The sequence below is a fragment of the Magnolia sinica genome, chromosome 13 (genome assembly GCF_029962835.1).
Source record: "Magnolia sinica isolate HGM2019 chromosome 13, MsV1, whole genome shotgun sequence".
Classification (NCBI taxonomy): Eukaryota; Viridiplantae; Streptophyta; class Magnoliopsida; order Magnoliales; family Magnoliaceae; genus Magnolia; species Magnolia sinica.
The window spans coordinates 41,493,646-41,565,734 of NC_080585.1; the positions used below are offsets into that span (position 1 = coordinate 41,493,646).

The following is a 72,089-nucleotide window of genomic DNA, read 5'->3' on the forward strand; positions in this document are numbered from 1 at the left end:
ATCACAATCATACTAATACAAGTGCATGAATCATACTGTCAGACATGCAACAATCCTGCGCGTACCGAGCACTCATGTGGGGCAACTCCGTCTGTCAGGGAGCCCATAAATGATCTGCACGAAGGCATATGCTATGATCAGTCACTTCTCATATCAGGCATACATATGATGCGTATGATTATGAATCATGGATCTATGCTATACATGTTATGTGGTGATGGGCTCTGATCAAAACGAAGATGGGCCTAGACGGCCTATATGCTACAGGTATGGGCTTATTAATGGGCCCTAGGGGGAGAGTGACAATGCGGACATTTAACCAACATCATCTTACAATGTGGACATCAAACCATCATTGCTCCCAAGGCACAGTCTGCCATGAATCACATATTGCAATGGGCCTTATATAGATCTTACTGGGCCTCAACCCAAGGGCCCAAATACATCAAATGGGCCTCAAACCATGAACTCATATATCTCAAGTGGGCCTTAGTGGGTGGGCCACAAATACATCAAGCTGGGCCTAATCACATGAGCCTTGCATACGTCATAATAGGCCTCATAATATAGGCCTTACACAAATCAAGGTGGGCCTCAACGGATGGCCCACAAACACACCAAGATGGGCCTTATCACATGGCCTTAAAATATCCTCCAAAATGGTTGGATGGTTAGGATGAAACATATGCATCATGGTAGGTCCTATAGGGATGGAAGGCATAGATAAATCACATACTTCATGGTGGAGGTCCACACTGATGAAAGGTGTGGACACAATTCATACACAAGTGGGTCCCAAGTAAGACCCACCATAATGTTTATTTTCCACCCAACTTGCTGATGAGGTCACAAGGACCTAGGGCCCACTAAAATGTTTATTTTCCACCCAATCTGTTGATAAGGTTATGCAAGCCTGGGAGCCCACCATAATATTTATTTGCACCCAACCTGTTTATAAGGTCATGTGGACTTGGGGGCCCACTGTACTGTTTATTTGCATCCAATCTGTTCATATGGTCACGTGGACCTGGGTAGGGCCCACTGTAATATTTATTTATCATCCAATCTATTCATAAGGTCACATGGACCAGGGTAGGGCCCACTGTAATATTTATTTATCATCCAATCTATTCATAAGGTCACGTGGACCAGGGTAGGGCCCACTGTAATATTTATTTATCATCCAATCTGTTCATAAGGTCACGTGGACCTGGGCCCACCTTGATATGTATTTGGCATACAACGTATACATGGGGCCCACCGTGATATTTATCTGACATCCAAACTCTTTAAAAGGTCATGTGGACTTAGGAAAATGGGGGGCCCACTGGAATGTTTATTTGCCACCTAAACCGTTCATACGGTCATGGTCAGGGGCCCACCATAATGTGGTTCGCAAATCCAGCCCACCCACTATGTATGTCCCACTTGGCAGAGGGTTCAAACCAAGTTTCAGCCGCATGTAAATTTCAGGTAGGCCCCACCAAGTGATTTTATATGTTTTAGGCATGTCTTCACATGATTTCAAATAATGTGGCCCACCTGAGTTCCGTATACGGCTAATTTTTGGGGTAGCCTCCCGGTCCGAGGGGACCCATCAAATGCATGGTGTTGATGTTCGAAACGCATCACGGTGGGGCCCACAACTGGGGCCGTTAGGCCAGCTCGTCCATCTGCCCGCCTGCTCGCCTGCGCAGGACGCTGCTGCGTCCTCAGCAGCAACGACTGCTTCATTCATTTTTATTTTAAAAAAAAATCTATTTTTCTACAGATTTTTCTAAGTGGGGCCCACATCAACAAAATCTGCCCCGCCCATTGTATTCCCTGGCTCGATACAGTCAAACAGAGTCCAATATCGATTAGGATTGGGCGAGTAAAAAAATAATACGGGTTTTGGACGGTAATAATACTGTTTCCTAAGGTATGGCCCGCCCGAGAATTGGATTGCCCTCAAATTTCGGCTCAACGCCTAAAATGAGCTAGGGAAAAGGATGGACGGCTTGGATTGAGTACATACATCAAGGTGGGGCCTACATGGGTGCCCCACCCCAAAAAGCACCTTTTTTTTGTTAGCTTGTACGTACACACCCTGCCAGTACACGCAGTCCCTGTTAGCCCACTCATGTCCAACGTCCAAGGACGCTGGACAGTGCACACACAGGCATCATGGTGGGGCTCCACATGCACGTGGCCCACCTGCATGTATATACATATATAATATATATCTTATATTATATATATACAATATATTATATTATATATATATATCATATATATATTATATAAAATATAATATACATAAAGAAGGGTGTATTGGGTCCATCTAAACAGTGGATGGTGTGGATCATCACCTGCAATAGGGTGGGCCACACCGTCTGATGCTGATGGATGGGGTAGATATAACGCATTTTGGTGGGATCCACACCATCACAATGGAAAGAGAGAGAGAGAGAGAGGGAGAGACAAGAGAGACGGTGATGGAGGGGAGGGACCCTGCCACTATGGGCCCTCCAGGGATATGTTACATTCATCAAAATGGGTCCCACTAAGAAGTCGGTCCAAAAATTAAAATCAATGGTGGATCACCCACCTCTAAGCCTTCTTCTTGCTCCTGTAGGCTTGTAAGCTCATATGCTCGACTTTTAACGGCGGATGATGGAGTTTCTATGGTGGGGATGAGAGATGAGGGGGTGGGAAAATGAGCCACACTTGTTGCTCTTGGAATTGCTTGGGAAGGTTGGACGTATGCAGCTTGGGAGAGTAGAGATAGAATGAGCAAAAAAGAGAAACAAATATATTAAAGGGGATAGGTGATGTGGTGGTTGTAAGGAAAGGGTGATGGGAGGTATGGTTGTGATTGAAAATAGGGAAAAAGAGGAATGGTGAGGGGAGAGAGAGAGAGTGGACTTTTGAAAAGGTAGGGATGGGTTGTTGTACTTGGGGTATGGCTTGTACTTGATATTGATTGATGGGACATATCGTAGGATTCCCTCGATAATCGTAACACGCGGCGTTTCTTCAAAATGAACGCAGGCTCACATCTCCTGGCCTGGGTATCGATTCGATGCGCAAGTCACGGTGTTGGAACCGCGGCAATAATGCAATCGCTAAGATACAAGTTTCAGTTCGAACTGACTTAGGTATGCGAGACCCGGTTTAGGATTGCGCGTAATTGTTGGATACAGTGCGAAGGTTGTAAAAATTTGACCGGAAGGTCCGTGGAAGCTAACGGAACAGTACGGACTAGGACACGGGCGTTACAGGGACCCACCTTGAAGAACATTCAAACCGTCCATCGTCAAGGGATGCTGGACGTGTTTTGTGAAGTGGGAACGGTCAGTGAGGTGTACTCGCAGTAGTTTATTTTTTTTTCTTTTGGGCGGGTCACTTATGCAGGCCCCACCTTGATGTATAAGTTTAATCCACACCGTCCATTCCATATCCCAGCTCATTTTAGGCGTTGAGCCGAAAAATGATGTTAATCCGATAATCAAGCAGGCCATACCATAGAAAACAGTGATGTTGACCGTTAAAGGCTGTTAGGACCCACTCTGATGTTTTTATGCACCAAAACATATCGAATATTGGGCTCATTTGGATTGTTTTGAGCCGTAGAGTGTAATGGCTGGGCTAAATTCACCTAATATGGGCCCCACCTAGGAAAAACCTCAGAAAAATTTAAAATTAAAAAAATAAAAATAAAAATAAGGCAGCAGCCGCTATTGATCGTCAGAGGACACCAGCGGCGTCCTGCTGCGTTAGGAGATGGGCAGGGTCCCAGCTGTGGGCCCCATCATGATGTGTGTTGATCATCAACACCGTGCATTTATTGGGTCCCCTTTTGGACAGTGGACCTTCCAAAAATCAGCCATATGTGGAGTTCGGGTGGCCCACACCACAGGAAACAGTGTTGATTGAACATCTACCATTGGAATCCTTTCTGGGTCAGAAGTTTTAGATCATTATGAAATTTGTTTTTCCCCTTGATTCAGGTCTGTGTGACCTTATTAACGGATTGGATGGCATATATACAACAGGTGGGCCACGTACGTGGGACCCACTTGATGAGCGGACTAGATGGCATGCTTCACACAGCTAAGGCTGCTGTAAAGTTGACGTCAGCAATTTCCATGGACCCCCCAAATGTATGGTTTCATCCATGCCAACCATCCATTAGTGGGTTCTACCATGAGATATGTGTTTTATCATCTGTCCATCTACCTTGATGATGGGCCAGCTGCAACCGCAGCAGCCTGCTGCACGTGAAAGCCCCCTCCCAACCGTTCGGCTATCTGGTGGAACCCACCATAGTGTATGTGTTTCATCTGCCATGTTCAGCGCCCAACCATGATGGAAGTGTTCCATCAAAACCATCCATCCATCTAACGAATTCGTGGCCCCACTTTGATGTATATGTAATATCCCAACCGTCCAGATGGCTGGATGGTGGACTGTTTCAAATAATAATAATAATAATAGTAATAATAATAATAATAGAATATTTAAAATATAATAAATAGTATAATATAAAATAATATATTTATATTAAGAGAGAGGGAAGTGCGGTGGCCCACCTGTGCGGGATCCACCGCTGACGCATGTGTTGTATCCACACCGTCCACTTCTAGACGGTGCTGGATTGGCCAGAAGGGATGTATGTGTTGTAAATTTGCACCGTCCAACAACGTTTTTGGACGGTGGGATCTGCTTTGATGGATGTATTCTCCACGCCATCCATCTGCTTCCCTGTGTGGGGCCCTTTGCTATATGTGTAACGTCCAAACTGTCCATCCACTAGCTGGATAGTTGTTGGATTGATGGCAGCAAGTCCCGTGGGCCCCGCTGAGGTATGTGTTATATCTAACCATCCATCCTTTTGACAACTCGCCTTAAGGCTTGAGACAAAAAAAATGAGGTAGACCTTAGTATCAGGTGGACCACACTGCAGTAAACTATGGGGATTAAAAGTCTACCATTGAAACTCCTTTTAAGTTACAGAAGTTTTGAACCAATATGAGATTTGTTTCTCCTCACTGTTCAGGTCATCGTGACCTTATGAACAGTCTGGATGCAAAATAAATTCCATGGTGGGCCCTCTAAATTTTAATAGTGTCAATCATAGTCACCACTGCCATTTGTAGTATGGTCCAGTTGATCCTTTGGATATGATTCATATTTTTTTTTCATATAAGTTCTTTAATGATTTCTAACAATGGATGGATGATTTTGAATCGGCCCATTTGATGTATTTGGGGCCCACTTAATGAGGCCCGATTCGATGTATTTGAGTCGGCCCATTGACTCGGCTCATTTATATCAACCCAATTGACTTGGCCTATTTGGGTCGGCCCATTGACTTGGCTCATTTGTATCGGCCCAATTGACTTGGCCCATTTGAGTCGGCCTATTGACTCGGCTCGACTGGCCCATTTGAGTCGGCCCATTGACTTAGCCCATTTGTATCGGCCCATTTGATTGGCCTAATTGATTTGACCCCTTTGTACCGGCCCATTTGATTTGGTCCATTTGACTCGACCCATTGATACGACCCGATGTTATGTAGATTAGCCCATGGGCATGGCCCAATGTGATGCATATGTGGCCCATGAGTGAGGCCCATGGCGATGTATGTTAGGCCCTTATGTGGGGCCATGGGCCCACCAAACGTATAGCTCTATGTGGACCACTCCTTGGGAGCAATGTTGGTTGAATGTCCACGTTGATGGACAATGATGGCTAAATGTTCACATTGTGACCTTTCCTTAGTTAGGCCTTGCTCGGCCGATTATCGTGACCGATTGCCGATTCTGATTAATGTGACCGATTTGGTGATTTTGATTATCGATCGATTCTAATTTGTCGTGGTTGATTGTCAATTATCGATCAAGGTCAATTATTGATTCTGATTTGTCATGGCCGTTTACTGATTAACGATCGAGGCTGATTACCGTTTCTAATTTGTCGTGGCCGATTGCCGATTATTGATCGAGGTTGATTACCGATTCTGATTTGTCGTGACCGATTGCTGATTATTGATCGAGGCCGATTACCGATTCTGATTTGTCGTGACTGATTGTTGATTCCAATTGTCGGGGGCCAATGTGATGTATATGCGGCCTGCATTTGAGGCCCGACGTGATGTGTATTCAGCCCATGTCTAAGGCCCAATGTGATGTATATGATATCTATGTGATGAGCCCATTGTGATGCATTTGAGGGTCAGGCGATGGAGTCCATTGTGATGTATATGAGGCCCATGTGAGAGGCCCATCGTGATGTGTGTTAAGCTCTTGAGTGAGGCCCATGGTGTGAATATTAAGTCCTTATATGAGGCCATGGGTCCACCATATGTAGGGCTCTATGTGGGTCATTCCTTGGGGGCAATGTTGGTTAAATGTCTACATTATCGAGGCCGATTGTCGAGGTCAGTTATTGATACCGATTATGAGTACATGATAGCATAACATCATGATACATGCCCATACGCATTATCTGCATGTTTGTTATGAGATGTGGTTGATCATTGTATATGTTATTGAGTGTGTTGTTATAAGACTCCCTGATAGGTGGAAGTTATCTCACATGAGCATATGGTATGCGCAGGATTGATGCATGACTGGATTGTATGACTCATGCATCTTGCATTATGATTACTGTATGCCCTAGCGACATCAGGGCCGTAGCTTTCACAGGCATATTGTGGATGGCAAGACGGGACACCGAAAATTTGTTCTAGCATCGGGTTGTCATTGATGGCCCTGGGTGAAAATCTCTAAACCCTCTTGGTACCAGAGAGCGCCCCAACGTCGAGACCGAGTGGATACATGAGCGCCCGAGTGTCGAATACCAGGAGGCCGCGTCTCTCATTGTGTCGTGGTCAGTTGGGAGGGGGTGTGGCCTTACCCGCCTGAGAGCAGGGGGCATTACTAGGCTGAGTTTGATCAGCTCGTGAATAGGTCCGCTATCGACGTGCCGAATAGGTATTAGCAGACTATTGGCCAGACAGATAGTGAGGTTTCTTACGCTCACTTGGACAGTGCGGCTGGGAGAGCGGCAGTACCATTTAGAGTATACTAAACCCCGATGATAATCCCAGAGATGAACTGTAATGATACGTAGACTTATTGAGAGGGAGTTACATACTCATTCATTCATTCATTCACTATCCACTCGGGCTGGTGGTGTGCGACTATTTGTTACGTGTATATTTGCGATGACTAGAATTTCAGTTGGGGCGCGCGACTAACCTGAGATCAGGAGTTTATCACATTGAGACTGACTATCCAAATTAGGCATGTGACTAGTTTGGATAGAAGTCCCTTGTGATGGGCCCTATAGCCTGCGATACTACGTACTATCATCCCGACTTCACACTCTATCATGGTCACTCCATTCGCACCGCATATTGCATTATATCTACGGCATATGGCAATTTGGGTTATTGTGTTTCTGCAATTATATGGTTAGGTATGGCTGACGCTATTTGTGTTACTCATCAGGAATGTATATTACATTGCATCCTCTGCATTTGATATTTGGCGCTCTATGACTCTTCATATGCATAGTTGATTCGTATTGTATGTTCTAATATTGTATTACTTATGGACTTGTTAGTATTTTCGCTTACTCTGTTATCTTATGATTTGTGATCTTGTCAGTATTTTTGTTTACTCTGATAATTCCTGATCTTGTCAGTATTTTTGCTTACTTTGATAATTCATGATCATGTCAGTATTTCTGTTTATTCCAACATTGTACGATTTATGGATTACTAGTATTTTTAGTATTGTATGACTATAGCATTGTATTGAATACTTGACACTTACCTTGTGCACACACTTACACCACTGTCTAAGCTTTCTATAAGCTTATGCAATAGATGAGTGCAGGTGATGTTAGGTTGCAGTAGTGTTGAGCTTGGAGCATACAGTGGTCTTCTGGAGCTTTGATTTTAACATATGTATTTCCCTTTCAGCATTGTATTCAAATGTTTATATTAGTGGTATGTGATGATGATGTTGCCTTTATGATTTGGGTATACTTGTGGTTATGCTTATTATGAGTTAAATGTATATAAAAAAATCCTCCTTGTAGGCTCCCAGAATCGGAATCTAGCATATGGACGCTAGGAGCTGAGAATGGGGTACTACAGAGGCTGTCGGCATCGGATTCAACGATCAGGATTCCTGTGAATCCGATTTTCAGGTTTGGGGTGTGACATCTTGTGCTTATTGGGTCTCTTAGGAAGCTTAGTTTACTACGTGATGGAGCGGGTAAGGAAGCCCACTCCTTGTTCTTAGGCTCATTCTTGATATGAGTAGGTCATGTAGGCCCATCCTTAATATGAGGAGATTACATTATCATCCCTTGCCATAGATGGAAGAATATGTGATATGAGATTAGGCATATCCACTGTTGATGTTATGGATTAGATTCGCTATCCTTCTATGGACCCTGCCATGTATATAGGCCGATTATTTGTTTATAGCCATGCTAGTATACTTTATCTAGTAAGACTCACTGAGTATGTGTTAGTAGAACATCATAATGCATGCCCATATGCGTCATTTGCATGCTTGTTATGAGGAGTGATTGATCATAACATGTGTTATTGGGCTGGTTGTTTTTGGGACTCCCTGAGAGACGGAGTTGCCCCACATAAGCGCGTGGTACGCGTAGGATTGTTGCATGACTGGATAATATGACTCATGCATCTCGCATTTTTGTGACATGATTACTGTACGCCTTAGTGACATCAGAGTCGTAGCCTCCACAGGCATATCGTGGATAACAAGATTGGACACCGGAAATGTTTTGGTTTTAGACATGGAGCACCGTTGATATCCCTGGGTGAAAGTCTCTAAACCCTTATGGTATCAGGAGGTTGCTCCAACGTCAAGACTGAGTGGATACATGAGCGCCTGTGTGCCAAATACCAGGAAACCACATCTCCCACTATGTCGTGGTCTGTTGGAAGGGGGTGTGACCTTACCCGCCTGGAGAGAACGGGGTTTAGCTAGGTTAAGTTTGACTAGCTCGAGGAATAGGTCCGCTATCGATAGGTATTGACAAACTATTGGTCAGGCGGATAGTGAGGTTTCTAACACTCACATTGGACTGTGCGCCTAGGGGCGGGGTAGTCAATGTGTAGTGCACTAGACCCCGGTGATTGTCTAGAGAAGAACTGTACTGATATGTGGATTTCTCAGAGAGGAATTGTACTGATACTTAATGTTCCAGAGGTGAACTATACTGACTTGTGGATCCAGTTGAGGACTGGTATGCTTGCATCGCATTCTTACATATGACATTTGGCTATGTAGGCCTTGCATCGGATAGCCCTGGTATGACTGATAGTATTCATGGACTTACTAACATTCTTCCCATTCATAGACTTACCGGCATTTTCCCATTCATGGACTTGCCAGCACTTTCTGCATTACTCTGATATATATATATATATATATATCTTAGCACATATATTGCACACACACTTACACCACCCTTTAAGTTTTCTATAAGCTTATGCACGACGATTACGTGCAGGTGACGCTAGGACGCAGCCGAGCTGAGGCAAGAGCGTGCGGCTGAGCTTCTGAAGTTTTGATATCTATCTTGTATTCCCCTTTATGTATTGTACTTTAAAGTTTTTTATATAGTGGATATGTGGTGATGTTATTGTTTGTATTTGGGTTATACTTATGTTTATGCTTCTTACAGAAAAGTTCATGTTGAAAATCCTTCTTGTAGGATCCCAGGATCGGAACCCATTATATGGGTACTGGGAGCCGAGAATGGGGTACTACGGAGGCTGTCGGCGCCAGATTCAGCGATCGAAAATTTTGTGAGCCCGATTTTCGAGTTTGGGGCATGACATGGTACCCCGACATGATCCGCACCTAGTCGGCCTTTGTTAGCATAGATTCAACTGGCCCTTTCTCTTCCTCCTCTGACGAGGACCCGACGAGTCCCTCCTCCGCTAGAAAACTCTCCTCCGCCCCCTCCAGCTGCTTTATTGAAGACTATTCAACTACCCGCGACATATGGGATGCACGAAAGTCTCTGTCGCTCATCATCATCAATGGTGATGGTGAGTTAGACATCAGGCGAAGGGTTTCTATCCCCACCATCACAACTGGGGCTCCCCTCTCGCGGATCCAAGGTTTTTGACATGGTAGTGGGCCTAAATCGCACCAACAAATCGAAAAAAGAAAGAAGAAAGAAAAGGGAGGGGGTAGAAAAGCGAGAGCAGAGCTCACCGGAGGATAGTACTGTTTAAGATAGTTGCCGAAAATCACTTGACGCCAAGAGAAACAGAGAACATGATAGTAGGGACATGTAAGTAACCTCGCCCGATGATTAGGGCATCCCCTTTTATAGAGGAGCCACGTGTATGAGCATTCATTTCTCTCAATCAATGCACAGCCGGAAAGTAGCTCCTTGGCTCTCCCATTTTGACACATGGTGCACTCCCACTCATTGCAGACTCCACGACCGAGGTCAGGCCACGCGTCATTGCCTCATTCGCCTGGTGTTAAAAAGGTGCCCTAACAGCCTATGTGATCTCGAGCCATGGCACGCCAACTCGAGGGTACTGTACTATGATTATTGATACACATTGATACTCGAGCCTAACCGACTTTCTTAGTAATTAATGAAAGAATGACTCGACGACATAAACAAATTGTGATCCAACCTAGCGAAAATCGATCTACTTGTCGAGCCCACTGCGTGAACTCGAAAGTAGGGGTGACTTACTATTATAGGGAAAATAGACCGATCAATGATTAAAGGTCAGATCGGAACCTCGCACACCTCCCCAGGTCAGACAATACAATGGGTTCGATCTCGTACTCAAAACCTGAGCTCGAAGAAAGATCGAGCTCGACATCTCGTTACCAGATCGGGACATCTGCTGACCTGCCCAAGCACCTAAAAGAGTACTACCTCCGTCAGTTCCAAGATCCCCAAAGTTCTTCAGAGACCCCCTCGCGGTTGCCCTAATAAGAAGACAAGTCGGTAGGGCCTAGGTCGGCACGCCACTCCTAGGTTAGGTCGGCCAAGATCACCTCGGCCTCCCTTTGCATGCCTCCAACGATCTCAGAGTTCTTCAGAGACACCCCCCCGGCTGCCCGACTAAGAAGACAGGTCGGCAAGACCCAGTTCGGCACACCACTCCCAGGTCAGGTCGGCCAAGATCACCTCGGCCTCCCTTGGCATGCCTTTAACGATCTCAGATAATTAGATCGAGCCCAAGAGAGATCCGTCCAGGTTCTTCTCTAAGGATCTCGAAGGATATCTGAGACACGCTTGAACTCCCAAAATCTTCGCCGAGGATATCAGGAGATCCTCTTAATAATTTGGGATCTGAATCCACTTACAATACACGCCACCTCGTTTCCTAAAAACTGTAAATAAGGTACCTCTAATGGTGAAATGTATGCATTATCTTTAGCCCTAAAACTCCCAGTACTTGACTAGACCTAGATCCCTTTCCTGACCTAGGCATTGGAAGGTTCTCTGCTCTAGCCAGAGTCTTCCTTGTTCGTTCCTTGTGCAGGTAAGCAAGTCTAGAAAGGGCTAACCAAATTTCCGCATCAACAATTAGACTTGAGAATATATGAGGAGTTGAAATTCTCAATATAATTCACTTTGAACCACCTCACATGGTTCATTATAGTGGCTTATATGAGGGTATTATTATTGGGTTCATGTATTGGAAGATGGTTTAGGTCCATATGATCCAACATAGGCTTTATTGGTCTTTTAGGGATACTTTTTATGGCTAAAATTTGGTAGACTGGACCATCCATCAAGTGGTTTATCATAGGTACTGGTATCCAAAAATTGTTTCAAAAAGTATTATGAATGTTTTCAACCTCTAATCCATTTGTTTTTATTGTTAAAATGTTTTCACTACGCTCAACAATATAATTCTGATGATCAAGATCTTTTGGTCTATCACTTGATTGGCACAAGAATTGAATCATGAATAGATAGCCATATTTAGTGGAGGGATGAATTAGTTCGGATACATCATTACACAGAATCCTTGATTTTAGATGTAGTGGGACACACCAAAAACTATAAGGTGGAGTATCATGCTAGTTTCTCTCCTTAAAATCATATCTTCTTATACATATGATTATATCCCAAATGGATTTTATAGGAATAGAGAAAGCCCTGGACGCCCATACCCGGTAGAACGTCACCGCATGAAGAGATAGGGACAAAAGAGAGAGAGAGAGAGAGAGAGAGAGAGAGAGAACGAAGAAGAGAGAGTTCTCACCCTCTTTCCGCACATTCACATGTACATACATGAGTGCCGGCGTGTTGCCCTAGCCTTACTCTATGGTCTACGTTACGGCTTTCCTACTTTCCTAATTGGGATAGTTATTGGGAAAAACCTAATACTCTAAACATACATCATTAGCATTGCAATAGTCTTTGACAATAATAATAAAAAAAGATAATTCTAAATCCGGAGTATCTTATTTAAATTATCCGTAGAAACTTGATAATATGTAAATAATGATCCTTATAAAATAATCAATTAATTTGGAATGTTGGAAAAATAAACATAAATTTCTACTGCGTTTTCAAAAAGTGGTATCGGTGCATTCTCATTATTAGATATTAGTTAATTTTAAGTTTTGGACGGTCAAAGGATGTGTCAGCTTCACGCTTCGATCGACCAGATGGTATAAGCCTTGACGAGAAATGTGTATTCAATTTTTTTTTTGCAAGTAAGCATGAGTTTAGGGTCAATATTCAATCAATATTCAGTTAGGACGTGGGGGGCTAACGAGAATGATATTGCCGCATGTTTCATGGCGTTGAATGATGGTTTTGAATCGATCCAAGGAAGCTCGATGGACGATTTTGTTTTGCTACTCACCCGAACCTCTAATCTACTACAATTTTGGACTTTCCAAATAGATGGAGTAAATATCACACGGTTAGCATGCTGGCCCAGCAGAGCCTTTTGTTGCAAGGGTCTATAATAATTATTGTCGATGCCGCGTTACATGCAGAGTGGACATGTGGGATGGGATACCGGCCCAAGAAGAATCGAAAAGTTATCCAACCGTCAAAAATAGAATGGAATGTATCTTATCTAACATGCTCTAAAATCACAACAATTAAGTATATACTTACCAATTAATGGGCATATACTAGATAATTAAAAGTAAATTGTGACTGATCCTTATTTTAACTGGACAAAATCAGATAGCTCCTGTCATATCCTAAGTTTAACATTTTAGTTATGATCCATCTACAATTGGATCACTGGATGAGACGGTTTGGATTTCCGTAGAACTATGCTATGCACGCAGGTGAAGAGAACAAAAAGAAATAAAAAAAGAAGAAGAGGCAGATTCAAATCTCAGGTGGGCCACACCACAAGAAGTAGAAGAAATGGTGATGATTGAATGCCTATCGTTTAAAACTTCCCAGGACCACTGTAATGTTTATTTGCCATTTTCATTAAGTCACGTGAGCTTGAATGAAGGGAAAACACACATATCAACTTAATTCGAAACTTTTGCGGTCACTAGGAAGTATTTAATGGTGGGTGCTCAATCAGCACTATTTCTTTTGGTATGGTCAACTTGAGATTGAGATCTATTTCATTTTTTGGCTCCTGCCCTTAGAATAAGCAAATAAAATGGATGGATTGCATAAATAAAGCACATATTATGGGCCAAGAGTATCCACCAGTGGCAACCTCCCTTCTGGCGGGTCAGTATGCAATCCACATCCATCCACTACTTAGGGAAGCAGATTGGCTGGTGTTCCACGCACCACGGTGTGGATACCTATCATGCAAAGATGAGCGCTGAGGTTCAAGTAATGCTAACGGTTCAAATGAGATCAAAGTTACATGGCTCCACAATAATATATATATCATACTCACACTATTCATCCATTTGGTGAGATCATTTTATATGTTGATCCCAAAAATAAGTAATATCCAAGGTTAATGTGGACCACGCCACAAATAGCAGTGTAGACAATGATTCTCAGCATTAAAACATCCGTAGGGTCTATCATAACATTTATTTTCCATCCAATTTGTTTATAAGGTCACACAGACTGGGATGAAGAGAAAAAATAAATATCTCATTGATCCAAACTTTTTGTGACCTCAAAAGGGTTTCAATGGTGGGCATTCAAATCCCCTCTGCTTTTTACAGTGTGGTCCACTTGATTTTCGGATTTATCTTATTTTTCAGCTCAGGCTTTGTGATGAGCTTACCAAGTAGACGGACAGTTTGGATATAACTTATACCACGTGATAGGACCCATAGAACTTGGTGACTCAACACATCAGCTAGATAGAGTGGGTAGGGAAGTGGATTGCTTATTAACTAACTGATTGTGCTTCAGTAAACTATATGAGCCCCACTGTAACTGTATCCGCCTTATCCATGGCCTCCATTTAGAAAGAATAGGGATAATGGTATCCTCTTCCATGACTCACACAAATATTTATTTCTCATCCAAACGGTTCATAAGGCATTCAAAAAAAGAAACCCTCCTTGTACTTACACATATTTATTTGTCATCCAAATACATAGACGAAGGTTAAACACAAATATCAACTTGATCCTAAACTTTTACGGATCGGAAAAGTTTTCAATTGTAGGAATCCACTTCACATTTTCTGATGGTGCGGTTAACTTAGTTTTTAATATACTCCAATTTTATACTCATGCCTTAAGGGGACGGATGCATGTAAAGTATTTTTAGTTGTCAAAGGATTATAGGTAACCTGATTACAAAACTGTTTGGAAGCATGTATTTGCTATAAAATCTTTATAAGTTGTAAGCGTATTATAAACTTTAGTTGTAATATAAAATTTTATAAATAATCGTGTTTTCCATTATAGGTAAAGATTTTATAGCAAAAAAGTCATCATACATGTTAAAACACAATAATTAATATATACTTACCACATGTGTATGTATATGTACATCCAACCAATGCTATAAATACTTTATTCATTGTAAATACTACTGGCTAACTAAACACATAATTTAATCAAATGGAATAGTATGTAAACTTTCAAGGTGTAATGTGTTTACAACTGAAAAGAAAATTACAGGCACCCAAACGACCCCTAAAAGGAGCTGGTAAAACGGATGGACGGGGTAGATAAGAGAGATACATCACGGTGGCCCACAGAGTTTACTCTGTACGCTAGTGCGTACTGAGTTTCTCAGTACGCAGTCAACTTCCCTATCTACTCTCACTCTCTCCGCACCATTTCCGACCGTTTTCTTTCATTCCAAAACCCCAGACCCGCCCCCGCCCTCGCCCTCGCCCTCGCCATCCCTCTCTCTCTCTAAACCCTAAAAATCCGATCGAAATGTCCTCCATAAACCTTAGCTGGATGGGTGAAAACTGGTTCCAGAAGCCCTCTAATCCCCTTCCTCTTTTCCATTTCAACCCGTCCCAAAAAACCCATTTACCAAAAACCGCCCAACCCCTGAAATTCGCTTCCATTGGTGTCGGAAACCTCTTCCAAAAGCCCCCCGAAAAGCCCCCCAAAAAGCACTCGGATAAATACAAGCGCATGCTCGATCAGTACTTGTGGGAGTGCGACAATTTCCCGGACTATCGTCACACCCCCGAAGTCGAGAAGATCCTAGCCGACGATCCGGTCTTCGAGAAAAAGGACAATCCGACGGCTGCCGAGGTTGAAGAGAACAAGCGCTGGTGGGAGGAGTTCTCGAAAAACCCAGTTGTACAGTTTTTGCGGCGGGCTGAGGATATTGCTGACAAGATTAATGAGATGGAACTGAAGGAGAACGAGGAGCCGTACCGGAGAGAGGACCGGAAGCTGTGGAAGTCGCTGCCGCATGTGGTGGGGCCTGATGGCCGGCCCATGCCGAGGAAGGCGATAAAAACGAAGGAGGAGTCGGATGATAAGTTCTGGGATTTTGCGAGGCAGTTTTTCTTTGGGCTGTGGGGGTTCCGGCAGCGGTCGTACCCACCGGGGCGGCCCATTGACGTCGCACAGGCGATTGGGTATAAGCGGCTTGAGAAGCGGTACTATGACTGTGAGTCTCCTCGACGAGAATTACAGTGTATATGTGTAGCTCTGTATATCTGCACACACATACAATACACACACACAAACACACATGTGTGCATGCATGCATGGGTCCAGGGCACGCACACACAAATGTTTGTACATGCCGGTCCAGGGCATATAGATGCCGGGAATCTATATATATGCCAGTTTCCTGCGAGCTGTTCTGCATGAGACTTACCTGCAAGCTGTGCTGCATGAGACTTACGTGCGAGCAAAAGTGAGGGGTGTTTGGGTGGGCTTCACCTTGATGTTTATGTGAAATCCATCAGCCCATGTTAGGCCTGATGCCAAAAAATTAAGCTGGTTCGTGATTCAGGTGGGTCACACGATTGGAAACAATGTACAAGGGGATGCTAATGCAAACCGCAAAAGGGGACACAAATATATAAAAGAAAAGAAGAAAGAGATTGTGGTAAAGAACCCAATAATCCTCTAGCTGAATGCTAGAGACTGCGAAAAAACACCCTTTTCAAATCTTTTACTGAATAAAGAAACAATAAATCAAAGAAGTTATATTCAAATCATCATAATAATACATTACACCTCCATAATATAGCTTTATATAGACTTAAACCAAGTAGATAAGCCCTAATAACAGAAAACGACCAATATGCCCTTGAATCCCGTCATTACCATATTGGCCTTATATAAATGGGCCATCACTCACTCAAATGGAGTTAGAATTGTGTGATCTTGGGCTCTTATGAAAGAGAACTCAATGAGCTATCAAACAGGACCAATTTTGTATTATCTGGACATCATTTGGTGCCCCAAATGTGGTATAAAAAAGTGCTGAAAATACAAAAGGGGGAAATTATTAAATACTTAATCAAACTCTAGTAACTAACTGAAACAAATAAATCCTAGAAATATAATGATCATCCATTAATTGACTCAGCCCCACAATGTAATCTAACTGTTGATTCGATCAGATCAATTATTAGACCACAAATTTGGTCAAGACCATCAATCAAGACAATTCAAATTGTTGGTTTCTTAAAATCTTGCATGGCCATTCGGTAGCATCAATTCTACCTAGCTTCGAAAAAAACTCGCCATGGAGTTTAAATGGGTAGTCTTAATCTCTTGTGAAGATCCGTGTTTGTAATGCATCTTCTTTGGCTTCGTTAATAGTTGATGGTGAAGACCTACACGCTTGACGGGAGCTTGTTCATAATATGAGGTTGAAATACATGCCATCTTTTCTTTTGCTTCTTGTTGGTCCTCCATGTTCTAGATGTTGGTCATGGCCCTTTGGTCACAGTTGGCCTCCGATCTACATGCCTTGATTGGTGTTGAGATGGTGCTATTGTGTTGACCTCTATAGAGTTTAGCACTATCTATCTTTGTCCATTGGATCATTCATAACTGTTAAAATTTCAATCTCTTCAATTGGGTCATCCATTAGCAATTCTTTTGGTTTGACTTGAATTTCCTTCGGTCTGATTGCTAATCCATCTCCATCCATGGATCCATCAACCAATCCAAAGAAGGATTCCTCTTGGGTTGCTACACTATCTTCAACCACGTCATCCCTAAGAACTCCAGACAAAATAGATTGAAGCCCATAGTGCTTTTCCTGTTCAATCAAGGGCTTTAAAGCAAGCTCTCACCACCTCTTTGAGTTCCTTGAATTCTTTTTTAATATCTTCCTGTAATGCGCCAGTATTCTTCTTATGTTCCCACAAATTCTCCTCCCGCGTCCCTTGAAGCATGCGTTGGTTGACCTCCCCTAAGTTGTTGTAACAAACTTTTCCTTTATCAATGTCACCTCTTCGGGAAAAAAAAGGATTGGAGGTAGAGTTTTGGCCAATTTTGTAAATCCCAAGGAAAGTTACCATTGGACATGACTGGTTGTAGATGTAATGTGGGGCCACTAATAGTAGGACTGGTGGATATATATCCCCTTACATGAGGGCTATTGTGTCTTGTCACCAATTTCTACTCTTGCACTTTTTGGGCTATTTAATAAGCTTCGTTTACACTATAAAGACGAATGGTTGTAGACTCATAAGTCTCTTTAAATATTGAATTGCAGTCCATTGCAATAATGCACCACTTATCGCTTTCTAGTCTCTGTTAGGCGACAATGAATAAGTCATAATAATGTTGCGTGTATTCCTCTACAGTTCGATTGCCTTGCCTTAATGTGAGGAGCTCTTGGAAAGAAATCGTCTCATAATCCAACGACATAAACCTTTACTTCAATCACGTCCTCATTTCCTCCCAATTGCTTAGAGGAGGAAAGTCACATTGTCGCGCGTCTTCTTCAATAGCGTACTACAAGTCTTAAGCCGCATCCTTAAGTTTCAGGGCAATAAAACTTAGCTCGATGGCTTCTTCCATTTTATACCAATGAAAATGTTGCTCCATTGACTTTAGCCAATTATTGAACACCTTAGGATCCAGATTACCATCATAATATGGAATCTCAATCTCGAGTCTCGACATGCCTTAGTAGGATCCCCAATGCCAACATTCTGCCCTCCTTTAGGACTATTTAGATAGTCCCATCAGAGGTCGTTCATTCATTTTATTCCCCGTTGCACGTAAGGATGTTGTTGGATCCCATTGCTAGGCTCACACTCTTCCTCGTGGAAATCACCATTTCAACCAAGATGCCTTGAGTCAATATTCTTGGATTCCAAGTCTCCCTTAAAGGTCATGCATAGATTTGTGGCTGTTTGGAATGATTCCCTTTCTTGCCTTTTCAAGAATAGTAACCCATCCTCCCAAAGTATCTACTCTGACACACACACACACATATCATCTCTCTCTCTCTCTCTCTCTCTCTCTCTCTCTCTCTCTTATCCAAATATAATCCTAATCTCCTCTCTTATCTTAATCCCTAATCCCTCTCCCTTTTTCTCTCAACCTCCTAATGAGCCTTTCCGTTTAAGGAAGGTGTCATAAGAGGAGTTATACTCCAATTCAAATATTAACCAAAGGACACTCTACGTACAACAGAGAGAGAGAGAGAGAGAGAGAGAGAGAGAGAGAGAGAGAGAGAGAGAGAGAGAGAGATTTGGAAGTGTTTAATAAGGAAAACTCAGATTTTTTGCGCTAGTGTTGGTATCGCTTGACGTAGAAGGTTGAGATGGGCCATCGGTGTATGTGTGGTTATTTTTACACCATTCATCCAATGTGTAGAGGCAAAATATGCCATGACTTCAAGAATCTAAATGATCCAATCATCCACTGGGCCACTCCGATTAATTATTTGTTATTCAATTTCAAAATCTAGATATAAATAAACATATGAATGGTTCAGATTAGCAAATCAATGGGTCTTCTTTGGTGTTTGACCAATGAGTGAGCAATGATGGGTGTAGATATGTCTAAATCAGTTAAATTGACCCAAGACCCCTAACCAAAGAAAATTCCCAATTTTTTATATATATTTTAAGTGAGTTAATTTGAGTACCATCGATCGATCTTTGATCAATCGATTGAAGTGTTAAATTTCGTCCAACGATCTATGTACCTTAGAGTGTATTTTCTCGATTCGATGACATCATTTGATAACTGTCTGAACAGAATTTAAAAAAAATCTGAATTTTGATAATTGAATTTTATGACCATATTATATATGAAAATTTCAATTATTTGGTTATTTAGGGTTTGGCCACGTAGGATGTTAATGTGGGCCTCATCGTGTAATATAATCGGATGAATAACAATTTTGTGGATATAATCGATATGATTTCTGAATTCAAACCAGCCTGATTACCTTGTGAATTCTACACTAGTAGACTCAGGTGAGTAACGCAACGTGTCTCATGTTCGTAGAAATTAAAATGGGAATGGTTGATTTGTTGATTTATTTATGTATGGTTTGACTGATGTATTATCAGTTTAAAGGATTATTTTGACTAATGATGATATGTATAAAACTCTGCCACATGTTGATTTATATTCTCATATTTAAATTCTGGAAATATGATTTGAAATCACATACTTACATTTTGATTTAAACAAGTGCATATGAACAACTATGAAAATGATAAATTTATACATCATTCATTGCATTCACATAATACATGGTCGATCTTGGGGACCTTTCCTGGAAGAAATGTTGATCATGGTAGAGCATTACCAGATGCGGGCCATGCCCATGCCTACCGAAAGGTGGAAGCCTACCCAACGGGTGGATGCGGGTTGACGATCTCCAACCTAAGTAGATGGACGATCACCCATCTGGCACATTCACATATCATGTGCATACATTTTTGCATTCAGTGCTTCGTACTATTATAATTGCTATGATTATGAGCCATGCTGGATTATTTTAGTAAGCTTGGCCAACATACCTTTTTATTAATGGAAAAACCGTACAGATGAGCCGTTAGCAGATGATGTGGTGCAGGAACTAGAATGGATCACTAAACCTGAACACGACCCACGTAAAACGTGGTCATACTTGTTTGAAAGCGAATTTGCAGCATTAGACTATTCCTGAATAGCGTATTTATTTGCTAAGATAGTTTGATTGGCGTATGCTGCATATTGGCATTGATTATGAGATTTTAAGTAATTGTTTAGATTTATTTGATTGAGACATTGTGAGCCTGGAATAAACATGTTTATATTAAGATGCTATAACAAATGAATGGTGTTTGGGATTTACGTTATTTGAAAGCTTGTGAAGATTTATATATGCATGGTTGATTGGTACTAAGTGTTATGTATGCTTGATTGGAATTCGACGAACTTAGGTGAAACTTAGAATAAACGTAATTCTCACATCTGATAAACTGATCAATAGATGAAGCTAGTACACTTTGTGTACGGGTTACAAACCGAAACTTGGGTTTGAGGGTGCACACTTTGTACCCGGATATTAGGGTGTGACAGTTTAGAATGGAAAATGTTTTGGGAAGGTTGGGTGTGTGGTAGGGTATGGGCTTTTTGCTAGTGGAATTTGGGATAAAGATAGGGTGATGGTTTAGGTGAGATGGAGATTTTATATGATTTGCGGTGGAAGGGCTTAATTAATAGGTTGGTTTAGGGAATTGAGGGTAGGTTTGGGATGAATATTGGGACAAAAATGAACTTGCTTTGATATAAAAAAAATAATGCAATTAGATCAAGGAAGAAACTTTGAAATACAATTCAATGTATCGGACTAAAGTTTGAATCACAAAAGAGAAAAGATGCAATGATTGTGAGCAGGTTCAACAATCCTCTAATCTTATACTAGAGACCACTACTTCCCCCTATCCAACATACTACCGTGTAGAAACAAGAGAACTTGCTCAAATAAAATATCATTCAATTGTGTTTTATTCCATAGGGTCTGCTTACGAGATTCCTCTTTGGGACAATCTCTAATATAATTTACGAAGTCTAAAAATAGGATCCCTTGCTAGCCAAGATCTCCAAAATAAGAGAACCCCTGAGCCAGAAAATCTAACAATATTAATCTCTTGGCATAGGGGATTCTAAAATAGGAAAGCATTTAAGCAAGAAATCTAATAATTCTTATTTCCTAGAAAAAAATATATTTTCCTAACATAGGAATATATAAGAAAGGGAATTTGGAACAAGCTAAAAAAGGAAAATGGGCCTTTTCTTGTGCACACCTATGGGATGTGGGGCGATTGCATCACTAATGGGGAGCCGGATTGCTTGTATGAATAAGGGGTTAGGAGTAGTAGTCTTCAGAAGGAAGGTCTTAGGGCTAATGGTTAGTGTGGCCCTGCTGTGGGTGCAGTGGGCCTGTAGCTTCTATTTGCTTTCAATTGTTATCTGATGTATATTTCAGGTGCGGGTAGCTCTGTCTTTTATGAGATTAGTCTGTTGCATCTGCTTATTTCTTTACTAAAATGCTTGATTATCCATAAAAAAATCTAGCCCATACAAAATATTAGCTAAAGTTCTGGCTTCTAGGTTGAAGAATGTTATAGGAAAGCTCATTTCCGGCCATCAGAGTGCGTTCATCCCTGGTAGACAGATCATCGATTGCGCTCTTATTGCAAATGAATGCTTGGACTCCTACAAAGATAAAGTGAAGACCATCTTCTGTAAGCTGGACATTGAAAAGGCCTATGATCACATCAATTGACGATTCCTGCAATACATGATGAGGCGGATGGGCTTTGGAATCAAGTGGAGGGGGTGGATAGGTGAATGCCTTTGATCAGCCCATTTCTCCATTCTCTTTAACAGGACTCCGTTCGGCTTCTTTGGGAGCTCTCGTGGTATTCGTCAGGGCGATCCCCTGTCCCCCTTCCTTATTGTGGGTGAGGCTCTTTTTAGAATGATTCAGACGGGCCAGGAGGCTGGGATTTTAGGTGGTATCAAGGTGAAAGGTCTGCCCTTCCCGATCTCCCATATTCAGTATGTAGACGATACCCTTGTGTTTAGCGAAGCAGACCCATCCAAATTAGAAAACTTGTGCACTACGATCTGATGTTTCGAGGCGGTGTCGGGTCTAAGGGTGAACATGGATAAATAAAAAAATGTTTGGGGTTAATATGAAAGAAGAGGAGGTTAGCTCTTTCGTTGCCTCTTTTGGATGCTTTTCGGTTTTGCTTTCGACTTCTTTTGTCGGTCTTCCGCTATGCAAGGGTTTACCTCCCAAATCTCTTTGGGACAAGGTCATCAAAAGGTTCGAGGGTTACTTGGCTAGATGGAAATGCAAATATTTATCTTTAGGCGGTTGTCTCACTCTCATTAAGGCTGCCCTCTCAAACTTGCCCCTATACTTTATGTCCCTCTTCAAATGCCCAGCTTCTGTCTTGTCCAAGCTTGAAAAATTAAGACGGGATTTTCTTTGGAATGGGAACGGAGAGAAGGAAAATTTCATCTTGTTCGGTGGCCCCAGGTTTACAAGCAATTTCATGAAGGTGGAGCGGGGGTCAAGGATCTCAAGACCATGAACATGGCCCTTCTTGGGAAGTGGATATGGAGACTTGGGACGGAAGACGATTTTCTTTGGAACAAAATCATCAAAGGCAAATACGACACATCTTTTGGAGGATGGTGGTCCAAAGACTCCTCTTCTTATTGGGCCTCCGCCATTTGTAAGGGAATCATATCGTTGAAAAAGGAAGTTCTCAAAGGCATTGGCTTTGTCCTATGCAATGGAGCCAAAATCCGGTTTTGGGAGGATGTTTGGGTGGGCGATGTCCCCCTGAAAGATGCCTTCCCAAATATTTTCAGCCTTGCCCCCGACCCATCCATTAATGTTGCAAGTTGCTTCAAGCTTTCAGCTAGCAATATTGAGTGGAATGTCGCCTACAGAAGAAACCTTCAAGATTGGAAAATTGAAGAATATGTGGGGCTTCTCCATCTATAGTGGCGCGCCCGACCCCCTCTCACAAGATAAATTATTCTGGAAGCTTGCTAAGACAAGCAAGTTCACAGTTAAATCCTTTTACTCTCTCCTCGACCGTGTCTCTTCTCCAAATGATGCCTTCCCTCCCTTTCATATTTGGAGGTAGTCAGTCCCTCCAAAATTCTCTTCCTTTGGTTGGTTGGTTGGAAGCAAGAAAATCCTTATGGTTAATAATCTGAGGAAAAGGGGGATGCCCCTTTTCAGCCTCGCCCCCGACCCATCCATTAATATTGCAAGTTGCTTCAAGCTTTCGGCTAGCAATATTGAGTGGAATGTTGCCTGCAGAAGAAACCTTCAAGATTGGAAAATTGAAGAATACGTGGGGCTTCTCCAACACATCTATAGTGGTGCGCCCGACCTCCTCTCACAAGATAAATTATTTTGGAAGCTTGATAAGATAAGCAATTCACAGTTAAATCCTTTTACTCTCTCCTCGACCATGTCTCTTCTCCAAATGATGCCTCCCCTCCCTTTCATATTTGGAGGTATTCGGTCCCTCCAAAATTCTCTTCCTTTGGTTTGTTGGTTGGAAGCAAGAAAATCCTTACGGTTGATAATCTGAGGAAAAGGGGGATGCCTTTAGTCAACGTGTGCCTCTGTTGCATGAAAAATGAAGAATCCGTCAATCACCTTCTTCTCTCGTGTCCCTTCATTTCTCGGATTTGGGTAGAATTTCTTCTCCGTTTCAATATTCAGTGGTGCTTCCCAAATTCGGTGTCTCTCCTCATCAAGGCTTGGCATGGGGTTAGATTGGGCAAGCACAAGACGCGCTTGTGGAGAATGGCTTTAGTCACCATTTGGTGGGCTGTGTGGGAAGAAAGAAACGGCAAATGCTTCAAGGATACCTCATTTTCTGATTTGGCCATTGCTAGTAAGGCCAAGAGACTTCTGATTGAATTGGCGGTGTATGTTGTGGGCCTAAACAATTGTGATTTTCTGTTTCTTGGAGTCTAGTTGAGATTGCTCTCTTGGCGAGCTCTTCTCGCTCTCTTGTTTGTATCCCTTTTCTTTTATATGTATAAATCGTGACCTTTCAAAAAAAAAAAAAATCATAAAAAATCCTGCTCATCAGATAATCCGAACAGCCTGGTTTCGCCCTAGGAATTTGGAACTCGCACCATTGTCTTTCTAAACATCCATTTGATGTCTGCAAGTTGGACAGTTTGGATCATCCACCAATGTGATTTGAGTGTGCTCCATCCATAGCAGGGCCTGCATTAATCTCGATAGGTCTTCTTCTATGTGTGTGTTTGGCAGATGAATTGCCACAAAGTTGTGCCTTATGACAATTATCCTTTGTATTTTTCCCCTCTGATTAGAGATGCAATTGTTAGTACTTTATTTATTTATTATAGGCTGGGCTCGAACCCAAACCATGTCTACCATTGAGCAGCAGGATTGAGCCCAATTGCTCGATTACTTTGGTTGGTATTTCAGGCAATCAAATGTTGGTTTCAAAGTAGGACATACCTGGGGGCCGAAACTGCCATGATTGGTTCCAACTTTGTCCAAAAACCTCCTCTTCAAGATTTGATAACTGTTGCTCTCAAGGGTTTGGGTGCACTGATGGACCAATTGCCTGTTTCTTCATGACATCTGAGCTCCTCCTAGCTTCCAAATGCTGACTGCTCATGCAGATGAGTTTTTGGGTTTAAGTTTGAACATTGTTCTTCTTTACAATTGCTAGGGTAATTATTACATTTCTTCGTCAAAGTTTCCCTATCCATCTCAGGTCCCTACATCATTCATATGGGCCCAATCCTTAGTCCCTTGTTTAAGAGCGCTTCATCTAGAAGGAAAAATGTCTTTTATGCTCAGTACCTAACTCCCTCCTTAGTGATACAAGAGGTCCACCTTGTCATGAGTAGAGCTGGGCAAGGGACGACTTGACTCGCCTGACTTGACTCGTCCGACTCGACCCAAACCGAATGGGTGAGTCGTTCTGAACCGAGTATGCTTCGCCCAATCCTAACTCAAACCAAGTCAAGTTCGAGTTACCCAGTAACTCGACCCGAAACTCAAACCGAAACCTGACTCGACTTGGATTCGGGTATATATATAATAAAAACCCCTAATTTCTAAGTATCTCTAACCCTACCTGCTACACCCGACCCCGATCCAATCCTAAACTCTCTCTCCCTCCCTCCCTCCTCCTCCTCCTCTTTCAGGACCAGTAGCCACCCACCACCATCACCACCCTCCTCTCTCCCTCTCTCCTCTCCACTCCCTCCCTCCACCCACCACCATCACCGCCCTCCTCTCTAACTCCCTCCCTCCCTCATCTCTCGATCCGACTTGGTGCCAACTTGACCCGACTCGGTACTTTTGACTGGGTCGGACTTGGTCCGGATTAGTCCAGGCTAGACCTGGACTCGGATTGGGTCAAGCATGCTGGACTCGGTACCGAGTCGGGTCAAGTTCGGGTCAGGCCTATTTCAAAATCGGATCGAGTTGGGTCAACCCTTACTCGGTCCGACTTGACTCGATGCCCAGCTCTAGTCATGAGTGACCTTCAAGGGAAAGAAATGATCTTGGGACAGGTGTCACACATCACCTTTCCCTACTAAAAAAGTGAAAAATCCCCTGCATCGTAGCTGGTTCCATGCATATACCTCATTCATTAAGTGTTCTAACTGCAACTGGATAACCTATGTATCTCCATTTTGAAGCCTCCTTAGTTCTTATCCACCTAATTGTGAATTGGACCCTACCAGTCGTGCACACCAGTGGTGCACCCTCGTTACTCCTAACCTTCTTAGCAAAGCTAGAGGAAGTTTGTTATTTGACCCCTTTCCACATCGCCGAACAGCTTTGTCATGTCCAAATGATACCAAAAATTGTCACATGAACCCCCAATTGCAAACTACAATCCTCGACCTCCTAAGAGTCTCAAGGCTCAACTTGATTGCTTTTCATATTTCCTTCTGATCCCAACTGACTACTACCTTTGAGTGGGCATAATCACCACTTCTCTCACCAGTGACCTCGAGTCGAACTCCACTAATCCTAAGCACAACCCTACCACCTTCAAGGTCTCTTATGACCAAACATGGGATGGGGTCACTTCACAGACATCCTTTGGTTCCCGTTCCATTGAGCAAGAAATTTAAATGGTCTCCAACGAATCGATCCCCTCCCCTCAGTAGTCTCAGGTTGTCATCCCACGAAGGAAATGTATTCTCATCATCTTATCGTCTGATGGGAAAAGGATCTAGATTGAGGAATAAACCCAACTTTTTAATCCCAAGTGGAGACGAGCACCTCCCAATTCTTTCAACCTGTCCATTCACCTCTTTTTTTGAAGCTTGATTAGAGATCAAGCTCACTGGACCTGATTTAAGGAAGACCAACTGAGCTCTTCATACCACTCTGCTACCTCTATCAGTTGTTCTCTCTCCTATCTCCATCTAAATCTCTTCCACTGAGTTGGGAATGTGATCAGCGACCACCAATGAACTCCTATCAACCTTGCCCCTCAACCTTTATCTCTTCTACTTTGGCCTCCTAGTCCTAGGCCTGTAACAAGCAAGTTGGGGACCGGTTTTTACCCATTGTTTTACCTGTCCTTTTGGCCTCTGGTATGAAACCATTCAAAATCTTTCCTGCTCTCCTCACAAAAATTTGCAACCTCCTGTGTCATAATCCCCCTTGGCATATCAGAGATGAACACATAACTGTGTTTCACGAGTTCTCCACTCTAACTTCTTGTAGCTCTGCAGGTCTCACTGTAGCTCATTTTCACCAGATTCTATTGCCATCTTAAGTTTTGTTTGCTCTCGTTTTGGGGTTTTGTAACATGGCTTCCAGAATGAGTACGTAAAGAGATTAATTCTTCACATGGTTTTTGTTGTGTAACCTGGTCCTAATTGAACCATTCCCGATTCAACTTCTTCTTCATTGGTTTTTCAGGTTTTCTGCTGTGTCTTCATTGTTGGTTAAATTGGTATATTTTTGTCTGTCATGCTACTTTTAACTGTTGTATTCCTCCTTTTCTCCTTGTCACATGCTAGGTTCTCTCTGTTTATTTATTCTAGAAATTTTTGTTTGCTTAAATGGGCATTGGTTCTTTTTCGTACCTTAGCTATTTGAATACAGGGATCAAGTACTTAGGTTGTTGATGGATAAACAAGTTTCTCTAACCTTATATCAGATTACACCACTGGAACTAAAAATGCAAAGATATCAATAGAGTTCATGTGCATGTGCATGCGCATGCTGTTTGTCATGCATGCATTGTGTCACCTATCAGATACACAAATTCTTGTTGAAAAAAATGAATGATGTAAGCTGCTTTTATGCCCGTATCTATGCTTCATGTTATGGTCAGCCGTGGATGTGAAGTTGTTGAATTGTGAATGTAAGTAAAATATTTGAGTATAAATTTGATACTTGCAAAATTATGCTCTTAAAATTTTGGCCTTGTAAACTCTATTTGAAACAATCTGCATGCGGAATTTACCTCAGCCCTTGGTTTCCCCTTATTTCTTATCCAGATGCATTTTGTTGTTCAGGACTTGTGGATGTATAGTACTTATTTGTTGCTTCTTTTCTAGTGTTCTTTGTTATGTATTTCCTTCCTAACAAATTTTTGTTTTTGGGTCTGATGCTACAGTTATCATGAGGAGTGGCGGGTGGTACTATAAGGACCGTCTGGGTCGTACAAGGGGGCCATTGGAGCTAATAACACTTAAAACTGCGTGGGGTGCTGGGATAATTGATACAAACACATTTATCTGGGGCGAGGACATGGATGAATGGGCACCTATTGGGATGGTTTATGGCTTGGAGCAAGCAATTGCCACGTGGGAAGGTTTTTTAAATGCTTCACTTTTCTAAGACTTTTTAGTTTCAACTCATGAATAACTTTGTTACATGCAATGAGCCTTTTTGTTGTTTTCCTCCATTTTGGGTGGTTCTAATAAAAGTATTGTTCCACTCAGAAAAAAGAAAAAAGAAAGAAAAAAGAAATGCAAGGAGGCTTCTAGTTCTTGGGATCTATGCAATTGTTTCTGTAGCTGCTGTTTATCACTCTGGTCCACTTTGTTCTGAAGTAGATTGCTCTTAACATCTCAACAGTGTGACTTGAAGTGGATACCTGTATTTTGTGTTTCATTTGCTCTCATCTTTAGCATCTAGTTTAGGAGCTAATATAGGAGGAACATAACCTGTGCCACCGTGCATGATGCTTCTTATCATGTCAGACCCGTGCCACAACTATCCTTCAATCAACTAAGCTGCATCATGGATGGGCCATGGCCCAAAATCTCTTTGATCAAAACATTATTTTTGAAATGTTGAGCTGCAGATGACTGGTGAGAGGGAGTATGGGAACTTACCCACATTCAGAGGAAAAACTGCACCGTCAGAAAGCTAGGATTGTCTAATTTGTGCCATTTCTTGGTTGTGACCCATTCGCGGTGAGGCTGACAGGCAATTGAAATGTTTTCAGGATCTTGTGCCATAGGCGTCGTGCATGGTGCACATGTTATACAACCCATAGTTACCTGTAACCAGTGTTCGAAATATATTGGTATCGCGCAATGTATCACACCCTTGGGATACAAATATATTGGTTATCGCACGGGATATATCGTTTCTATCGTGTAATTTATCTCACTTTTTGGGAAACATTAGGAAACATTGGGAAAATGTTTGAATTTTTCAATGAAACTTCAGGGATTATTAAAAATGACCTTAATACACACTTTTAAATCATAAAATCTCAAAAAAAGTGGACATAATAGGTTTCCTTTGTATAGGGTCCTAAGTTATTCGCGGTCTAATTGAACTAAAACAACTATATTCAAATATGTTGCATAACATTTATAAATGCATCAAGACATGTATATCCACACCGTCCATCTGTTTCGACACCTTAATTTACGGCACCATACCAAAAAATGAAGCATATCCAATTATCAAGTGGACCATGCCATAGGAAACAATATTGATTGAAGGCCCTGCCATTAAAACCTTCTTAGGGCTCACCTCAATGTTTTCATAGTGTTTATTTACCATCCAATCTATTGATAAGTTCACATAAGCTTGGATGAAAGGAAAAAACAAATATTAGATTGATCCAGAACTTTTGTGGCCCATTAATAGTCAATCACAACTTTTTCCTTTTGTATGGTCCACTTGATAATTGGATGTGCTTCGTTTTTTGGAAATACACTAAAATGATTTGGAAAAACGGATGAACCACATGGATACATAATACATACATTAAGGTGGGCCCCGCATTAAGGGCCGCACCATCTTGGGTGAGTATTAGGTCTCACCTAATCCGCTCTTTGACTTTGATATCTTTACTTTTTGATAGGTCTTAGCTCAAAATATGAGGCAGATTGTGTGGGCCCCATGCATTGTATTCATGCCGTCCATTCATTTTTTTGGATCATTTTAAAGCCTGAGAAAAAATGGGGGCAGATCCAGAGATCAAGTTGACCACATTAAAGGATGTACGTAGTATGGTGGGACCCTGACTGTGGGGCCACCTCAACATAATATGGTGTATATACACCGTCAATTCATTTTGGCATATTATTTTAGGGAATGGGCCGAAAAATGAGGCAAATCCAAAGATGAGGGGACCGCACCACACCAAAAAGTGGTCATTGAATGGCCACCATTAAAATTTTTTTAGGGGCTACAAAATTTTTGGATCAAGCTAATATTTATGTTTTCCCTTCATCTAGGTCTATTAGACCTTATGAATAGATTCGATGACAAATAAACATCACAATGGGCCTTAGGAAAGCTTCAATGATGGATATCATTGCCACCACAACTTCTTGTCATATGGTCCACTTGAGCCTTATATTTAACTACATTTTAGGCTTATACCCTAAAATGACCTATCAAAATGGATGGACGGTGTGGATAAAACACATATATCATGGTGGGCCCTACAGAGCCTCTGACAAGACCGTCTGTCTCTAATGCTTTCAATCAGCATTGGACGTGGATTTCCTGCAAAAGGCTTTCGCAGGAAGTTCTTGCGCTTGGATGCTAGGTGGGCCCCACTGTGATGTTTGTGAGAAATCCACTTTGTCCATCCATTTTATGAGCTCATTTTAGGAGATGCGATTGAAAATGAGGTGGATCCAAAACTCAAGTGGGCCATCCATACGAGAGGGAAAACTGGGAAAGAGTTTCCTACCATTGAAACTTTCCTGGGATCCACCTTGATGTTTATGTGCCATCTAAACCGTTTATGAGGTCATTCCCACTGGGACGACGTGAAAACATAAAAAGCTTATCCTAATACTAAACTTATGTGGCCATGAAAATGTTTTAATGATGGTCATTGAATCCCTACTGTTTCCTCTCGTGTGGCCCACTTAAGTTTTGGATCCACCTCATTTTCGGTCGCATGTCCTAAAATGAGCTTACAAAACAGATGGACGTGGCGGATTTCTCACAAACATCATAGTGGGCCCCACCTATCATCCCAACGCAAGTACTTCATGCACGAATATCATTTGCATGAAATCCACATTCGACTGCGTGATAAAAAAGGCTCGGAAGCCCTATTTGGAAGCAGAGAGGGTTTTAGCCCCTAAAACCCTACTTTCTCTCCCAAATCTTCGGATTTCTCCGCATTTTTTTCACATTATCATCTGAAATCAATTCCCTACAAACTTCCGAAATCAATTCCCTACGAACAATGCACTTCGATTCGAATGGCTGACTAAATACAGCTTCCGATCAGTGCAAACTCTTCTACAGGTATGGAAATCCACATTGTTGTAAGTTTCTCTCTCTCTCTCTCTCTCTCTCTCTCTCTCTCTCTCTCCCTTTTTTTTCTGATTTTTTTGGATATTTACATACAATAAAAAAATTTCTTGGTATCTTCTGATGGGTTTCGTATCGCTGGATTGCAATACCGATAATATCGGCCGATAATATCGATATTGCGAACACTGCCTGTAACCAATGTTTTAAATATCGACGATATCGGCTGATATATCCCACGATACATCTTGTATCCCACCCGTGTGATACGAAACACATAAGGAGTGCCGATATATCCTACATGTTCAATCTGTGAGCATTTTCAGTTTCCGATCCAATTTTTTTTGTTGAAATTATGTTAAATCGGTGTCAAATGGTTATAAACCCATTGGTTCTTCATGTTTTGCATGAAAAATCATGGAGATGGAGGTTTGATTTTGATATCCATTGGTTCTTCATGTTCTCCATGGTTTTTTTTTTTTTTTTTCGAAAATTTCCTTCAACCAGCTATCAATTAAGACTAATTTCAAAGTATTTAGGAGTATTTGATGAAATGATCATCACATTCACTCTAATTTTGAAATTTGAGTGTAGGTGGTCAGCATGTATGAGTGCCAATCTACTGATTTGTTAAGTACAAGTCAATTTTCAGAAAATAAAAATCATTTTTTAAGTAAACATTAATAATATATCTATTTTTTTTTTCAAAATTTCCCTTCAACCAGCTGTCAATTGAGACTAATTTTGAAGTATTTGTGAGTGTTTCATGAAATGATCATCACATATATTATAAATGTTATGCATTCAATTTGAATATAGTTGTATTAGTTAAGTCAGACAACGCATAGCTTAGGACCCTATACAAAGGAAACCTATTACGTGCACTTCTTTTTTGAGATGTTATGATTTAAAAGTGTGTATTAAGGTCTTTTTTAACAATCCTTGAAGTTTCACTGAAAAATTCAACCATTTCCCCAATGTTTCCCAATGTTTTCCAAAAAGTGCGATAAATTAACCGATACAAACAATATATCCTGTGCGATAACCGATACATATTTGTAGTTCAAGGATGCGATACCGATATTTCGAACACTGCCTGTAACTTGTTTACCCTCTCAAATATTCATGTTCGTTGTTTCCTGATTTCCTCATTTGTTTCACACTTCTGGTTAAATACTACAACAGATTTTTGTAATATGGGATGTTTTGTGTATCTTTTTCCATCATTGTTCCCTGCATCTGTTCTCAGTTGATGATCACTGTGATATAATCTCTATGGGTTAGATTTCTATCATAGTTTACCACCATTCTGGAGATGTTGGTTTTTCTTCAACATAGGGCTGCTGATGTGTACCCAGACCCATGGGTGCCCGATGGACCCAACTCGAATTTAATGGGTCGAGGTCCCATCTTTTGGACCTGTTAAGAATTAGGTCAGGTTCAGGTGTCACCTTTTGGACGCACTTAAAAATTGGATCTAGTTGGGTTCTGGTTGGGTCCATGTGATAGACCTGGTTAAGGTTGGGCTGACTTAGGTCTGTTTGGTTTTGGCTCAGGCCCATGTGATGTACCTGGTTAAAGTCAGGTCCAGGTTTTTTTTTTTTTTTTTTTTTTTTGTATTGTACAATTTTTTTTTATATATATATATATTGTAATGATGATTTTAGCAACGAAATGAGATTTCCTAATCCACGCATGTAAGAGAGTTCATTAACACACCTTGAACATGTCAAAGTGGCACATGTGTGTGTGATCAAATCCATACATTGGGTGGGCCCTACCATGTAAATGATCTTATTTTTCCCACACCAAACTTGAAATCTATATCCAGGACCCGATGGGTGCCTGATGTGTATCGGAACCTGATTGGATTTGGGTCTGGGTATTCAACAATTAGACCCAGACCCAGTATGACCTGAACCCAGTTAGCCTGGCTATGGGTACTATAGGACCCGACTCAAACCCAAACCTGACTCATTGACAGCCCTACTTCAACCATCACATCCCATAGTTGTCTGGCAATTTGGACCATCCGGGTTGCTGGCCACACTGTCAATGGAGCATAGCAAAAAAATTACACTGAGAAGCCAACGCTAACTATTTGATTTTGCCCTTTGAATTTGGACATCTCACTATTTTATTGTTAACTATACATTTGATGGCCATTAGGATTTCTTGATCAGTGTGATTTTATAGATATGGCCCATCTACAGTGTCTCACAATTTTGATGGTCTGTATAGCCGTACACTAGTGACAGTTGTGTGGAGGATGGGTTACCACCATTTTCAGAATGCTGGTGAACTATCATAGGAGTCTACCCCAACCTCTATAATATATGATCTGCGGCTGTATAATTTGGTAATTCTCACTGCAGTTAGATTAGGTGCTGCGGCAACAGCTTTCATTCACAAGTCGATGAAAGGTATACCTCCCTGGGTTCCTCTGAAGGGCCACGAAAAAAAGTCCTACGAGCAGCTTCAAGAAGAAGCAATTGAAAGCAAGAAGCGTGACTTGGCTGTAATGGAAGCAAATGGAGGTATTTGGCCTGGAGTCAAAACTCCAAGTCATGCACTGTTTCTTTGGGCTAGTGGGTCTGATCTCACCCCGACTTTAGAAGCAGATCATATGCCCAACAAATACATCCCCAAAGATCTTAGGTATCACTTTGTCATCAATTCTTTGGCTTGGTTTCTGGATCGTTGCACTTTTGAACTTACTGTGCTACTTCTCAAAGTGTGTTATTGATAATTTAATTGGCAAAAAGTTTGAACAAGGTATAGAAAATATTAAATGTTGCTGATCAGATGCAGCTGTGAACATTTTCATGCTCCTTTTGGATTTTATGCTACTTCTGATGGACCCTGATAACAAAATAAATAATGCATTTATTGTAATCTAACTCATTGCGTATGGTTCTGTTTGAGAGCCCTTTGAATATAAAATTCTTGCAGTAGTTGTGGTATTGTCTCAATAAATGTTGATGACTTTAGCTGTAATTGAAATGTTGTGGGTTCAGTTAGGAGCATGGTATGGTTTGCTATTTAGTTGAACTGAAGGAGTGCTAAGACTCTCTCTTCCAGTTTGTGAAACTATACATTTATTATGCTTCTTTAAAATCATCTGTATCCATTTCCTTTCACCTTTTCATCCACACTTCTTTTCCACAATGTTGAGAATAGTGGATAATTTATTTGTGAATCCACGCTATTCATTCATTTGTTTATTGTTATAAATATATCCTTGAAATTGAAGAATGAAAGCAAGTAGTGAAGATGGAAATTTGAGCTTTTTTGTTTGCAGTTTTAGAGGGGTGTTTTAAAATCCCACAAAGCTTTCTATTTTTTATTAGCTAGGATCTATTTTTAGGTTGTAATACCCCCAACCTGATACTACTCAAACTATAAACCCCCAATTCTGTTTGCGGGATGTTCGTCGTTTTGGCAAGACCCAAACCAAGTGCGCAAGTATCTATCCGAGCGAACAAAACCTCAAGGATCTGAAACCAACATCAACACGACCGTGCCATCGCTACAAATCCGTCGGTACCCCTCGTGTGCCGATACGCCCGTCCGGTTGCGAGATATCGTGCGAGGAACCCGACCTCATTCAAATGCAAAAATTTCATATTCCAAAAATACCCCTACTTTTCTAGAAGTCATTAGGGTTAATTAACGCGCTCTTTATTAGCCAAACAAGGGCTCATCATAAGCTAAAGAATCATCGTTACGAGTTAACAAGGTAAGTGTCACTTTTTACATGAAAGTCACAAATATCTCCTTACAATAAGGAGAGAGGGACGCTTCACAATATTCTAGAAAATCATGAAGTGTTAATTAAGCACCTATTAGACCCATAAAATATAATATATTGACATAAAACATGAGATATTAACAAAAAATATGAATAGATAAAAAAAACAATAAAGTTGGTGACATGAAAGTCAACAACGCATATGTTGAAATAAGGAGAAACATGCCACCTCTTCCCTTACTTTTTCATAAAAATAGATGGGCCATAATTGAGAGGTGTTTAACCTACCCTAAACTATGAACAAGAGAGACAAATTGCCCTTGGAATCAGGAGAGGGCTCCACCTCACTAAAATCTAGAACTTCTTCTCCTAATCACTTCGATGCCTATATAATGACATGGCCTAACTCATTTTTGGGACACCTAAATGCTCAATTCCAGCCACACTCAGTGAGTGAGAGAGAGAATGGTGGTGGACCATGGAGATCCAAGCCATCCAACACTTATGCCAACGTGAGCACACCCGCCCTCCCTTCCACTTGGTCTTTAAAAAAAAAAGAAATTATTTTTAAATATGGTGGACAATCAATACACACTGTTTCCTATGGGGCGGGGTCCCCTTGATGGACTGAGTTGGTGAAACCCCACACCAAAGTGGGTCCATAGCCTCACCCATGGACGGCATGGATACAAAACAAATAAATCATGGTTGGCTCAGAGGAAGGTCTTAATGTTAAGTACTCAATCTCCACTGTTTCATGTGGCGCGGCCCGCCTAAGGTTTGGATTGGCCTGATTTCTTCTTTCTTTTTAGTCCATACCTTAAAATGATCTGGTGGTCAAGGTAGATGGCCTGGATAGAACAAATACATGATGGTAGGCCCGAAAGAAGTTTTCAATGGTGAGAGTTCGATTTCCACTGTTTCACATAGGACGGCCCACCCGAAATTTGGATTAGCTTCACTTTGCGGCCCATAGCCTAAAATGGGCTGGGTGAACCGATGGAAGGCTCGGATGCGCTCATGTGCATCACGGTGGGCCTGTAGGAAGGTTTAGATCTTGGGTGTACATCACCACTATTTCATGTGGTGAGAACTGTTCGAAACGTGGGTCATTCTAATTTTTAAACTTTTTTTTTTTTTGGTGTAGCCTATACCTAAAATGGGCTGGCCAAATGTGATGAACAGTGTGGATCTAATGCAAACATCATGGTGGTGCCCATGGTGTGGCCCACAACACAAAGGGGGTATAAAGGGACAAGACATTCCTCTCTAGACATCCCATTCCAGAGAAAGGACGTCCTCTCATGCTTTTGATTGTTTTTCTCTTTCTTTATATTTTTATATTATTTTTTCCCCTTTACACCAGAAATTATGTGGCCCCAGAAAAGTTTTAACGGTGGTAATTCAATCCGTAACGTGTGGTCCACTAGAGGGCAGAACTGTCAGGTATTTTTTTCTTTTGGTCATTTATGTTAAAATGATTTGTAAGCATTGGATGGATGGTTGGACAAAATACACATCATGGTGGGGTCCTCCAGTAGCCCCAACTTCTGGACTCTATTACAGCAGCAACGGTAGCAAGTGACTGTGTTAGCAAGTGACTGAACACAGGTGCATTGTTGCACGCTGATTGCAGCAGCGGCTGCAGTTGACCATTACAACAAAGTGGACGGTTTGGATTCCACATAACATTACAACAGGTCTACAGCGGGGCCTGCTTGGTTCTGGACAATCTGATTTTGAAATGGTCCCTTCATCCAGGTCCTGATGACCATATGGATGGGTTGAATGGCTAATAAACTTCATGGTGAGGCGTACGATCAGTGGGTCCCACCTGGAATTTGGCTCCAACGTATTTCTTTTTTCTATATTTCCTTCATCCATATACATGGTGCCAAAGGAAGGGTTTGGATTGCATTCTGACACAAGTGGGATCCCACGGTCAGTGGATCCCACATCATCATCATCATCACTCTCATTAACATCATCATTATCATTTAGAAAAAAAATAAATCAAAAGACTAAGTGGAAGGGAGGGGGGGTTTACTCACCTTGGCCTAAGTGTTGGATGTCTTGAATCTCCATGGTCCACCACCATTCTCTTTCTCTCACTCATTAAGTGTGGCTGGAATTGAGCACTTAGGTGTCCCAAAAATGAGTAAGGCCATGTCCTTATATAGGCATGAAATTGAGCACTTAGGTGTCCCAAGGGCAATTTGTCTCTCTTGTTCATAGTTTAGGGTAGATTAAACACCTTTCAATTACGACCCATCTAATTTTATGAAAAAGTAAGGGAAGAGGTGGCATGCTTCTCTTTATTTCAAGATATGTGTTGTTGACTTTCATGTCACCAACTTTATTATTATTTTTATCTATTCCTACTTTTCGTTAATATATCATGCTTTATGTCAATATATTATATTTTATGGGTCTAATATGTGCTTGATTAACACTTCATGATTTTCTAAAATATGATGAGGTGTTCATCTCTCCTTATTTTAAAGAGATATTTTTGACTTTCATGTAAAAAGTTACACTTACCTCGTTAACTCTTAATGATGATTCTTTAGCTTATGATGAGCCATCGTTTGGCTAATAAAGAGTGGGTTAATTAACCCTAATAGCTTCTAGAAAAGTAAGAGTATTTTTGGGATATGAAATTTTCACATTTGAGAGAGGTTGGGTTTCTCGCACGATATCTCGCGATCGGATGCACGTAATGGTGCACGAGGGGTACCGATGGACTTGTAGCGATGGCACGATTGTGTTGATGTTGGTTCTAGGTCCTTGAGGTTCTTTTCACTCGGATGTGTACTAGCGCACTTAGTTTGGGTCTTGCCAAAACGCTGAACGTCCCGCAAACAGAATTGGGGGTTTATGGTTCGAGTACTATCAGGTTGGGGGTATTACAAAACTACCCCCCTTACAATTGTCCTCGAAAATTTCAAATTCAAACTCACCATCTGCTCATAAACAATCTTCATCAAACATGCACACCATGGTACTAAGTATAGAGTCTCTAAGTTCTCTAGCTTGGATCCCCCCCTTTTTTTTGCTAAGTTCTCAAGCTTGGGAATCCTAAATTCATGTCTCTAGGTTCCTTTAACTAGGGATCCGGATTTCATTTAGTTTCTCACACCAGGAATCCTAGTTTCAAATTTCTAGGTTCTCTTAACTGATTATTGCTCGCAGGTAATTGCAAGCTCATGCTTTGATACCCCCTTTGTCGCACCCCAAACCCGGCCTCCTGTACGGTCGATTTTCAGTAACCGGATTTAGCTTGCGTTGCGTCTAACTCCGAGTTTAGCACTCAGTGCCCACACACCAAGTTCCGAACACACACACACACACACACACACACACACACACACACACACACACACACACTTATAGATATCAGGCATAAAGATTGCATTTCCAACACAAGCAAAATGATCCGCTTTCATTATACAATATGTTTACATTGTAACTGTTTCCCAACAGTATATATCCATTAAAATGAATTGGAAATGCAGTGTCTAAAAATCATGTCATAGGCGTTGTCTACTACTGCTTCCGGTGCTGTCCTGAAAAATTATAAAAGGAAGGCTTAGGCTTTTAAAGCCCAGTGAGTACACTTGTGTGCGGTGTGTCATACATTCACACAAAATAAATATGTAATGAAGAAATCATGTATGCCAAAAAGCATGTAGCATGTAAGGTATGATGTTAATATCAATGCAATGTAATGCAATACATAAGCATCATAATAATGCTAGAATGAATGCTACCAGAACTGCTAAGTCATATTTTCACATCTCTGTTACCACAACCATAACCATATTACACGTATCCGTAATCACATAATCATCGCCATGCTATCATGCCATATCACGACAATTTTATATCTCAGGAAACACCGTGGTTGACACCCATGCACACAAGGCACCAGTAATCAACCTCGCATACCCGCCCTTTGGTGGACTTCCACCCAGCACGCCGGTAGCGGACCTCATTTGCGCTTCTCCTCGCTGGCGGGTCAGACTGATCCCTGTTTACACCTCAGCCCTCGAGCAGGTTGGTCCCACCTTTTCTCAACTCGACCTCGTCAGTGGGAGTCAAATCCATGACCCATGTATCAACTCGGCCCGACAGTGAGGCGTCCCTTGCTAGCATCGGGGTTTAGGGACTTTCAACCCAAGTGATTTCTATCTACCCCTACTGTTAAGCACTTCTGGTGTCCCGTCCCTTTTTAGGATAACTCAAGTCATCATCATAGATGCACATTTCGCCATCAAGATCCAACTCATGTTATACGACACCACTATAGTATTTCCATCATCATATATGTCATGATTATACATGAATTCAAGCAATTATGCTAAGGCATATGTTCAAGTGCATATAGTATGCACGTAAGGCCATGAGTTTGAGGTCCGCTTAACCCTTAGGCTAGAAAAATCACATATAATCATCATGTGCCACTATCAACTATAACAATCCACGGTCATGTGACCAAACTGTAAAGGACACATCTTACGCATGGACAAATGTATTAAGGTACACTTGCATGTACCATCATTCCATGGTGCATGAGTATGATCAATATCAGCATGTTTAAGTAAATGAATTTATCATGCTAGAAAGTAGAACAATGTTAATCAAGATATCAAATCACATACTTCTATTAAACCATAATCACTAACATCATTAATATTATCCATAGCTATTATAATCACGAGCATTATTTGTATTCACAATTACAACTCATTCTTCACAAGATAGATATTCCATTAGTGGCTTTGGCCCAACATGGTTTTCTACTATTGGGATCATATGGTTGTACCCCTAAGTGGGCCTTATGGTTAATGAGTGGTGGTGATACAAAATACATGCATCAAATGGTCATGAGATGGAAGACACAAATATACCATATAACAAATGAGCTACATGATGGGTGGTGTTGATACAATGTATACATCACGGCATGTCCCCGGTGGGTGTTAAATAAGCATCAAAGTGGTCCTGCAGAGTTATTTTTTATTAAATTTTTATTTTTAATTTACAATGGACGATTAATACGCACTGTTTCCTATGGGAACACCAGGCATCTTGACTGCTACCTCGTCCATATATGTCATGTGTGCATAAATGACATGGAGGTGGAATCACTGGATTTATTCTTAATCTCTCTCTCTCTCTCTCTAATTTAGACTTAATTTTAACTACCGGATTCTATAAAATTTCCAACCATTAAGTATCCTAAAAAAGGAACCAAAAGTACTATAGCACGTTTCTGCAACCATTGTTATAGTATGTCCTATAGCCTCTTTTATGATTTAGACACGTGTTTAGTACATCCGGTACCCACTAGGTGGACCAGCAATTGATTTTATAATAGCCCAATCTAGCTAATTCTCAAAACCATGGGCACAACATTCTAAACTTAGGTTGAGTTCCTTTTGATTGAGAGAATGATGTCAGTTAGTCCTTGAAAACGAAGGATGTAAGTAATGGTTTGTTTGTCAACTTACATGTGTAAATGGATTCCAAAGTGTCTAAGAGGAAAAAACCTTTAGCAGTGAAAGAACTCTAACTAGGGCTAGACGTCTATACCCCTTCTTATTTATATTTAGTGATGCCCCAAATTACATAAAATATCCTTAGAACCAAGGGCAGAAGAGGAAAAACAAAAGAAAGTAAAATAATAAGAGAAACAAGAGGAGAATAAAGGACAGATGGGGCACTTTTCTAATGTGTTCGCAAGCCAGGAACCTCCATTACTACGGTAATGAGGAAGATCCCTACTACCTAGACATCCATGGATATTACGACGTGTACATTGAGATGGAACAACCCTATGTAGAACTTACATCACAACTAGAGGACCCCCTTACTGAAACTGTGGTTGAAGCTGAGGTTGAAGGCCCTACTCTTATCATCATACATCAGCTCTTTACCATCACTAAGGAGGAAGATGAAGATTAGCGACAGACCACTATTTTCCATACGTGGGTAAAATGCCAAGTTAGATTATGTAACATGATCATTGATAGTAGTAGTACAATGAACACTGTCTTTCAAGAGGTGATTGATAAACTCAAATTGCCAATCTAAAGGCATTCAAAACCATACAAGGTTGCATGGGTTGATGACACTCTTATGTAGGACCGATGCATGAACCAAATAACATGTGAGATCAAGTAGCAGGATTAAGACAATTAACAAAAGGACACAGACGTTGCCATAATCATTACAAATATGATGAAAACCAAGAGAACATCATGCTTAATCCTAGCCTAAGTTACCATCACTGTCACACAAAATCATTATATAAAGGGAAACTAGGATCTAATGGATGTAGGGACATCCAATTAGCATAGGGTATATAGTCTATTTCAAAGTAGAAGACCTAATACAACCTAGGGTAAAATTAAGGTTATAGGAAATTAGGAAATCTAGAATAGTTAGGGATTTCTAGACTTAGGTTTAGGGTTTTGGTAGAGAGGAAAGAGGGTTTTGATTTAAGGGTGAAAGGAAGCCAAAAAGGATAAGGTGTGGCCATACGGCTTACCCGGAAGGTTCACACGTTTGGTTGTACAGTCACATGTGTGGTGTGGGATGGATGGGTGAAGTCTCTTAGGGTTTGGGATTGTAAATAGGTAAAGGAAAGACGGGTTTAGGAGAAGATGAAGGTTTAGGATGGGAGAATCCATTGAGGGGATAGATGGAGGGAAAAATAGACGATGATGTGGGGATACATGGAGACCTCGGACCTTCGTTGATAAAGATTAGTCTCACACTAATATCCCTTCCAAATCACATGGAAGTATCTTCAAATCTCATGAAGATGGAAGAAGAAGAAAGCAAGAGCTCTCTCTCTCTCTCTCTCTCTCTCTCTCTCTCTCTCTGCCTCTCTCTTTTTAATTTACAAATCACAAAATCCATTGAGGGAGAGGGTTGCACGCTCACCCTCTTTTATAACTCCAAGAAAGTTTGAAAATTACAATAAACACCATGTTTTGTGAATTTTGACAAAAATAGCCCTAGTCTAACTAAAATAAACTAAAAACACTCATAATGGCGTCCAAACATAACATAAACAAAACTAAATCGTATAAGTTGATAAAATCTAAGAAAAACTAGTGTGGACGATTCACGATCAATGGCCTGATCATGTGATCCAACGACTCGATTGTCACGTCCCTTCAACGGTTTGGATCACTCCATAAAGCAACTCATGTGCATCTTCCTAGTGTGGGGTCGTCCAGATGCTCACACATGCACATGGGGTCTTCAACACGATCACGGGTACCCGCCTAGCCACAGGGAAATCAGTGTGGCTCGCTTCCTCTGATACATACGCAAAGGTGTATGTGAAGTGATGTCCTCGTCACACTGCCATCCACGTGACTTGAAGATGCTTGACGTTCTTTACAATTGGCATATATGAGGACGATATTTGGCGTAACATAATTCCAACGAGTGTCACTCACATTCTTCTTGGTCGACCCTGGTTGTTTGATTGAAAGGTACAAAGCAACAGTGAGGCTAACAGACATACTTATGATGAGGTCATTGAATCCACCTTCTCCTATTGCAGCCTACGTCATATCCATTTACGCCCCCATTCGAAGTCAATTGCCCTTCCTAACTCCTATGTTTTCACCATGTGGAAGTTTGAAGAAGAGAGCAAGGAGAAAGCCGTAATATTCGTTGTAATCACAAAACAGGTGTGTGAGCTTGTTAATGATCAAGATAAGCCTCTTCCTAATGAAGTCAAATTCATACTCCATGACTTTCAAGATTTGGTCGCTAATGATCAACTTGAGGAGTTGCCTCCGCTACAAGATATCCAGCATGTCATAGATTTGGTCCTCTACTTATAGAGTCAAAACTAAACACAGAAGCCAATGACTTCATTCGCCATATGCAGCAGGTGCATGGCGAAGTTTGATGCAATATCGCTGCAAGTAATGAACGTTATAAGCAACATGCAGATATCAGCAATGTTCGCAATATCGATGCTATCGATCGATATATCAGCTGATATTATCGGTATCACAGTCTAGCGATACGAAACCATCCGAAAGATATTTAGGGGAAAAATCAAGAAATTGCTGGTATCGATCAATATATCACTAAATATTGGCAAATATTCCTACATCTTGCACGATATCACTAGAAATTGTGCGATATTATTTCTATCGCGATTTTTTTGCCGATAGCGCTGTACTTAAACATCGTAAAAATTCAACAAAATCAGAGAAAAAAGGAGTAAAAAACTTTCAAGAGGGTGGATTTGGTACTTGAAAAGGGGTTGACTCTGATCGGAAGCTTCACTTGTTGGCCATTCGAATAAGAGCGTCGCGCCATTTGTAGGTGAGTGAATCTCCTTCTTGACCATAAAAAATCGGAATATCCCGAGCTTTCTGATGGGCCATTCGAATGCCGATTTTCTCCGAAATCAGAGAAAATCAGAAAAATCTAAGATTTGGGTGTGGGGTTTGTGGGGATTTAGGGTTTTGGAATTTCGAAACCCTCTCCCTGCTCGGCTGCTTCCCAATAATAAAATGGGCTTCGACCCTTCGCAAAATGAATGGACACAGTATATAACGTCCAGTGCTGCTGGGATGATAGGTGGGGTCCACCTTGATGTTTGTGAGAAATCCATTCCGTCCATCCATTTTGCGAGATCATTTTAGGGCATGCACCAAAAAATGAAAGGGATCCAAAACTCAAGTGGGCCGTGCCAAAGGAAACAGTGGGGATTCAGTCATCACCGTAGAAATATTTTGAAGGCCACAAAAGTTGTGTAAGGCGTAAAGGTTTTGTGTTTTCGCTTATCCCCGTGGGAATGACCTTATAAACGGGTTGGATGGCATATAAACATCAAGGTGGAGGTTTCAACGGAAGAAAACTTCTTCCCCAGTTTTCCCTCTCTTATGGCCCACTTGATTTTTGGATCCCCCTCATTTTTTGAGGCATGTCCTAAAATGAGATTAGAAAATGGATGGACGGGGTAGATCATTCACAAACATCAAGGTGGACCCCACCTACCACATCAGTGCACGAACTTCGTGTGAAAGGCTTTCCGTGTGCCTTTTTCACGAAAGTCGATTGGTTGGTGTAGCATGTACTGTACCACAATTGGTACTAAGTAATCTTTATTGGGCCATCTTGAATGTATGTGGCTTATCCATGCCGTCCATCCATTTTTCCAGCTCATTTGAGGGGTTGAGCCCAAAATTGAATCATATCCAAAGCTCATGTGTACCGTACCACAAGAAAGAGTGGGAATAATGATTTCCATTGTTGAAACCTTCCTAGGGCCCACATTGATGTTTATTTGTCATCCAACCTGTTCATAAGATCACTAACACATGGATGAAGGGAAAAAACAAGTATCAGCTTGATCCAAAACTTCTGTGCGCCCAAGAATTTTTCAACGGTAGACGTTCAATTAATACTACTTCCTATGGTTTGGTCCACTTGAACTTTGGATGTGCTTCATTTATGGGCTAAAGAACTAAAATTATCTATTAAAATGGATGGAGGGAGTGGATAAAATACATAAATCTAGGTGGGTCCCATTGAGTTTAGCGTACTGAGTTAGTCGGTATGCAATCCGCTTCCGTATGCCACACGCCACCTGTGTTGACGTCACCTAGCTTTGTGGGTCCCATCATGAGGTATGAGTTATATCCAAACCATCCGTCCTCTTAACGAGCTCATGGTAAGGCTTGAATCGAAAGATAAGACATCCAAAAATCAAGTGGACCATTGTAAAAAGCAGTGGGGGATTGAACGTCAACCATTGAAACCCTTTTGGGGGTCACGGAAATTTCGGATCAACATGATATTTGATTTTCCTCTTCATCCAGATCTGTGTAACCTTATGAACAGATTGGATGGAAAATAAATGTTATGGTGGGCCCTACGAATGTTTTAACGGTGAGAATCATTGCTATCTGTGGTGTGGTACACTTGAGCTTTGGATATGACTCATTTTTGGGATCAACATCTAAAATGGTCTCACCAAATGGATGAACGGGGTGGGTAAACTAACACATCATTATGGGGCCCATTTAACTTTGATCTCCTTTGAACCGTGTGTGCAACTCGAGCTCCTCTTCGCGGAAGAAGGGTTGCGTCCTACCCCGCCCACCATACTCCGTCCGGGCAGGAACTGTGGGGTCCACCATGATGTAAGGGATTTTTCCATGCCGTTCATCCCTTTTCTCAGATCATTTTGCCGCATGATCCAAAAAATGAAACAAGTCTAGAGATCTAATGGACCAAACCAAAGGAAGCAACGGTGATAATGACACCCATCATTGAAACCTTTCTAGGGGCCACTGTGATGTTTTTTTACCATCCAACCCATTTATAAGGTCATGTAGACCTAGATGAAGTGAAAACACAAATATCAGCTTCATTATAAACTTTTGCAGCTCTCAAGAAGTTTTTAACGGTGGCCGTTCAATCACCACTTTGTGGCCCACTTAAGCCTTGGTTTTACCTCATTTTTGGTTTCATACCCTAAAATGATTTGTAAATAGGGATGGACAGCATGGATAAGACCTTTACATCATGGCGTGGATGCTATTCCTAACCCCGTCGAGATGGTGACGATGATTATGAGCCACCGCGCAACTTTATAAGGATCTAAGCCACAACTATATTTTTCAAATTTTACTTCTTTTGCTTTTCAATGAAATGATTGTGTTTTCATACATGTCTTTGATACATTTATAAATATCATGCATTCAATTTAAATATAGTTGCATTAGTTCAATTAAACATCGTATAGCTTATGACCTAATACAAAGGAAACTTATTATGTGCACTCTTCTTCTTTTTTGAGATGTTATGATTTAAAAGTGTGTATTTAGGTCTTTTTTAATAATCCTTGAAGTTTCATTGAAAAATTCAACCGTTTTTCTAATATTTCTCCATGTTTCCCAAAAAGTGTGATAAATTATGCGATTCAAATGATATGTCCCGTGTGATGACTGATGCGTATCTGTATCCCAAGGGTGCGATACATAACACAATACTGATATTTTGAACACTGGATATAAGACATTGTTTTGTTGAATTTGTGGAAGGTGACATGGTTATGGCCAATATTCGTTCTGAACGGTTATCCCCAAATCCTCAAAGAAGCTTCATCCTCACAACGCGGGACCGTTTAAAATCATAAAGAAGATTATTGTCAATGCTTATGTTTTAGATCTTCCTATTAATCCTACTTTTAATGTGGACGATCTTTCTATCTATTGTGAGCGCCATATTGATGATGGTATCGAGGAACAAGCTATCACACTTCCAACTATTTTTCTACCTACAAACATGATCATTGATGTTTTTGATGACTAGGTTGTCTCCACGCGCCAAGGTGGTTGCCAAAAGTTTTCTGTTCGTTGGCAAGGATGACCTCCTGACCTTTATGAACAATATTAGGCCATTAACCCGCCGGAGTCTGAGTTCTTTCAAGCTGGGGAGAATTGATGCAGGCTGAATTAGGCTCTCGATCTGTGGGCCAGGCTAAGGCCCATTAAGTCCAAGCCTAAGCCTCGTGGCTAGTCCATTAACAAGGAGGCTCAACCTCCTATTTAGGCAACTTTTTAGCAAAATCAATTAGCTAGCTATGCAATAATCAATTGGTCAAACTTCTTGATTGCATTCTTATCCTTTAGGTATCTCTTTACTGCCTTTCCATTTTTGTGAAGTCATTGGTTGTCAAATGACATTATGAATCTTCCATATATGTATGTTTTAAAGTTTATAAAAGGGCCTATCATGAGTAGTATGAAGGAACCTTTGAATTGAAGAAAATTTCTAGATTGTCTCTTTCTACTTTGTATGTGATTCTTGTGCTTAAGCTTGAAGGTGCCTATGTTTGGGTAGATCCTTCCCGTTAGCCGGCGGCTCCAATATTCAACGGAAGTGCGATTTGAGCAAGAACGCGACGAATGAGACGACAACGTGTTGCAAGAGATCATATGATGCTAACTATGGTCACTAGGATGAATTTTGAGAGCGCTAGAGAAGATGAGACATTGCTTTGGCTTGTAAATAAACATATCTGATTTGTGGCGGTGATGATGATGATCACACAGGGCTTCCAGTTCTCGATCCGACATTAGAGAGGGATGGAGAAGCGCTAATATGAGATGGGTGTAAGAAATAATGGTTGTTGGAGATGGGGAAGATGTGGCAGAGGAACGATAGAGGCCTCGAGGCAGTGTCAGATTTGGTGGAGAAGACAACAATTAGAGATTGCAAGGCCATTGGAAGAGGGTGACACAATCATCAGTGGTGGCAGAGATTCATTGCTGGGGAAGACAGTGATGGGTTTGGGTTTGGCTGGCAGATCGTGCATTTGGGTTCCAATGTCGACGTGCAGGTTCATATCATAGAAGTCTTCTGATGGTGATGGGTGATCTTGATGTGGTGGATCTTGCCGGTTTTAATGGATGACAGAGATGGGTTCGAAAGATCATGATGGTGGTTGCAGTAGACGAGAAGAGGTTTTGACGATGGAGGTGGGTACTAGAATGTAACAAGGATTTTGCCAAAATAGGTGAAGTTGCAAGGTGGTGACAGCGGAGGCCTTGAGATGTGCAACAACAATGTGGTCGGGTAGTAGGTCTAGATCTAGGCTACGTTCTAGTTATAGTGCTGATGGGAGATGGGTTTGGATATTCTTCAACTGGTGATGCTAAGTTAACGAGGTGCAACAGTCAAACAATGAAGTTGACAAAGATGTACGTTGGGTCTTGGGATTAGGTTGACGACGGTGCGCATGGAGGGCGGCAATGGTGGAGACACAGTAGATCAGAATCGACGCTTTAATACCAATATTAAATCACAAGAGACTACATTGTGGAAATTGTAACTTGTTTATTTCTTTGAGAACAACGTGAATATATAGAAGAGGTGGAAAATCTATAGGATCTTAACAGATACCCTTCTTAACATAAAAGAAAATATCCTAATCTAAGTGAGATTACCCTAATCTACTCTAACAAATCCCTAGAGAGCTAATTTGGTGTGAGTTGGAAAAGAAAGGAGTTTCAAGAAGATATATTGATATTATTAGGGATATGTGTGAGGGAGCGATAACAAATGTGAGGACTAATAGTGGAGAGAAGTGAATTCCCAACTATTGTAGGCTTACACCGATGTTTTAAATATCGTTATCACGTAATGTATCGCACCCTTGGACGCACCCTTGGATCCATATCGGTTATCTCATGGGATATATTGGTTGTTTCGTGTAATGTATCGTTGTTGTCGAGAAACATGGGAACATTGGGAAATTGGTTGAATTTTTCAATGAAACTTCCGGGATTGTTGAAAAAGACATCAATACACACTTAGAAATCAAAATGTTACAAAATAAAAATAAAAAATTGCACGTAATGGGGGTTTCCTTTATATGGGGTCCTAATATATGCGCTTTCCAACTGAATTGATGCAAGTATATTCAAAGTCTATTTATATAATTTATAAATGTAAGAAATGTATGGAAACACAAGCAATACATTCAAAAGCAAAAGAAGAATCACTAGATCATGTTACATACATTTTTAATTTTGTGTTTGGATACAAAGGTTGCAACTGATTTGCGAGAAATTGAGAAATTTTGATTTTTGTCAATTTTCCACAGCTTGATCCATCTCCCCCAAATCTCGAAATAGAAGTTCCGAATCCATGATTTTTCATAGGAAACATGAAGAATCATAGATTTGTAACCATTTGACACTAGTTGAACATGATTTACAACAAAAACATGAATGAAAATGATCACTAGATCGGATAGGTGGGATATATCGGTACTACCTGTGCATTTCATATCGCACTAGTGGGATACAAGATATATCATGGGATTTATCGGCTGATATTGTCGATATTTAAAACACTGGCTTGCACTAGGGGTCAGCATTAAGCATATACCTTTTTGCATTGGTTATGGATGAGTTAACGAGGCATTTGTAGGGAGAGATCCCATGGTATATGTTGTTTGTAGATGACATAATTTTGATTGACAAGATGAGGGAGGTGTAGACACAAAGCTAGATTTATGGAGGGGTGCTCTAGAATCTAAAGGATTTAAAATTAGGCATACTAAAACAAGTATATGGAGTGCAATTTTACTAACAATAGGAGTGTAAACAAGGAAGTAGTAAAGATTATTGCCAAAGAAATTTCCCAAAATGATCACTTTCGATACATTGGGTCAATAATTCATGTTTGGAGAGATTGAGAAGGATGTTGCCCATCGAATTCAAGCTGGGTGGAAGAAATAGAGGTGTGCCGCTAGAGTTTTATATGACCCTTGTGCACCACTCAAACTGGATGGAAATTTTTATAGAATAGTTATATGACCCGACATAATTTATGGCATAGAATGTTGGGCAGTTAAGGAACAACATGCTCATAGGATTAGTGTAGCTGAAATAAGGATATTGAAATGGATCAGTGGCAATACTAGGAAGGATAGAATTAGAAATAAATGCATTCGAGGGAACTTAGGAGTGGTACCAATAGGCGTAATAAGATGAGGAAAGTAGACTTAGATGGTACGGTCATGTGCAATAGAGACCATGAACTGTGCCAGTTAGAAGGAATGAGTTGGCACAAGTTGAAGGCTCCAAAAGGGCAAAGGGAAGGCTCAAAAGGACTTGGATGGAGGTAGTAAGAAAAGACTCGATGTCCTATGGCAAGGTATGACCCTTGATATAGTGGAACGGTGGAGCAAGATTCATGTCGCTGATACTAAGTTATTGGGATAAGGCTTAGATGATGATGACGATGATTTTATTTATTTATTTTATTTTTTATTTATTTATTTTTTTTAAAATTCTTTTCTTTTCAAGGGTTCTGTTTGACCTTTCTTTACTTAAAGGTTGGGGATTGACCAAACTGCTCAGGGAATTTCTGTATCACTGTTTAAGATGATTTTTAACTATTTTTCAGAAAAGATTTTGGAGTCTTCAAGCTAAGAAAATTTATTTGTAGAAAGCCCAAATTGGATAGTTATGTGTGGGTGGGCAGGCGGTTGTGTGTGTGCACGTACGTGCGTGTGTTCTAGGAGCCTGAGACTCTTGTATGTTCGAGAGTTGTTATGAGCTAAGTTTCCATTTATTAGTGGATGAGTGCAATTAAAGGACTGAAATTACAAAATTGTTAGGGTTTTCAAGGAATTTGGGGTTTTTGTTGCTGGACCAATTATCTGATTAAGAATTTGAGCTTGTTTTGCTCTGCTTCTATTTCATAACTCTGGATTTTCATGTACCGTTGAGTTTGGATTAGTAGGCTATTGAAATCTGAACTTGCATCACTTGTGCACCTTGGGGAACACCAACTTATGATGATGCAGGCCAATTGACTATCACTTCAGTATTTATAAGAGGAGAGACGAAGGCTTTAAGTTCCTTTCGATTGTTTATAAAGCATGAAAAGAAAAGCTTTAGGATGCTCTTATTCTGTTGAGGAGTCTTCACCATGGAAAATGTTGAAATGCTCATGTCCAAAAGGTTGGCGAAGTCATATATGATTGAAATCTCACCACATACAATTCTAAAAATAAAGATGAACTTTATCTCTTAAACCATCTACTCTGTTGCTACAAATTGACACCAATCAATCTTTCTTATCTTGCTTTCATGCTAGTCCATAAAAATATGGACTTGATGGTTTTGGCATTGGTATAATAATATTGGTTTATTGTTTCTGTTACTATCTTCTACAATAATATTAGTTGTTTATAGTTTCTATCGTCTACTACTAAAAATCTTGACATGCTGAGTTTCGCATGCTTGCAAATGATGTAACATTTGGTTACTGCCCATGAGTACAAACATTCATAAGCACACAATTCCTCATTTGATCGAGCAGAATGTTAGAAGGTTACTAAGAAATGTAAAGTTCAAGTTGGGAATCAGTATCACAACTTTATTTGTATTGTGTTCTCATGCTGGAACAATTGATACTATGGTTCACAAGCTTATTGGCCTTTGATTTTCTTTTCCTTTGAATGTGTGAGAGTTCTCCCACTAAGAGATGGATCAAGATTTTCTTCCCTCCCTTCTAATTGTATTATTTCTTGGCTACATTTGATCAATGTCTGGCCTTTTCTGGTCATAGTGGCATTTATGATAAACTTCTCTTGATGGCACTTCCAGCTTTAGTCATTGTCTGATAACTGAGGTAAGCTATATTATCACTTATGCATTACAGGAAGCAGTTAGCTAAAGTTATCCCTGGTTTAAGGCCGTGGGAGGTTCTAAGCATAGAGCAAGCAATGGATCAGATCACATACGATGGGGAGTGGTACCGCGAACCATTGGGTTCATTCACAACAGGTCCTCCCTACATCAAGAATTGGAATAAGGATGTCAAGGTAGTTTGCTGCTTCTTTTGCTCAGTAATGTTTCTATTTGAGTTGAATCTATGTACTTGTTTCTACAGTGAAGTTTGAGTTCACATCTTGCTAAAATTTTCTTCTTATAATTGCAGTAATCACTGTTATATGAATTGGCAGTTCTTAATTTTCTCAAGAATAACAATGAAAGAGAACAATCAATACTTGATCAATAGAAAGAGGAGGGGGGAGAGACAGAAAAGTCATACCGAGTTAAACCACATATATGGATTTTCGATGTCATATAGAAAGTTTGCAAGTGCAGCAAAATACACACAAACAGTAAAGGAATTTGAATTCATATAGATCATTATGTATGCAACTCTTACAAGGGTTGATTGCTGGTGAAATGATTCCAAGAGATCAATATGTGGGCCATCTGGAGAATTTTGATTAACTAGTTTAATAGTTTTATTGGTTAGGGGAATTGTTGATTTTGTCTTTTGTAGGTTTCATTACATTCCTCAAATGGTTACTGTGAAATCTGAAAAATAAAAAATTTATACGCAATCCTCTTGCCAGTAGGGCTTTCCTGGGTTCCCGTCACCGCTGGCAGGTGTAATCTAGAATGCCTCCAGAGGTAGCAAACTGGAATGAAGGAAAGGAAACTTAGCTGAACTAACACCATTAATTAAAAGATGGGTTAAGGGTGGAAGGAGAGGCAGGAGAGGAAGACAGGGAGGGTTGGATCCTGGTCTGGAAAAAACTCTCGAGGAACGCTAAGTCTTGGGGTCCCTTCTCCCTGTTTGTTCGAAAAATTCCATTTTCTTTATCTGAGGAAGAGCTGCATGAGATATTTGGCTCATTCGGCAATATTACCAATGTGTTCATCACCTGGGATAGTTAGCTAAGTAGAGGTTTTGGGTTCATGAGGTCTCGACATGAAGACAGCCCATAAGAGTATCCCAGTGATGAATGGCAGGATATTACGAGTTACTGAGGCTTATGCTGGATACAGGAAAGAGTCGACATGGAGAGGGCAGTTAAACTCTCCTGAAGAACGAGCCATGGAGAGTTGGAGGCTCGGTGGGTTGCGGACGGTGGACCAAGGTAAGGGTGCATCTTACAGGGATGTTCTATCCATGCGTGGGGCTAGTTGGCGTCTCCTGTATCCAGACGATAGCATCCTGGGGATTCTCATCCATGAAACCATGGCCAAAGGAGGATGCCCTTTGAAGACATTTCTCCTAGCTGGATGAAAGAGGGGACTAGAGATTCTATCTCTGAAAAATCTCTATTGGGATGGCCAATATGTAGAAGGCATATTGGCTTTCTCCAGGATTGAAAAATGGCAACCCTCAGTGGTGCCCTATATGGTGGAATTTGGATTAGGCTTTTCAGAACCCCAGTCCACGCCTGGACTGACTCTGTGCTAGTTGTGATTTGGTCTTTGATTCAGGAAGGTTTTAGATAGAGATCCAGTGTTATTGGAAATGTTTTTTGTTGTTTGCTAGAGTCAAGATCCTCGTGGGCGTTGGTGTGGTGTTGTGGTAGGTGATCAAGATGCAAGTTGGGGATGCCTCTCATACTCAATTAGCTCAGTTCTCAACATTCATTACGCGATCCAAGCAGGTTTTCAGTGTCAGCCCAGGAGAGTGCAATTCCAGTTTCATGTAATACCATCTTATTCTCTGCTCCACAAGGGGAGGAGAATGGTTTTTGAAGGTGGTGTGGCCATCTCGCTTTAAGTGTAGGGGGAGATGAGGGCATAGGTGGCGTAGATCCGGGACGTGGTGGCAACATCTGTCTCAGATAGTCTCCAGTGGGATCCATTCAGGGTATAGACTAGTAGTTAGAGTGCTCCTTGTTCGGATCGTTGACCGGGTCCGAGCTTCCCAAGATCTATGCTGTTGGGGAACTCTGCAGGGGTCTTACCACCTTCTTCACTGACTATATTTGAGTCTTTGGGGTACTGTGGGATTATATTCCGCGCCAAGGATTTGTGCTTGTGGGCTGGGGTAAATATAGCAGACCAGCGGATCTGGTGGCCGACAATCGTTCGGACTTAGTAAAGGTTGTCAGGGCACCTGTAGTAGGACAGAGGACTTATCACGATGTCCGCGGACTGATTTATGATGTCTCTGTTGTTGACGTTCTCAAGCAGGCCACATGGATTGCCCATGGTCTTCTTCGGCTAACAAGACCTCGATCCCGAAGCCTTTGGAGTATCCTTTTGATAGGTGCCTCTATCTGTATGGGGAATTCACTGCTGAAAGTCAGGAATATGGTCAAAAGAGTTTTTGAGTAGATCCCGAGTGAGGCACATGTCCAATGAATTCCAAAGATTTTGTATTTGCAAAAAGATCCCTTGTTTAGTAGGATTTTTCGTACTCAAACAGATCTTTGGGAGAAGATGTGGATGCAGTGGTGGCTGTCAAAAATAAAAAAATTGAAGCAAATGATAATCCCGAGGGTAGCTGATGCGGGTGACGTGTTGTCTGCAGAGCTGGCAGCTGAAATCCCTGAGGCATACATTTTTTTTTTTTTTTTGAGAGATAACAGTCACTTTCATTAAAATTTGGAAAAAGAAAACAAAAGAGAGAACCCGCTGAGATAGCGAGATATTAATCTCCCTCTGAAAACAGATTACACGCTGAAGGATGAAAATTAAACACAGGCCATTCAGTGATGTAATAGTGAATTCTGGACACTATGGATCCCACCGAATTAGAGACTCCCTTAAAACATCTGAGGCATACATATTGGATTTTGGAAAGCAATTTTCATCTTATGGTGGGAGAACCATGGTTCCCCCTAACATTATATACCAAAGAATCTCCTTGGGATGACTATAGTTCTGGAAGGGTGCATCTCGTTGGCCATGGCAGAACAATTCTGGAAGCAAATCCAGGGGTATGACCTGGTGGGGGTCAGGTAGGACAACTCCAAGTCTAGAATCAAAGATCCAGCATAGCTCTCATGCAGAGCAACAGAGGATAAATAGTCAGCAGGAAGGTAGTGATCTTGTGGGTTTTTTTTTTGGGGGGGCCATCTCCCTGTTCGAGAGCTGGCAATTAGGCCTTCTCATGAAGACATCAACGGCCTGGTAGCTGTTTGGGGCACTGGGCCATCAATGTCTTCATTGGAATGCCCAAGTCTATCTGCATTTCTAATGCATATACTTGATGAGAAGATTAATTCTACCTGCACTGCTTCATCTCTCTAGGAATGTGAGCAAATGAAATTGAATCTGTGCCACATATTGCAAACCTTTACCAAATCCATGATCCTCCATGGATAGGACTCCCCCTTTGACCTGAGTGATTGCATTTTTGTGGTCGCCTTGATGATTACCCAAAAAAATGCAACCCAAGATTCTTATCGAATCTCAGATTCAAGATCCTCCCTAGTCCCTCTCAGATTCAAGATCCACAGATTGCAAAAGGGAATCTCGAACTCTGTTTGAGCCACCCTAATGCTCTCTATCAGATCTTGTTGGTCATTCCGAAGTTTTATGTTGAGCTTCTACTATCACAACAAACAGAAATGGTGATGGGATCTGCTTACCTAATCCCTCTAGATCAACCAAAGAACCCTTTTTGGAAGCCATTTACAAGTACCGTATCTTTTGCTGACCTAACACATTTCTGCATCCATCCCATCCAAGTAGTCTGTAGTCTAGAAAGGTCCTCTCCCATTTACGTAACGAGAGATTTGTTAGGACTCTGGCATTTCCAATGCTATTTCTTACATTCAGTCGCTGATCATACTATAGTTTGTGAGGTGTCTAGAGAGCAGGTGGATTCGTTAAAACACGTGAATTTCAAAAAGAGCCCAATCACAGGGTGGACAGAGCGTTCAGCTGTGTCTGAGCCATAGTTACCTTATTCAATAGGTAACTTCAGGAACTGCGAGTCATTTGTCTACAAGCGTTTTGGCTTTCACTTCAGTTTTATAATTTGGAAAAGTGCGAATCAACCAACAACTTCAATAGAAACCATCTTTACCAGAACAACTTGTGGAAGTAGTACATGACGCTACCAATTTTAATACACCAGCAGAGTATGACAGTCATACACATCCACACATCAATTATACGTGTGGCATGCATGTAACTTGAATGAAACCAAACAAATTGTGGGACCCACTGTAGGGAGTACATAACCCTAAAATCAGATTGGACAATCCTATTCCTGATTAATTAACACTCATTTGTTGAATTTGGACAGCTGAGTATTTTTCATTTCACTTGTTCATTAGTTGTTCACCGATTGATTGCTTAAGACATGATTTCAACCGTAAAGTTTGGATTGTAACACGTAATGTGGAACTTACCATTTATACACTTTCTGACTGCATGCATATGAAAGTTAAAACCTTACACGCTACAATAATATTGAAGGTTGTCTGATAGATTAACACGTTTTTGAAGTTTCGAAGATAATCATTCCATACTTTGCCCAGAAAGAAGCTAAGATACAGGATCTGACTGCTGTTTGCCGCTTTATATTTGGAGGATCCTTGACATATCTTGCTTTGATTCTGTTGTGCAGAGGATGTTTAGGATATTCTACAGCCTCAGCTACAGAGTCTACAGCAAGCTAGACCGGTCAATCCCCGGCTTCAGTGCTGTGATGGGCAAGGTACGGATGGATTCTGCAGCAAGGGAGGCAAAACGGAAGGAAAAGAGAGCTGCAGAGAAAAGGGCGGAAGATGAGGAGGCCATCTATGGGAAAGATGCCGGGGATGATGATGATGATTAACAATGGCTGGCATTATTGTTTGTTATTTTATTTTTTAATTTTTTCCTGTGAAGTTGGCCAGTTTTGATTATGATGAACTTTATAGAACTGTCATTTGCATGGGGTGTATGCGTAATGATAAAGGCTTTTGGTTTTGATACAGTGGCCCTGTTTTGGGTTTGTAATTGGTTTTAGAACTCTTCCAAATGATCAATTAATATAGGCAATTGCTTTAGCCCATGTCCGACTAACCAGCATGATCTGTGGGGTCCATTGGCCCTGATCTGTGCCTTCCATCCAAGTATTCCAGATTTTTGTGCTGATCAAAATCATTATTGGTAAATACCCTGCTACCACTCGAGTTAAATCAAGTTTTTGGGTTTTTGAACTATGTTGTGCCCGGCAGTTCATGGGCCCCCATGATAATTTCGTGGGCGTTGGAGAATAGCAATTGTTCAAGCATGGTTTGCATGGTGGCTTATCATTTGAGAACTAGTCATTCCTACACTGAAACTTAAAACCAATTCAATTTCATAAGCACAGCTGATCTGCAGGAATTTAATGGATGGTCAAATGAAAAGCAATCAATAGTCTGAATTCAACAAACAGAGGCCCACTAATCAGAGGTTAGAATTACTCATGCATACTAAATAAACTTTGTAAAATCATGCTTAAGACCTGTAAATTCATGGGTTGTGGTCCACCTGAGATTTAGAATAGTCTGATTTTTGGAGGACCAGCATCCTCTCTGCAACACCTGTTTTAACCAGGGCGTAAAACATCCAATTTTGTGAGGTCCACCGTGTTGTATATGTAAAATCCCATGTATACTCAGGTCTCTGGGATGAGATGAAATTGGTAAGAAAAAGAGTGTATTTGGTCCCTTGTCTGCATAGAGTTCGGCGCAAACGACCGTTTTGAAGGTGGCCGAGAAGGCCACTGCATCTACCACAGGGAATATGGTATCTTGAAAATGAATTTGCTGTTAGCCTCGCATTCGCACTCCTGTAGCATGTCAGCCACCGTTTGTCTCGAGCCATTTCAGGTGACAGGAGGAGGCGGCACCTGATGTAGGACATGGCACAGATACATTCCTAGCATGGTTGGACCAGAAGGTCAACCATAAATTGGCTATAACTTTTTATCCAAGTATCATTATATAGGATGCACAACCTATCAATCATTACTATAATGGGCCATCTAGGGTAAATTGACCCACAAAGTGGGTCACATCTATACATTTTGCAAGAAAACATGCCTTATAGCTTAAAAACTAAAATTTTAAGAAAAATTATTATTTTTAGTAATTTCAATTTTTATAGTATTTTCTTATTTTTAGAGTTTTAGATTTTTATTTATTTATTTATTTTTAAAGAAATATCTTGTAATTATGCTAGGAGTCTTCTAGCAAAAGTCTATTTAGAATTTTTATTTTTAGAAGTTAGGCTCTAGAAGAGTTTTACTAAAATTAGAACTTTTATTAGACTTAGAATTTTACTATTTTTGGTAATTACTAATTTTTTTCTTTATTAATGGTGTAATTAGGGCACATACACATTAGACAACTATTAATTAATAAAATTCTTTTTTTTTTTCTTATGGATTAAAGAAAATACCCTCGTCGATTCAAGGTTTTAATCACTTGAGGAAGACGGTGATCTTTCTCATTATCCCTTCATGCTCTTCCTTTGGTCAGTTGGTATCAAAGCGAGGCCTTTCCTCGAGACGATGTCATCAAACAAAGGTGCAGGCAATAATCCAATGAACGGTGCTACAGGGAATAATCTTATAACAATGGTGGCATTTGAAGCTTTCCATCGGGAGAATTGGCATGGCATGCAAGGACTGTAGGCAACGATCGACCATTTGACGAAAGAAACTGGATAGGTCCATGTTTGTAATAATAAGCAATATAAGATCGGTGATGGAGCTTGCGGTCATCATGTTTGTAGTGCGACACTAGTAATGAATTGCAAGTCATAATCTGATAATGGTGAATCGTAGGCTACTACTTTGATCGTGAGAAAGTTGTTGTACATGCCAAAAGTAGATATAGATTTACAACATAACAACATCTTTCGAACGATGAGCACTATAAACCAAAAAGTTTATAATGTGATTATCGATGTCAGGAACAGGGAGAATCTCGTATAAAAAACGATGGTGGAAAAGCTGTAACTGAAAAAGAAAACACCCCCCTCCACACATGATTGGATGGATCAAGGTGATCAACAAATAGAGGTAGCCAAACAATGTCGTATATCCTTTTCCATTAATAAATATTAGTAATGTGTGACGTAGTCGACATGAAAGCTTGTCATATATTATTTGGATGACCATGGTAATATAATATTGATGCTACACATAAAGGCCGTGATAATGTATTTATATTTATTAAAGACTGTAGAAAGATTATCCTCACCCTTATGGGAACGGTGAATTAACCTAAAACTTCTAAAGTGGAGGAACAATCTCTCGTAACTGAATGAGATTTCATCAAACACTATGAGGAAAAGAAGATGTAGATGTATTAGTTGAAAATGACAAAGATATGGAGCCCGTGAACATACTAGATGATTTTAATGCAGTATTACAGGAGTTCAAAGTAATTGTGCCTAATGAACTTCCTAAGAAGTTACCTCTCATGCGAAATATACAAAACCACATTGATCTTGTCTCAGAGGTAAGTCTATTTAATTGCTCACATTATTAAAAAGAATTCATGATCTTACAGGCATAAGTGGAGTAACTGATCTATACGAGTCACGTCAAGGAGAGCATGAGTACATGTGTTGTGTCAACTCAACTGCCTAATACAAAGTACAAGACTAAGGCTGATAAACATAGGTGCTAGAAATTATTTGAGTATCATGAGTGAAGTCCCTTGAGTAACTTGAGGATAAGGTTTTGCAAGTGGAGGAGTCCGATGTAGGACATGGCGTAGATACATTCTTAGTATGGTTGGACAAAAAGAAGGTGAACCATAAATTGGCCATAACTTTTGATCCGAGTATCGTTACGGGACGCACAACCTATCTTCTTGGTGCAAGGGTTGTTTCCCGTTGGATTGCAACATTGCCAAAAATTGATCAGGTACTTATTCTTGATCTGCAAGCGGGACAACAGGAGGAACTATGTGTTGTATTTTAAATTATTTTTAAAATAATTGGTGTTTCAAAATTTCGAGCCATGTTGGGCAGTGGCCGTGTGCATACATGCACGGATGTGTATATTCGCATAAGTTTTGAAGGATTACATCCCTTCCTTTATTTTTCTTTTAAATGTATTTGTTTGTGTAAGTCCAAAGGGTCGCATCTTTTCACCTATTGTTTTGAAAAGTCGTGTCGATTTAGGTCCAAGTGTCACACTAGTTCGGTTTAAACCCAACAGTCGCAACATTTTATGAAAGTGTGTCTCTACACTCTTAAGGGTGTCCACTCAAAGTCTATAAATAGAGTTTTTCTGATCTAATTTTTTATAATAAAAAAGAAAAGAAAAGGTCTATTTTTGCTTTCTAGTTTAGGTTAAGATTGCGAGTGGCTCGAGCTCATGTATAGTGAGTGCACCGTTGGGACCGGGTGATAATCATTGTATCTTAGAGGTCGATTGCTCGGAGAATCTTATTGTACTTGGGATGCAGTTTAAGGAGGGTAAATTCAATTTCAAGCCAAATGACTACAAACAAATGACTTTTCTCATTTTCTTATTTTCATTTTATTTAGTTCAAATAGTTTTCCAAACCCTAAATTCTAACACCATGATGTTGTGTGACATTGACGCTAAACTCTCATTATGGCATTGAGTTGCTCCTTCATTTCAACATTTTTCTAAAGAATCTTAACCACTGGATTATTTGAGGTTGAGGGCTAAACATGCTTGGCCCTAGAGACAAAAATGAAGGCCACCCTGGGGTTGACCACCAAACTGATGGATGTCGCCGAGATGATTGACGATGTAAAAGCTAGCAAGCATTGCACAACTCAACCTGAAGGAGGTCGGCCTCACCCTTTGCGAACCATGTGAAGAGGTCGAGGAGCCTTGCAAGGAACGAGGAACTTGCCAATTAAGGGATTGAATCACGACCACATCCGAGCAACAAATTGTTGGGGAATAGGGAGTGACACCTTACTTAGATAGGCATGAGCAATGATCCAGGTAAATAGGCCATCAACACACATCAATTACCAAGACGGTGTAAGGTGACCATGACCAAATTGAGTAACTATACTGAAGGATGGGTGAGTAGTGGCAATCTTATATATGTACATACTCATGATCTAATATTTCCACTGTATAGGTAATTCATTATAGATTCAAATCTTGTGATGATCAAGTTGTGACCCATCAGATATGAGCTGTTAGATTATCATTAAGTGTGATAAAATAAGTTTTAACAATAAAAATAAGATTTAATGATAAAAAATCTTTGTAAAGATGATTCAAACCTTTTAAGTGTTGGGCTTAACGATAAAACTCTTAATGAGTCCTTGATCTAATTAGATTTAATACGAAATAAGTCCACAGGTAAATCTAATGGATCCCTCTATAACATCCTAAATTTTTGCTATTTTGGACTGCCAAAAATTCTTAAATTTATGTGTGTGTGTGTGTGTGTGTGTTTGTGTGTGTGTGTATATAACTAGCCCACGTCATTACTTGCCAACCATTGATGCTCGAGGTGAGTCTATACGTGGTGATACCAGTAAAGTACTGCACAAATTCGATTAATCAACTGTATGAAGCCAACTAATCTGTCTGATCACTTAAATCTCAAGTCTAGCCTCGTGAATTGTTCATCTAGGGCTCAAATATAACCAACCTATCACAGACTAATCAAGACAACCGTAACTAAATTAAAGATCTATCCAAAGCGGAGCCAGCTATGGCCCGGATCTTAATTAACGGACCAAGTCAACCTATTTACTCATTTAGCTTAAGAACCAACGGTTTAAAGTGATCATGACCGAATCACCATTTTCGTTAATTTCGAATAGGTCACACTATTTCGAATAGGTCACACTATGAACTTAGTTAATCTAGACCTTAACAACTACACCCAAGAAATCTCCTTACCCGATTCATTCAGAAAATGCCCTGATTACCGGAACGAGTTCTAGACCACTTGTTAGTGGTCCATTAGTTTCGAAATTATAGAATAATGTTCGTCTCACTGGGCTTGATGTCCATCATGGATGATGGGCCCTAACAATGTCCCAAACTGCATAACTTGGACTGTGAAGGTAGAGCTTGAAAGGCGCAACTCTCTAAGACTTGAAACTTAAAACTTAAATGAGTTATCCCTGCCACTAAAATGGCGAAGTTGCTACTTTCCAACCGTTGAATTGTAATCAAACTCGGGCCATGAGTCAGGGATATTTTCCTTCTCATATTCATATAATTGAGGCCCTGATCGAACATCGGTGACCGTTGATCGCAAATCAGGACCCCACGGCAAATTGACTTATCCATTTGCTACCAAACATGAAACAACCCTTCATCTGCCCATGGGGCACCTGCTCCATGTCGCAGATGGGCTAGGGGACCACTCGGATAGCCCCAAGGACCAAAAACCCACCCACTAGGGGTATATACATTAGAACAAGTCTCCTTAGGGCCAACTAGACCAATTTCCAGACTATATAAGCCCTTAAATCTCTCTGCCATACCTCCATACGAATTTCTTGCAAGTGGAGAGAGAGAGAGAGAGAGAGAGAGAGAGAGAGGAGTGAGTAGAGAGGGAGTGGAGGCTGAGGAAGAGCTCAAGGAGGCTAGAAGTTGGGAAATTTCCTCCCTTACCTCAGTCCCGCGCCGGAGCTTGCAACTCCACCACCGCGGGAGCACCTCACCAACAATTGGAAGGTATCCTTCCAACCCTCTTTCAGTTTTTAGTGCATTAGGCCTCTTGCATGTATACTAACATGCAAATCCTATTGGCACAGGGCTCTAACACTCTAATTCATGGGACCGGCACGTTGGGAGCGGCACCGCAAGCCGTCAAACCATTCTAGGTGCGGACCATTATCCTTAGGTTGCCAATAATCAAACCTTATATTACGAATAATGATTTGTGTAGTGAATGGATGATTGCATGTTAACCAGTGTATGCTCGTATGGCCCTTTGCCTCATATAACTTGTTAATCATGTGTAATGTAGCTCGAAAGTTCAATTGGATGCTAGAATAAGTTGAAATTAGAAAATTTGTTTCACTTGCTTCCTATTACTCACCTTCCTATGCACTTAATATGCCTTACCTCACATGAATTGCTACGTTAGTTGTAACATGGCCTGCATGTTCGATAAAATGCCTAATAGAGTAGAATTTGCCGATTTGTTGCTTATATCCATTCCTATAGATGCATTGTTGATTTATTAGTATTATTGATTGACTGTGGTTATTTAGTTAATTGGGTTACCTGGCAAAATCAGAAAGATTTGCAAGGGCAACTCTATTGGATCGGCTGCCCTGGGCCAATCCGACCGATCCAGGCGGAGGACGGACAACGGACAGTAGTTGGACTACGCGAGATACTTGCACCTAGTGGCGGTTGCGCCGTACTTCACCTGAGTCAGCCGCATTACTCCACTAGTTGGCCAACCATGTATGTTCACCATGTATGGTCATGCCTACCTGAATCTGAAGCACCACATACCTTTGAGAGGTCACTATTAACCGTTAATAATACGATCCCCAAGATTCATGAGTCGGGCATGGTGGAACGGGACACCGTGTCCGAGCTGTCGGCCAACACTGGGGTGATGAGCCTCCTTATAGTAACCAGTGAGCAACCAAGTCTCGAAAGTCGGGCATGAAGAATGAGACATTGTGCCCATGCTGCTGTCGGCTTACGCTGGGGTGACGAGCCTCCCCGTAGTGAGCAACGAGCACAGAAGGTGACAGGTCTTTGTTCGAACGACCCCTGTCAAATTACCCGGTCGATGGTCCTATGCTAGAATACCATTTGAACGACCTGGGCATAAATGGAATTGGGTGATGAGCCCTTCCTTGTAGTAATTTGGTTATGTGGCAAGCTCGCACCTCGGAACTGAGTGATCATACACGGTGTTGGGGTGATAACCCATACCGAGTTAATCCTTATACCTTTGGGTATCATGCCTTACCTTTGGAATTACTAATTTGTGAAAGAAATAGATGATACCTAAATTTGGATCATGGATCACAGGCTCAGAGCAGCTACAGCCGCCCTGGGCCAAATGATCCGGATAAGGCCATTGATTAAATATAGGTGCTTTAGCTTCCCCAATCTTGCTAGATGAATGGACTTAATTAAATACTTGGCTAACATGAATATTCATGGCATTGCATTAGCATAGGTTGGCGACTCGGCAGTCGAGGTCGCATTGAAGGAGTGTTGGTCATATGCGAACGTATAGATGGTATCGCTTGAGGGAGTGTTGCATGGTGAAGGCATGCATCATATCATAATACCATGCATGTGCATTAACAAGAGTGTCTAGGAATTGTATGCTTACTTTGCTTTTCATTAATTGTTCATGTAGATTAATAGCTTGTATAACTTAATGTTAATGGAACCACTAAGTTGATCACTCACTCCCACTCTGGAACGGTGTTTTAAAACACCAACCAGACCCTATCTTAAATGCAGGTACCAAAGAGCCTGATGCGCTGGATGAGGTAACCATTGCATAGTCTATTTTAATTCCAAGAACTGCTCAATGCTAGGTAAAATGAAATATAGAACCCTGCTTTCGTAAAGCATAAGTGACACTCGGGATATCGAGAGTCAAGTATTTACTTAGCCCACAAAATCCGAGGGTGTTACACCCTTGTCGGATTGTGTCGAAATCAATGAATCCTGATGGAGGTACTCAGCATCACCCATTTTCGATGGCCTCTAAAAAGCCTTGTAAAGCGAGCTAAAGTCGTATGGATTATTATTTTTCATGTACCATTGAACTTACTCCTCTAATGCAAGTGTCTAAAGGTCCAATACTAAGATTCCATATATATGACTCCCGAATAGGGTAACCGTTTGGGAGATTGTAAATAGAGGTAAATGGGAAATGGAGTTTGAGGTAAATGAATTGGGAGTATATGGCTTACGTACAGTTGTGTTTGGATGGGAATAAATGAAATGCGTTTGAAATTCAAATATTCTGTTTGGATGGGAGTAAAGGGGAGGAATTTGAATGCATTTGAATTTTTCAATATATTTACAAGAATATATGTGATATCCCAAATCAGTTTTAATATCCTGACTTAGTGTACATATGCGAGATTTAATAGAATGATTGTAATAAGCCCATTAAAATAGATACTTTAGCAAAAATGAGGAAATTTTGAGCCTCGGGTAGGCAACAAACATCAAGATCACAAACAAGCAACTTGTCAATGTTTTTTAACCGTCATTTAGTTGTCCATCCTTTAGACAGTTTGGATCATTCTTTTGGTGTGATTTTAGTGATGTAGTTGATAATTGAATTATTTTGGAATATCATTAGCATGACATGTGTGTGGCGGACATGTGCATAACGACACCTTTGTTTACACGTGCGACTCTCCAAGGGAGCTCAAAAAGGAATTTCACCCCATTTATTTCTAAATCCTCCCTCGTAGATAGTATTTAAGTTACATGCACATTTACTCACATTTCATTTTATTTACATGCATTTACTCCCATTCAAACACACCTCAAATACCATTTATTTCAATTTACTCCAAATTCCACTCATTTACGTCCATTTACTTCCATTCAAACGATCCCACGGTAATGGCATAATTGACACCAAGTCGGCTCCCGATGATGAAGACCCTCCTTCTTGATGTAAGTCAATCCCTTTACACAGGATGACTATACATCTCAAAATATGATGTCTACAAAAACATATCTCAATCATTTGTGTCAGTTATGACTTATCAAGGTACTAAGATCCATGGAGTACATTTGTCCCTCGTTAGTGACCATTGCATATAATCTCAAGTTCCCAAGGACCAGATGAATAATTCCTCACACAATCCATATCATATAATTTTAAGGCAACACTAGATGTTATCTAAGATATTTTAAATTGTCTAATAGGACTATATCAAGATCAATAGTTGAGATCAACCTTATTGCATCCACATGGCCAATGGATCTTGGTGCACATTGGTTTTCTAGAGTGTAACTCTAACAAGGTAGCCTCGGCCTGATCAAACTAGTGCTGAGTTTAACTTCTATTTCTTGTGTAGTAGTGTTAAAACGACAATACATGTAATGCATGAGAACTAAATCTTCGTTAATCTACTAGTTGCCAAATCTCCTCCCATTGGTAATGAATGGTCGGGTTGTGTTTGCAAGTCGTAGAGGTAAGCAACAACGAATCCTTTGGTGGAGAGGACGAAGACAAAAGGCCAGTTTGCAATGTGGACCATTTTCATGTAGTTAGTGAAGGAGTTGTTGAGAAGTCATAACAACAATATACCCGTGAGGGCATGAGAGGTGAGCTGGCCATGTAGGTCATGTATGTGCATACATAAAGTGTACTCTAATATATACTCAACCTAATAACTTTTAAAAATGCTTTATGTGGGCCTATCTCTAACGGACATTTGACCAAATCAAATTCCACCAAATTGTGTCAACACAAACATTGGTGGGCATGGATTGTGTTGTCAAATGTCTTTAATTTGTACATGCAACAAGGTTCAATCAATCGACCACCAAATCACACCCAGATCCATAGCTCAACTAGTAGACTGAGTGGAGATACCTTGTTTCAACACTTGAGGTCTTGGTATCGATCCCTAGGGGAGTTGGCTAACATGGAGTGTGTGTACTGACGTGGGTGTGTACTAACAAGCTAACCAAAAAAAATAAAATCGACCACCAAACGAGTGAACTTCGAATTATACATATTAGTCTTTGGACAGTCATCAATCGACAAAATTCAAAAATACGTATAATATATTTGGACCTTTTGAGTGTGTTCAAGCGATCGAACATGTGGTGCTCGATCGATCGATACCGCTTGATTGATGTTAATAGATTGATGGTTAGATCGATGGGGCATGTGATTTTATGTAATTATGCAATTAGTTTCATATTCTAGGTGTTATGTTATATATGGGTGTAATTACGGGATTAGGGTATTCCAATCAGGGCTTAACATTCTAGGGTTTTGAGAGGAGAAACGAGGGTTTTCTGATTGCAAGTTCATTTATCTCTTTCATTTTCATAGTGATTATTGTTGCTTTGTGCTATGGTTTTTTCCCACGAGGCTTTTTCTATGTAAAATTCATGTGTTCTTTGTAGTGCTTATTTACGTTTATCTCTTTCTTATTTGATTTGAATTCGAAGTTTTCTTCCGTAATTTTTCAATAAGTGGTATTAGAGCTAACGTTGGGTTTTGAGTTTGAATTTGAAACATGTCATCGAAGGGATCAAACGTGAAGTATGAAACAGAAAAGTTCACCGAAAGAAACAATTTTGAACTATGGAAGGTGAAGATGAGAGGTCTTCTAGTTCAGCAAGAATTGCAACAAGTACTCATCGGTAAAGTGAAGCATCCTGAGAAGAACTTGATGAGAGAGTTATTACCTCAATCTAATATATTTTGTGGATGATGTTCTCTATAATTGTAACGCCCTAGAATTTGGGGGTCGAGCATAGACCCCACTCCCGAGTTCCAATGCATCACTTATGCAACATAGATAATGATAATTAAATGTTGTCCGTATTAGTACCTTAAACATGAATGAGATTATACCAAACAGCATATTATAATCCAGAGGTAATTAAAGTACGCTAGTGGAAGACTGTGATATGTATATAAACTGTACAAAAGTAATAGCAAGCCCTCAGAGTATGAATGTCACTAGGTTAAATAATTACAAGTTTAATTCAAAAATGTACAGAATCAGAAAATGTAATGTTCTCTATCCAAAACCTTGTAGCCCCATCAGCGCAACTTCAAGTCTACATAGACCCGCCAGAGAGTTGCATATAGGAGAACTCCTCCTCGTCATCGTAACAATCCAGCTCTGCCTTATAAGCATCGTCATCACCTGCAGCTAAAACAGAATCTGGTTGGTGTTTAAAATACCATTCCAGAATGTGGGAGTGAGTGATCAACTCAGTGGAGCTATGAGGCAAAGGTTAACATGTTATCAATTCAATCAAGCAGTAATGATAAAGCAATACAATCAAGCATCCCAAGTACTCTGGTTAATGCAAACATGATATGTATTAATGATACATGCCCTCGCCTGCACTCCCTCTGCGATTTTCCTCTTACGGTTGCGGCATGCACCCCTTCCTCTATGCACTTTCTCGCCAAAGCACCATGCAATGCGATACATGGTCGTATTAGCCAAGTTCTTAATTAGACATATTCATACAGCAGGATTGGGAAGCTAAGGCACCTCCCTTTACATCATAACCCAAACATTGATCGATCTAGGGTCGTCAATCATAGTAGTCACATACGATAGATGGTTTCCAGGTCGCTACAGAGAGGCTCGTCATTGTCAACGTAGGGCTGATTTATACTCTAGTTTACTGTGGAAAAGCTTATCACCTCAACGTAGTTTCTAGTGTATGCTCGAGGTCACTACGGGCTCGTCACCTGATCGTAGGCCGACAGCTCGAATACAGTGTCCCATACCATCGTATTCGGATCACGAGTCTGGGTTACTCACTGGACACTATGGGGAGGCTCATCGCCCCAATGTAGGATGACAACACAACCACGATGTCCTATACCACCCTGCCCGACTCATGAGTCTTAGCGGATCGAGGTACCAAGGTTAAACGAGTTCGGCACTGGTAAGTTGGTACCTTAAATTCAAACAGTAACGTCCATATATGGTGAACATACATCGGGTCAATCGGGTTACTTGACAAGCTCGACTAGTACGAGTGTACGTCGACTTAATCTACATGAAATGCATAAGCATTTCGCGTGGCCAAACCACTACCGTCAAATGACGTACGACTCAGATTCGTCGAACGTATCCGTCATGGCTAAATCAATTCAGTCACTGATCGTAAACCGTTACCGATTGCCTGGGCTACATTGTAGCCCCAATCACACTTCAAACATTAACATTCACGTGTAACAACCAAAGCCAGCATGTGACAACCAAATCTGAATATAAATCTTATCTGAGCATTTCAACATAACACATACTACACATGTTACAATACATAGGCAGTTCATCCATCAATCACATAGTAGTAAGGTAGGTTACATAAAGAAACTGTAACCATAGATAAGGGGATTGAGAATCCTATCTCAACACCCTCATTACATACATTTAAACCAGCATTTTCTCATTTAGACATTTTATTAAATACTTAGTCTATACATATTACATACATGTAATAAATTAGTTAAAACATATGTTATGACAAATCCTCCTACATAGGAGTTTCCACATGCACAACGATCATGTATTAGCAATCAATAATCATAGCAAGTACAAATCATAATTCCATATTCATTCAAACATCTTAACAAACACTTAGAATGCATTCAAAATAGCCTAACCTACATATATGTGTAATATGTTGAAACATCCTAACTACGCATATGTGATAGCACTCAAGTCAGTCACAAATCATTGACTGACATTGAAAGCCTTGAAAACCATAACCTAAATATTTATAGTCCGCACCTTTTGCCGGTAGACTCGTAACGAACTCAGTTTAAACACTAAGTCCTCGCCTACGGCACAACGATAACATATAGCATGGAATAGGTTAGCTACTTCAGCATTCACTCTACTTGTATCCTTAAAACAGATTAAGGTCAGGATTTCTTACCTACGAATGGAGTCAGAATCGCAGGAATAGCGATACAGACGAGGTGGTAAAGCACGTGGAGCGGCAGGGAAAGATCCCAGGAACAGACGCCAACACTCTCCCTCTTCTCCTCACTTTCTTCTTCTCTTTTCTCTCTCTTCTCTCTCCTAGGGTTAGGAATTCGTATAGAATGAGAGAGGGGTGGGTTTAGGCCCTTATATAGGCCCAGAACTGATGGGAATGACCCTAGGGCCATGGTATACTTAAGTTATAGCCAAAGATTGGCCGTTTCGGTCTAATGGAACACATCTGAAGGCCCCTTTTCTGCATGTGGTCGGACTTAAGCTCCCTGACATTGGATCTAGGCCAGGCTAAGTTTTCGGTCCGATTAGATTTACAGATTGACCGCGGAAGACCAGTTTTAGTTCAACGGTCACCGGTATTCGATCAGGGCCATAAGTACACTGACATGTGTTGGAAATTTTTCCTGATTCAAGGGTGTAATTGGGTTAGATTCCGACGGTCTGAATCCTTAGATTTGGCATTCAAGTGAACGACTCAATTCACTTAAGTTTTAGTTCATTTCCTAAAGATATTCACGTTTCTTACACACTTCGTTCTAGGCTTAAGTTGTACGTTTCTGGATACTATCTGGACTTGATTTCTGAGGTAGTTGTCAACTCCAGTAATGCGGTCATAACCATATAGTTTCGCGGTAATCGGACTTTCAACATGTGGTCCAGGTCCGATATGAAGTTTCATGATGCTCCCGATAGCAACTGGGTTTTAAGATGGATCCTAAGTTTTTAGGTAATGTAGCATTAATGGTTCTACTCGTTTTAGGTCTTATAGAATATATTTAAAGTGATTAGTGTTAATTTCACAGGTAATCTAGTTTAACACTAGTTAATTCTTGCTTAATTTCTAAAGGATTTGGTCCCTTGTGATTTCTGCATGAGGTGGTGCTCGAGTCTTTGTACGAATTTTTTCGAGACGTTACAATCTACCCCCCTTAAAGAAAAATTTCATCCTCGAAATTAGTACCTTTTCGTACTCCTCGAGAATCTAAGGGTAGTTCTTTCAAATCTCGGCTTCTGTTTCCCAAGTAGCCTCCTCCTCAGTGTGGTGTGTCCACAAAACCTTCACAAGTGGAATCATTGTACTGTGCAACACCTGCTCCTTCCTATCTAGAACACGCGTCGGTCACAGTATATAAGTAGCATCCTCACTCAACTGCACCTGCTCCCACTTGATAATGTAGGAAGGATCAGGAACGTATTTCTTTAACATCGATACATGAAATACGTTGTGCACGCCTACGAGTGGTGTGGGCAAAGTCAAGCGGTATGCCACCACACCCACTTGGTCTAGGATCTGGAATGGGCTAATGAATCTAGGCGTGAGCTTCCCTTCTTTCCAAACCGAAGGACTCCCTTCATTGGAGAAACCTTCAAGAACACATGGTCCCCAATCTTGAACTCTAGCTGCCGCCGCCTCGTATCGGCGTAGCTCTTCTGTTTACTCTATGCTGCCAGAAGTCGATGCCTGATAATGTCGATTTTCTCTGAAGTCGCCTGAACTAACTCTGGGCCAATCAGGCTCTTCTCGCTAACCTCTGCCTAGTAATGCGATGCCCGACAGGGACGCTCATACAAGGACTCATAGGGAGCCATACCAATACTCGCCTGAAAACTGTTGTTATACGCCAACTCTGCAGAAGGAAGACAATCGTCCCAACTGTCCTTGAAATTCAGCACACAAGCTCATAGCATATCTTCCAACACCTGATACACGTGCTGTCTGCCAGTCAGTCTGTGGGTGGAACGCGGTACTGAACTTCAGTTTCACACCCATTGCTTCCTAAATACGAGTCTAGAAAATAGACGTAAATCGCGTGTCTCGGTCCGACACGATCTCCATAGGAACTCCATGCAGACGTACAATTTCCTTGATGTACAGCCTGGCCAAATCGTCCGTAGAGTTCGAAACTCTAATAGGGAGAAAATGAGCTAATTTCATTAATCGGTCCACGATCACCCAGATGGAGTCATGTCTCTTCCTTTTCTTCTATAGCCTTGAGATAAAATCCATAGTGATGAAGTCCCATTTCCATTCAGCTATAGGCATGGGTTGAAGCAATCCAGGAGGTCGGTAATGCTCTGCCTTAACCCGGTGACACATGAGACAACGTGATACATTCTTTGCTATGTGGGCCTTCATGTTGTCCCACCAGTATGATTGCTTCATGTCACGGTACATCTTCGTATTGCCAGGATGCATTGCCATCCTCGAATTGTGAGCAGCCTCGAGAACTTCCTCCAATTATGAAGGTTTGGGACGCATAAGCGGCCACGATAACATAAACCCCCATCCGTACCAACTCTCCATTCCGAGTCTACATCGTCATTAAGCTGCTCTCTCATCTTTACCAATAGCTCATCGTCTTTCTGAGCCGTGATGATCCTATCATCAATAAGTGGTTGTACCCGAATATGTGCGATGCTTTTGAACGGCTCATCTACCATAAGTTTCTGCTTAAAGTCTGGCACAAACTCTACCATATCCCACTCTGCTATCATCAGCAGAGCCGCAAATGCTATCATCTTCTTGCGGCTCAACGCGTCTGCCATAAGGTTGGCCTTGCCAGGATGGTAGGAGACCTCAGACTTGAAGTCTTTAAGGTTTCCATCCATCGTCGCTATCTCATATTCAAGTCTCTCTGGGTGAATATATAGTGAAGGCTCTTGTGGTGACAAAAGAGCTCAAACTCCTCTCCATGGAGGTAATGTCTCCAGAGCATCAATGTAAAGATGACGGCCGCTAACTCTAGGTCGTGCGTAAGGTAGTTTTCCTCGTGTTTCCTCAACTGTCGGGTTGTATAGGCAATAACTTTGTCCTTCTGCATCAGAACGCAACCCAAACCAACACGAGACGCATCGGTATATATCATATACTTGACCCCTTACTCTAGCAATATTAGCACAAGGGCGGATGTCAACTTATGCTTCAGTTCCTAAGAAGCTGCTTCGGTCTTCTCAGTCCAGGTAAACTTGAGATCTTTCTAAGTCAGCTGAGAAAACGGTCTGGCTATCTTGAAAAAATTCTGAATGAAATGTCGATAGTAACTTGCTAGGCCAAGGAAACTCCTCACCTCGGTAACCAAACCGGGTTGCTCCCAGTCCTGAACTCTGGCTACTTTAGCAAGGTCTACAGGTATCCCTTCCTTGGACACCACATGTCCCAGGAACTTGACTTCTTCTTTCTAGAAGTTGCACTTCTTCTACTGTGCGAACAATTG

The 72,089-nt window shown here is 40.9% G+C and overlaps 1 protein-coding gene across 1 annotated transcript; it reads left to right on the plus strand.

The window, feature by feature from the left end:
• Window positions 1–15,265: 15,265 nt before the first annotated feature.
• Window positions 15,266–56,261, plus strand: LOC131223654 (protein TIC 56, chloroplastic). The gene is made up of 5 exons (XM_058219106.1): window positions 15,266–16,068; window positions 28,055–28,252; window positions 33,555–33,837; window positions 51,161–51,323; window positions 55,838–56,261. Exons 1-5 carry the CDS (start codon window positions 15,375–15,377, stop codon window positions 56,045–56,047), a joined length of 1,548 nt encoding a protein of 515 aa, XP_058075089.1. The 5' UTR covers window positions 15,266–15,374; the 3' UTR covers window positions 56,048–56,261.
• The last annotated feature ends 15,828 nt before the right edge of the window (window positions 56,262–72,089 follow it).

Bases quoted from the DNA above. Each gene is read 5' to 3' on its own strand.
- LOC131223654 (XM_058219106.1), top strand. From the start codon at position 15,375: ATGTCCTCCATAAACCTTAGCTGGATGGGTGAAAACTGGTTCCAGAAG. The intron at 16,069-28,054 runs GTGAGTCTCCTC...CTGATGCTACAG, and splicing joins TGAGAAGCGGTACTATGACT to TTATCATGAGGAGTGGCGGG. The intron at 51,324-55,837 runs GTAGTTTGCTGC...TCTGTTGTGCAG, and splicing joins ATTGGAATAAGGATGTCAAG to AGGATGTTTAGGATATTCTA.